We start from the raw sequence: 72,089 nt of genomic DNA, 5'->3' as shown, positions 1-72,089 counted from the left end.
TGTAGTCATTGTGTAGTCAGTATCGGAAGGTTGGGTCTCTGGTCTTCCCAGAATGTCTACTGTAGCGTGGGGTCTCACATGTCTAGTGTTTACAAACAGTCGGGAGGAGTAGGGGAATGGAAGAGAGAGGAGCAAAAGCAGAGAACCTACGCTGACAGAGAGAGAGAGGAGGGGAGAGAGGGATAGAGAAGAGGAGGGGAGAGAGAGGAGGAGGGGAGAGAGAGAGATGTGAAAGAGAGAAAGAGGAGGAGGAGAAAGGGAGAGAGATAGAAAGGAGGAAGGGAGAGAGAGGAGGAGAAAGGGAGAGAGACAGTTAGGAGGAAGGGAGAGAGAGATAGTGAGGAGGAGGGGAGAGAGAGAGGAGTGAGAGAGAGGAGGAAGGGAGAGAGAGAGAGAGGAGAAAGGGAGAGAGATAGATAGGAGGAAGGGAGAGAGAAAGAAGAGGGGAGTGAGAAAGAGGAGGGGAGAGAGAGGAGGAAGGAGAGAGATGGAGAGAGATGGAGAGAGAGGAAGAGGGGAGAGAGAAAGAGAGCAGGAGGGGAGAGAGAGGAGGAAGGAAGAGAGAGAGAGGAAGGGAGAGATAGATATAGAAGAGGAGGGATATAGAAGAGGAGGGGAGAGAGAGAGGAGGAAGGGAGAGAGAGATGGAGAGAGAGGAAGAGGGGAGAGAGAAAGAGCAGGAGGGGAGAGAGGAGGAAGGGAGAGAGAGGAGAAAAGAGAGAGATGGGGGAGGAGGGGAGAGAGAGAGGAGGATGGGAGAGAGAGAGAGAAAGAGAGGAGTGGAGTGAGTGAGGAGGAGGGGAGAGAGAGAGAGGAAGAAGGGAGAGAGAGAGAGGGGAGTGAGAGAGTAGGAGGACCTTAGGCTCTGTGTGTCTGTGTGGTGAACATGTTTGTTTTACTGTGATCCCACAGACTTGGGTGTTTGAAATCAAGAGCGGCTTTAGATTTATTAGCTGATGACAGCTCTCTGGCCAACAGCGCACAGATGGGAGGAGGAGGAGGAGGAGGAGGAGGAGGAGGAGGAGGAGAGGGAGGTGGTGGAGAGGGTGGAGGAGGAGGTGGTGGAGGGACAGGAGTTAGGAGTTGCTTAATATCATCAAGAGCCAGAATGACTTGAATGGTTTATGGGTTTCCTGTTTATCTGGACACAGCGTTCTGCATGGAAGGCTGAACGCATGGTTCAAATTCTCTCTCGCTCTCCCTCCCTCTCTCTCTCTCTCTCCCTCTCTCTGTATGTCTCTTCCTCTCATTCTCTCTCCAGGGTTTTTCTTGTCTCTCTCCATATCTCAGTCAGCATAGGTTTTCTGTCATTTCAATTCAATTCAAAGGCTTTATTGGCATGACTGCATACAATACATTTACATAAAATGTAAAAATGTACAATCACAATTAATACAAATAAATAATAATAATAATAATAATAATAATTCATAGATAGTAACAAATGTGGTATAAAAACATTTCTCTCTCTCTCTGTTTCTCCTCAGTTCTCCCTTCCTCTCAGTGTGTTTCTCTCTCCTCCTATGCCTGCTAGTCAGAGGAGCGTTCTCTGGCCTGTGACAGATTGTACCACCCGTTTTTATGCCTCTGTTTGCCTGTGGGAACACCGACCACCCCCGATAGCTCAGGCATCGTGCAATACCCACGAGTTTGGGGTGTGTGTGTATTTCAATGTGTGTATGTGTGTGTGGTGAGGGTGGTTGTGCATAATTGGGGATCTTGATGTGTGTGTGTGTACACATGTGTTGTGTGTTTGTGTGTGTGTGTTTATTTCCTGTCTGGAGTCCCTGTGCGCTTCTCCATGAACAGTAAGAGTTTATGTGCTGTGATGTGTACTCTGTGTGTGTCAGCACATGAACTCTTGCAGTGCAGGGAGGAGTCGCCCCTGAGGGAGGGTGAGCGTGTGCGAAGAGTGTGCGTGCATTTGGATGAGTGTGTTTGTGTGTGTGTGTGTGTGAAGAGTTTGTGTGCATTGTGTGTGTGTGTGCATGTGTGTGTGTGTGTGTATGCATGTGTGTGTGTGTGAAGAGTGTGAGGGATGTTTCTTCTGCATCTCTTTCCCTCTCTCTCTCTTTCACAGTCTTATCTAAAGCTTCTCTCCATGTTCCCTTTTTCCTCCCGTCCTCCAGCTCCTCTCCTCTTCTTAGTCTGTCTCTCCAATAGATAAAAGTCCCAGACAAAAACTGAGCGTCCGCATCAGAGTGTGTGTGTGTGTGTGTGTGTGTGTGTGTGTGTGTGTGTGTGTGTTGGAGCAAAGAAGAGACTTTATTGATATATGGTCAACACGTCTCCACATATTGCACCAAACCTGAAGTTCTAGTTTTTCAAGTTTTTATTTTCTGCATCATTAAAGATGAATACGTTCATTTCTTCAAACATGACACATGACTTTTTTTCTTGGCTTGAGTTTTTTTCCACAATTTTTTTTATAAGGTCTTGTGTTTTTGTGTGTAGTAATCCACCTTATGAAAAATTAATTTGTAAACTTTTACTGACCTCTAGGTGGCAGCATAGGCTTTCAGATTATCATGAGACATGACGAGGCAGAGGCAGACAAAACTAAAAGATTCTGCCATTCGCAGGCACAGAGGAGATGTGAGCCGCCACTTCATAAACCCGACCCCTGACTGACTCAATCCTACAGGCCCCAACTCCAGAACTGACCAACCGGCCTCTGCAGCAAAGACCCCTTCAGTCTTAAGACTGGACAGTGTTTCCTAAAAGCATTGCTGTAAGAAGCCATGGGCACTAAAAGATAGTTTAAAAGGTCAGTCAATTTTAGTGATGGTCACAGCACAACAAAGCCTTTGGGATATGAAGTACTGGACTGGACTTTACTGCCTACTCAGAATGCAGGGTTTTCCAGTAGAGCTCTGTACCGGAGATGAATAGCTATAATATTTTTCTTCATAGCTAAATAGACTGATATCCAAGTGCACTCATTAGTCAGAGTTGTAGGTACAGGAAGTAAACAGGTACCCCTCTGGGACTGGGTATGGCGCCCTCAGGCTGCACATGCTCACAGAAACTACTCAAGCCTTTAAATATTTTAGATCAGTGATGGTAAGAGATCTTCACACCCCTCTCTTCAGCGTGTGTTGCACACAAGAATCATTGGCACATTTGGTTTGTTGACATGCAAAGCCATGTTGCTGATCTATGGCATTGTCATGTGAAGGTCTGTGACTGATCTATAGCATTGTCATGTGAAAGTTTGTGATTGATCTATAGAAAGTGAAGGTCTGTGACTCATCTATAGCATTGTCATGTGAAGGTCTGTGACTCATCTATAGCACTGTCATGTGAAGGTCTGTGACTCATCTATAGCATTGTCATGTGAAGGTCTGTGACTCATCTATAGCATTGTCATGTAAAGGCATGTGATGGATCTATAGAATGTGAAGCCCTGTGACTGATCTATAGCTATAGCATTGTCAGTCTGAAGGTTGATGCCCACTGAAACTGAGTTATAATCTCAGCTGTCTCTGGGGGGTTGGCCTTGAGGTGTTCCAGACTGTGACATCACACACTTCCTTATAATCATTGGAAAGGTACAACAGAAGACGGTTTTATCTCTTCTTGATCTATGACCGTCTCAGGCCTGGCATAGACGTCCAAGGGTTTCAGGTGTGTAGGCATTGTATTGCAAGGATTTCAAACATCCCCTGTTTTGAAATATCGGAGAACAGAAAACTCAAACATCAGCAGAATAGGGGCATTTCTAAATATTTATCTGATGAACAGTTACATATTTACAAGAGAAGACTTAATTCACTACCTATGATTTGTACATCATGTTCTTCATTACATCATCATTTTAACATCAGTAAAAGTGCAACCATCTCTCTTCTTGCACCAAAGCCAACACTTTGTAAACAACTTTCTGTAGTAGTTGAAGAGCAAAGTGTGGCATAAAAGAGCTGCAACAAGCAATAACACAGCTTCCCCATAAAAGACAAGGCTAAAATGGTTATTAAAGAGAATAAAATATGACAGCAAACTACTCATAGCATATTATATGTTTTCCTTTTTTTTTTGATGCCACAGTTGGTTTCTCAGCCAAGTTTACAGCCAAGCATCCTCACTGTCCAGATTAGACGAAGTATGGTAGTTTGGTCTGCGTTGATGATCATTTGATTTATTTTGCCCACACTAAGGGATCCCTTGTTAGGATAGAAAGTGTAGTTGCTGTGACATAATGGAGAGGCCATGTTCTCATCCATGTAAAGATAACTATGCATTGTTAAAGCCCCTCAGAGGTTTGGGGCAACTGAGATTAATCAAAGAGAGTTCATCAAACAGACTACTCGTGTTTCCTCGAGTGCTTTCGAGCGTTGTGGTGCTGAGAGACGGCAGGAAACAGGTTTGTTACAACCCTTCTGAGTCTGGAGTCTGAGACCCTTTCGTGCTCCGACTAAAAAGGAACTTCTCTGAGCTGCAAGCTCCAAGCTTATGACAGATAGTTCGATCTTTATGTAACACTCATATAAAGACTTCATATAGCTATCCTTTATCGGAAACCTCTATAAATGTAAATGTAAAGAAGGTATAGATAATTGGGTTTTTCATTCAGATTTATTTTGCCATGCTGTGTGTTTTTTGCAGTCTGTGAAAAGACAACTTGTCTTAGGCAAAGGGTTTCGAACAATGATGAGTAAAAGGAGGAGAAGTGTGAGAATGCTGTGCTCGGCTGGGGGTTGCTGCCTCCCCGTACCTCTCTCACGACCTACTTCCAGCACTGTCAGCTGGTGCCGCATCATCTGCGTTCTGTGTGTTTCTATGGTAACGACTGTTGTTGTGGGACTCAAAGCACTCCCTGCGGGACGTTTCTCGCACCTCAGGAGTTCCATTTTTCTGCTGGGCCACTACTGTTGCTGTGGAAACAGCCCCCCTGACGACCATGGCTGTAGACTGTTACCACGTGCTGTTGGTACAGTAACAATCTAAAGCCACGGTCACCATGGAGACAGCGGTGAAAGAGGAGAAGGAGTTGGCATGGCAACTGGATGCAGGCAGGGCTCTTATTGGCTGCTGGGAGGCGAGACCAGGCCCTCTAGCTCAGGAATCCCCCAATGCAGGCGCAGAGACGTCTTGATGGCGTGGCTGAACACGTTGTCCTCGACTCTCACTACGTCTGCTCGTGACTGCGTCGGCATGGGGGGAGGGGGGCGGGGGGGCAGGGGGCGGAGCAGTGTGGGTGTATGTTCGTGTGCTTGAGTATGGGGGCGAGCAGAGGGTGTAGGTGTAGGTGTGGGTGGATGCAGAGCTCTCTCTGTGTGTGTGTGTGTGTGTGTGTGTGTGTGTGTGTGTAGAGGTGTAAGTGTGAGTATACATTTACACTGTGTTCTATGTTAGGCTCTCTTGGGAATTTCAGTCTTGCTGCCTGCTTTAGTGTCATCTTACTTACATACACACACACACACACACGCTCAAGACTGCTGGTAGTATAACAGCTATAATATAGTTTTGTGGAGCATAGAGTTGGGGTAAAGTGTGTAACAGAAGGAGCCTGTGGTGATCTGCTGTACTCTCAGCTTGCCTGTGGAGCCTGTGGTGATCTGCTGTACTCTCAGCTTGCCTGTGGAGCCTGTGGTGATCTGCTGTACTCTCAGCTTGCCTGTAGTTTTCACCTCACAGCTGGGTTTGCTTCCTCTTCCTTTCTCAGAGAGTAAAGCTCCAAGTTTGGCAGCCAGTGAAGTTCTGTCCAGACTTCAGTAGCCATGACTGTAGACTGTTACTGGGCTTTTAGAGTGTGAAAGCAGTAAGCAGTCTAGAGCCAAGGTCCTGACGTGCTGGCTATGACTGGGGTTTGCTGTCAGAAGCGACTGGCAGATTATTTCAGACGTCCGATAACAGGCTAGTCGCCAACCTCGCTAAAACAGCATCTGGCAAATACTGTGGCGTTGGCTTTTGGGCAATGACAAAGGAACAGCTGGTTATCAAATATATCTGTTCATTGATGCTATTGATGCTTGAGGAGAATGCTAAAAAAAGATGTCAGACATGTTAAATATTCCACGTGTCCATGTTTTAGTACACGTTTTGTTGAGCTTCATGACGTGTGGGAGTTCGTCAATACTTTTTACGATTTGGACTATTTAAACAGGAATTTCCACGTGCGGCCGACGGTTAGTTCATTAAAGCATTTTTATTCGGATCTTGCACGGCTGTATTGCACTCGAATAAGACGTGAGCTACGCGGAATTGTTTGTTTTAACTGTAAATTGATGTTCGTCTCTCTCTCCCTTTGCTTAGACTTTTGAGCTCTAACGGACAAGCTATCTCTTGCTGCTGCGCCTGCTCCGGACAATTGTTCAGCACAGCGACACACGTGACAGCAGCCATTGGCAGAACGAAGGGCCGGTTGCTAGCCGTGGTCCTGAAATCAGAGATCCCGCATTCTTTGTTGGCTATCGGTCCTTTAAACACTTATAGATGTGAAATATCGATTGGTCCATACAACATCAAGACAAATGTATGTGGCACTTAAGTTTCTCTCAAAATTGACGAGGCAGCCTGACTCCCTATCTTCGTGTGCCGCGAATTCTCAGTGTTAAGACTTTCTTTCCTAGAATCCGAACCGAAGGTGAGATAAAATGTGTGACTCCATGCTCTAAACTAGAAAATGTCTTAGTCTCTTAATTTCTTAATCTATTTAAACTTCCTAACCTTCAGACTTTGCGACGAGATCATTCACGAATCTGTCAACTGCTGTTTGAAATAGTTTTACAAAAGCACATTTATAGTGGATATAGTGCATGCTGCATATTGAAAACACACAATCTGTGCCATAAACACATTTCTCTTAATTTGTTTTTTATTCAAAGGCCAACGATTACCACTCTGTGTATCGGGCAAGTTACAGAAGTTACTGAGTGCAATCATGTGAAAACTCAGTAAAAACTAAAATAATCACCACTTTGGACAGCTATGATTTGTTATCACGCTTCCACAAGTAATAGGCTCATGGAGTGTGTATCTGTGTGTGTGTGTGTGTGTGTGTGTGTGTGTGTGTGTGTGTGTGTGTGTGTGTGTGTGTGTGTCAGCGCGTCGTGTGTGTGTGCGTATTGGTCATGTTATGAGCACGCGCTGTTTCTTTAAAGGGTTACAGTAGGTGACTGCGAATCATCTGCAAAGTGCGCAAGAGTGACGCAGAACTGACTTCAGCGACTGAATACACGTCACAGAATTCATGCAGGAAAAGGGTAAACGGAAACGATTGGGAGCAAAGGAAATTTGTACGTCCTGTGGGGAAGGCCAGTCAAGGTAAATATAATCGTTAGAGTGAAAATACCATAACCAAACACATGAATATGTTCAGATTGTGGAGACAGTGTCAGTGTGTGTGAGTGTTTGTGTGTGTGTGTGTGTGTGTGTGTGTGTAGGGCGTCACAACCAACCGGAACAAAATGGGAGGGGTGTGTGTGTGTGTGTGGGGGGGGGGGGGGCAAATGTCCACCGGAAACCTCCAGGCTGCGCTCTATGACGAGAATAGTGATTAAAAACGCGTTATCCTCCGGTGGGACCCTCGCGCAGACAAGTAAAATGCGAGTCTCCGGGTCCGCAATTAAGCCCTAGCGTCTCTGGTTAGGGTCGATGTGTAGCTTACGTCATGTCAGAGTCATTGTTTCGTTATTTTTAAAAATAATTAATATATTTTGACTAATTTCTCCGTCATGATGTACTGATGATTCCCAAACACACATAGTCTACAGCATTCAGATGAAATTATGTTTCGTTGTGTCGCTTCGACACGTGTGAGGGTAACTTAGGTTATCACTAAGACATTGGCATAACTGCCCTTCAAACCTTGACCATATACAAAGCATCGCCTGTCTAGAATGAATAGTATTTCGGGCATGAAATTGCTCGCAAAAGGCAGCCTGCACGACCCATTCGGTTCCCTTATTTCCTTCAAAGAAGTCACGCCACACGTGCAAAAAAGTGAGTCACACTGCAGTAACTTTCAGTTCTCCCGCAATCTGTCTGTACTCTCCGCTGCATCAACACATCAATGCTTCATGTAATACATTTCTTTTAATGACTTCACGTCAGTCAGATAATTCAATTGAACACATAAAGTCTAACATCTTATGCTAACCGTTTTTCAGTTCCGTGATTCCATGAAGCAGTTAATTAACTCACCCGTCAATGGTCTCGATCGAAATGTTCTCCCGCAGATGTCAGTGACAGCTTCTTCATCCTGCTCGTAGACTTGAAGTTAGGACTTCAACTCCTAAAGTTCTAGAACATTTCTTTGAGCCGGTTAAAGACTGCAGCGTTTAAACAAGACATGGCACACAGTCTCTTCGCGCTGTTATGACCCTTCTCTCTCAGAAAACTCGCGATTCTCAACCGTTCTTACAAGCCCCCGTGCGCTTTTTATAGAGCTGGTATAGTACTAGTAGAGCGAGCGAGCGGAGAGGGGAGGGGGGTTCATTCACTAAAAAGCATCACCTACACATCCACGCGTACGCATTACGTCATTGACGGAATGTTGTCAACGGGATTGCTATTTATAAAGACGGCTCCTGGCGAAGAGAGGAGGGAAAGTCGACCGTCGGAGAGGCTAGCAGTGCGTTACATGTTGTCCAATATGGTGACGGTGATATTTTGTTAAACTAGTAGGTTATGAAAAACAAAGATACCTTTGCGTTTATATATATATTATGATGATTCCAAATAAGTCTTCATATATTTAGGTCCTTTATACAGTCTAGCAGCCGAGAGAAACAGAGCTTAGACTACGACTCATAAGCTACTTTGTTCGCATTCCGGACCTTAAGATGATTCTCCGTTGAGTAGGTAGAACGGTTTCCCCCCCCACACACTTCGATATTGGGTTAAATAGGTTACAGCTTTCCTGTTAAAAAAAACCAGTTTGCGACTTTTTCCGGGATTCAAGACATTGCATTCCCACAAGGGACAGTCTCAGCCTTCCCAGCATTTAATTAAAAAAAAGGTCAAAATATAAAATGGTAAGCTCTTCGCCTTTAAATCATAATTCATGATGGTTACTTGATGTATTCTACAGTTTTACGAACCTACAGAATCACATTAAACCGGCACAATATTGTCTCATTGAACAAAGTCATCAATGAAATACTCTGTTTGAGCATGTGAAATACTCTGTTTGAGAAAACACAAGATTTGGGGGACTCCAAACTAGTGCGTAATAGCAGCGTAACAGGGAAGCGTTTGCCGGAGAGGTAGGAGTCCCACTTTGCTAGGTGGGCGGTTGGTGATAGTGGAATACCTGTCGCTTCCGCCGGGAAACACACATGTTCCCTCTCCGACATTTCAGTCTTGGAATCTCCCTCCCGGGGTTCACCGCCCCTCCGCTCCCTTCGTCACCCTCACACCCACGATCGCACCTGCCCTCCCACCTTGTCACAAACACACACACCTACACGCCTACACCCCCCCCCCCTCCCCATACACACAGCATGCACTAACTGAGCAAAATGCCTGCAGCTTGAACTGCGCAAGGTGCCCCTGTTAAATTTCTTATACATTCATAATTACATTCTTATGCAAACATATGTTTTAGTAGGGTAGATCATTGACACATATGTTAACACCACCCACTAACACAAACATACACACACATACACGCATACACACATACACATGCTGCACAGCTTTCTGTTGTGAGTAATATTGTGTTTACTAACCTGGGGGAGCTACGAAGGCGCAGACCACTCATGTAGTTTCAGAGCTGATTCACCGAATGTGTCAGTGAGTGAGTGAGTGTGTGTGTGTGTGTGTCTGTGTGTGTGTTTCTGTCTGTGTGTGTGTGTGGGGGGGGGGGTGAGTGTGTGTGTGTGTTTCTGTCTGTGTGTGTGTGGGGGGGGGGGGGGGGGGGGGAGGGTGTGTGTGTGTGTGTGAGAGAGAGAGAGAGTAAGTGTGTGTGTGTGTGTGTGTGTGTGTGTGATAGAGGGGGAAGTGGGAATTGAAAAGGAGAAACAGCCTTTCCCTAATAAAATAACTATACCAGTGCAATCATTCTATAAACAGGCTAACAGTGCTAAGAGTCATTTCAAATTAGCCGTTAGTCTTACTGCCTATGGTCCTACTCAGTGTCCCATATCTGCTTGCACCTGCCTTACCAAGGCCTTCCATCTTTTCCTGACTGTACACATCATCTATGAACTACATTAACAATGACAACTGAGACAGACAGGGGAAAGTTTCAACAGTTTTCACAGCAGCGAGTTACTGCACTCCAGTTATTTGTCCAGAAACTGCTACTCCAGACCTCTAGAGGACAGCATACAGTATTCTGGCTATGGGGTCTGTTGTTTTGATTGTTTGTTAGGGTCTCAGGTTATTTGCTGCACTCGGGCCATTTCTGATACAGTGTGATACAGCGGCCTAATGAGGTATATGGGTATGACACATCCGTCATTGAGGCAGTTGTATGCCAATGTCTGGGACTGTTTTACTGTGAGACTGAAAAGGCAAGGCAAGCAAGGGAAGTTTATTTATAGAGCACAATTCATACACGTTGGCAATTCAAAGTGCTTTACAAATTAGCAGATAAAAGCACATAGACAACATAAGAGGTTAAATAAGGATGAGTACGTTACATCAGCTAAAAGAACATAGGGATAAACGTGGAGTGCATTTGATCAGTTAACAGAAAGCATCTGAGAACAGTTGGGTTTTAGTCCCAGTTTTAGTCTAATTAAAACTGGCCACAGTTGGAGCACCTCTGTCATCAGGAAGATGGTACAGCATAGCAGCTAGAAGCTGCTTTACCATGTTTAGTTATGACAGCAGGTATTACCAGCTACTTCTCTCCAGTTGTCTGAAGAGTCCTGCCGGGTTTAGCGATTTGTAAACGATAACCCCTTTCCACCGGAGGCTCTGTCATCAGTGCTGGACCTCCGCACACCATTCCCAACTATGGGGAGTAATAAAGAGGAAAGTTTAAAGTCTAGTCTTCAAAGTAGGGAGGGAGTCTGCTTCTCAGATAAAGGAAGAAAGTTTATTTCAAAGGAGGTGGGCTAGATAGCAAATGGCTCTGCCTCTTACCATCATTTTCGACAGTACGGGACTAATAAACCGCGCAGGTGGTCCGGAGCTAGACCGTTCAGAACTTTGTATGTTAGAAGGATATTTTAAAGTTGATTCTACTTTTGACCCGGAGCCAGTGAAGAGAAATGAATTAATGAGAAATGTGTTCCTATTTTTTAGTTCTAGTAAGTGTGTGAGTTGCTGCATCTTGTATCTGCTGGAGGCTCTTGTGAGTTGTTGCTGCATCCGGACAGTAAAGCATTGCAGGAGTCGAGTCTTGAAGTGCCAATTGCATAGACTATAAAAGCAATGTGATTGTCATATAAACACACACACACACACACACACACACACATAGACACAACACAAATGCAAACACACACCAACATCTTCCTTGTTGGTATTTATGCGGCTTTGCTATGGTCTTGTTCTATTCCCTCATGTAAAATTGGTTCGATGTTTCAAATGTAGAAATGAGTTTGAAGATGATGACACTAAAACATTTCGAATGTGCTTTAAGTGTAAGGAAAGTTCTGGTTGCGAACTTATGACACACAGATGACTAAGAGGGAAGGGAGGGAAGCTGGCAAGGAAATCGCATATTGTATTTCGTAGCAATCTAGGAGGCCATTATATACTTTCTAAGCTGACCTTCCCTCTCTGCATTGAGTCTAAACTATGGACACGGACGCCGTGTACAATTACCACATTGTCCCTACTCGGGTTGAGTGCGAGCTTGTGAGAGATTGAGCCTTCACCTTATCTTCAAGTAACTCCTTATCATTGATGTCCTTGTTGTGGTTCCTTTTAATTTGTATTATTACTTTACAAAAACATGTTTTCCTCTTACTTAGGGTAGGTGTTGAGAGGTTCATGTAGGGAACAAACACACACACTGGCATCACTACAATGCATATAAAATTCATAGAAAACGCAGATCTCAGCCCTCTGCTCAACTTTCAGGCTCCTTGAAACATACTGGTGAATGGACAGGGACGTTGAAATGCCTTAGACTATTAAACAGTAAGACATTTATTCAGATTGCCACACCCCCCCCCCTCTCCCTCTCTCGCTCGCTCTCTCTCTCTCCCTCTCTCTCTCCCTCTCCCTCTCTCTATCTCTATCTCACAGTGCCACTTCCACCCACTTCTACCATACCTTTATACAGCCGCCTACTCACACGCACAAGCACACACACACACACACACACACACACACACACACAAACAAACACACACCCTCTCAAACATGTAGTATGCATGCAAACATAGAACCGCACGTAAGGCATCTTTATACCACATGAAGGAGAGGTGGGGAAATTTTAATTGCACATTACATGCATTGCAGGTCTCCTTCAATAGACACACACATTTTTTCTCTTTCACTGTCTGTATTCAGGCCACAGAATGCAGTTGGATCAATATAAAAAACCTCTCTTTTCCCTTACTCCCTTCTCTCACTCTAACCCACTCACTTCATCTATCTCTCTCTCTCTCGCTCCTTCTCTCTTTCTCTAACTCTCTCTCTCCCTCTCTCTCTGACTCACACAGAAGCCCTAGTATGCCCCTACCTCATTTGGGCTTTCTCTCTTTGATTGCCAGACTGAGGGAGGAAGAGAGGAGGACGCGAGGAGGGAGAGATGAAGCTGAACAAGAGAGGGAGTTGGAGGGAGGGGAGGTTCTGTCTGACTTGCATATAATGAGGCTTACCAAGGAGGAGGAGAGGGATGAGAAGTGAGGGGGAGTAGATTGGTAAAACCCCCTCCGCCCCCACCGCAGGCAACACCATTCCCACTGTGTCTATGCAGGCGGGCTCACGTAACATAATACACACGCGCATGCTCTCTCTCTCTCTCTCTCAAACACACACACACACACACACGTATGCTCTCTCTCTCTCTCTCTCACACACACACACACACACACACACACACACACACGCAAACAGACGCACACACACACACACACACACACACACACACACACACACACACACACACACACACACACACACACACACACACACACACACAAACACACACACACCAGACACACAAAGGTACATTCTGGCAACACACACAGACACAGTCATGTCACGTCACGCATCACCAGGGACGTGCACAGGAGGGGGCTAAGATTGCTCGGGCAACTGCCCGTTTGCCCTCCTCGCCTGAAGCTGCCCCTCCGAAGGAAATATATATATATTTTTAAATAGTATTACGGCTGCAGAACTTCATGTATGCCTAGATAAAATAATCGCGGAATACTCGCCCAGGGGACCTGGGCGTGGCAGCGGAGGTTAGTGAGAGTTTAGAATTATATTGGCAAAATATGCGTTCAGGGGATGGGGGCATGGCAGCAGTGGTGACAAAAATTAACGTGTAACAGAGCAACTGCCCTTCAAAATTCCTGTGCACGTCCCTGCGCATCATCGTTATGATCTTCGGGCGATCATTCACTGTCAGGCATAACAGTGCTCCATCCAATACACTATCTGTCCATAATCTGTCCTTTCCCACGCTACAGATAGGTGATGCGGACTGCAGCTGGTGCCAGATAGCTGTTAGCAGTTGGCCTTGTTTGATGTGCATCTGGGCCAGACCTGGGCCCCTAGTTTTCATTCACCCATAGTATGAGCACGTTTACCTACGATTAGACACTGAAATTAGATTCTTGTTCCAAAAACAGATGAAAACATAGTTCAGGAATTTTCAGGGAAATAATTTGGCAGCAAGCTAAAAGATAAAAGATAAAAGATTAACCTCAGCAGGATCAAAAGAGTTTTTTTTCTATTGAATAAGATTAACTTGTCATCTTGATCTTGACCAGGACGATTACCTCAACGCTGAAAAGAAAAGGGTGGTGACAGGAGCTTTAAGTGGGTTGGAGTGGGTCATTGAGGGCGGGGCTCAGAGCGGGGCTCAGGGCAGACAAGGAAAGGTGAAGTCATCCTCACCTTCAGTGATGGCTTGTTCAGGATGGTTGCATCCCTCACACCAACAGTAGCCACAGGTTCTCTGCCGTCTATCTTGACCTTAGTGTGGTGCCCACATCTGCAGCCCCTACTCTGTTCTTGTGTCTGCTCTTCCCTCCGTTTCTGCTCTGCCCTCAGTTTCTGCTCTTCCCTCAGTTTCTGCTCTTCCCTCAGTTTCAGCTCTTCCCTCAGTTTCTGCTCTTCCCTCAATTTCTGCTCTTCCCTCAGTTTCAGCTCTTCCCTCAGTTCCTGCTCTTTTCTCAGTTTCAGCTCTTCCCTCAGTTCCTGCTCTTCCCTCAGTTTTAACTCTTTCCTCAGTTCCTGCTCTTCCCTCAGTTTCAGCTCTTCCCTCAGTTTCAGCTCTTCCCTCAGTTTCTGCTGTCTTCCCTCAGCTTGGCAGAGCGCCCCTGGGATGGCTGTGTCTGTGTCTGTGTTTTTGCTGATCTGGGGGTCCGAGAAACATCAAAGAGATTTTTTTTTCTTTCCCCATATTGAGTTGCTTCTCAGCAGCTCTGGGTCTCTCACTACTGATCATGCCCACATAAATACCTGCTCTCCATGGTCATGAACTATAACACTCACACGCTTCTGTTCCTCCCTTTTGTTGGCCTTGAGACCTCAATAAGTTCCTACATTTCCCTTGGGATGAATAAAGTATCCATCTATCCATCTATCTATCTATAAGGGTCCATGGACCTCCAGGCCAGGGTAAAAATGAAAAGACGCTCTGCAGTGACAAGGGTTAGGAACAGGGCCAGATCCTCTTACATCACACACTGGCACTCACAAGGGCTTTAGCTTATCACTGTAATCAAATGGCACTGTTCAGTTACACACAGCGGGGGACACAGTGGATAACAGCACAGTAGAGTCTGGCTATGAGAAGTAGGTGTTGGATTTTCAAATCCATTGGGCATGTATGACAACAAAGTGCACAGTTTCTCAATGTAAGGTTAGAAAACATGCTTGGCCAGCTGAAGCTGAAGCTGAAGATAAGGGCCAAGCTACTCACATAAGCACCTGCTCTCTGAGATGCATTCAGTACACTGTTCTAAGGAAGGAGAAAAAGAGTCTCATATCCTGCAGGGCCGGGGACAGAGAGAGGTACTAACTGTAAGCAAGGGTTAACTTTGAAAATACATACATCTTTTCTACCTCTCCGCCATCGAGATGTGGATGATGAGGGCAGCCGCCATAACTGTCATCAGGTTTAGAGTCCTGTATTAGCAGATGTTGGATTTTCTGGCACAAAAGCATTTCATGCGGTCTGAGAGGATGTGGTATGAACCAGCTGCAAGACACAGCTTCCACACAACAATTCCACATGGCAGGCTTCCCTGTGAGACAATTTCAGCACCATGGACAGCAAACACCTGTCAGACCTCAGCACTGCACATACTGGACAGTAACCAATCACCTTTTGGCAGTGGGTGATGGTCTGAGGACTCCATTTCTGGAGCTGATAGAGTGTGAGAGACAGTGCTGCTGTTCTGAAGCCTCTTCTTAATAGAGCTCTATGATGCAAAAGATAAGTAATTCGTTGAGTATGCAGTGCCTGTCTGAGAGATTCTGCATTTGGAGTTCTTTTTATCTCACTAAAAAATATTGTTTTGAACCTATAGCTAGAACTCCACCATCACACTGGCACATGCTGCATTTGAATCAGAACACATGTTCATATCTGCCATATTCTGTGTTATATTTGAAAAATAAATGCTGCTTGAACCAATGAGTATTTGACAACGTGTTTCTGGAATGTGTGACAACACTGGATGTCATCAATAAATCATGCTCTATCCAATGCTGCCTCTCTCTTACCATAGCTCTCTCTCTCTCTCTCTCTCTCTCTCTTCCTCCCTGCATCTCTATCTCCCTCTCATTCTTTTTCACATGCTCTCTCTATCTATCCCTTTCCCGTGTCTCTCCCACTCTCTCTCTCTCTTTCTCTCTCTTTTCTCTCTCCCTCACTGCAGCAGGGGATTCTTTCGCTTTAATTATGGCAATCACTATGCCTGCGTCACTGTGACCCCTTCCTGCCACCTTTGTTCTTTTGAAACAACATTGTTTCCCTCCTCTTCTCTCTTTTCATTTGTTCCCCATCCTTTTGACTTGCATATCTCTCTCTTCTCCAGCATTCCCCTCCTGGCATCTCTGTTTGTCTGTCTTACACTTGAATCCATACAGGGCTCAGCCCACAGATGGCTTTTCTGTCACTCCTCAAAGTCAGCTCCAGCCTCAACTCTATCCTCTCACCCACCACCCCGTAGGGAGCAGGGAGATAGAGAGGAGAGAGAGGATGGGGTGGAGGGAGAGAGAGGGATAAATGTATATATATATATATATACATATATATATATATATATGGAGAGAGAGAGAGAGAGAGAGAGAGAGAGAGAGAGAGAAACTGAAAATGGCTTTGTAAATGAGAAAGAGAGAAACAAAGAGAGAGAGAGAAAAACAATGAGAGGGGGAAACAGAGAGAGTGGGGGTGAGGGAACAGTGGGATTCTGTGTGAGTAAGAAAGAGAGATGAGAAAGAGAGAGAGAGAGAGAGAGAGAGAGCAAAGTGAGGGGGCAGGAGAAACCCCCTGATGTTCAGAATTCACCTGCAGAAAACTCCCTTCCCGCCTCCGCTTCTCTCATCTGTATTCTGAATCTCTCCTCCTCCTCCTCTCTGTTTTTTCTCTCTGTCCATCCCCCTCAGTCTCCCATCCTCCGGTAAAACCTGCACCTGCAGAGTGCTGCACTGACAACCCTGGTCTGAGACCCTGAGATCGGTTAGAGAGATGTCCCTGACTCCAGTCTCATCTCCGGAAGCAGACAGAAGGGTGCATTCACCATGCAGGAGTCATGCCATGTGTCAGAGAATGTGTCTGTGTGTCTTTAGACAATCACTCAGAATGATATAACTGCCGTAAACAGGCAAATCAGATAAAAGATTTTGAGCTGTCAATCAGGCAAACAGGTTCTCTTATCAAAATGTCTAAAAATGATCATAAATATGGAACTATTACTTGTAAGTCCACTATACAATTGACTATTTTTAAATCAACTATTAAAACATTGACGATGGTCTATATTTTGTGCATGTGGTTGTGTAACATTTGTATCAGGTAAGGTTTATAAATCTTTCATGCACGTGACTAAGTGTGTGGTGGAAGACAGCAAACAAGCTGAAGAAGGAGAAATGGAGTTGTTCTCCTTTAAATGGCTGTTCTGCAGCCATGTTGCTAGGGAAATGAAGCTGTTTACTCTACTATCAGCTAAAACAGGCTGATTTTCCTCCTGAGTGGTGGCCTCTCCTCCCTATACTCTTTCTCTCGCTCACTCTCTCTCTTTCTATCTCTCTCATTATCTCCCTACCCTCTTTCTCTCTCCCTCTCTGTCTCTCTCTCTCGGTTGGATGTTCTCCACACCTACTTCCCGTCATCTTCCAGAAAAGGGCAGCTTCATGAAAAGAAGGAGCTGATTACGGAAGTTTCCTCTGGAGAGGCATGATGCGATGCAATGCTGCAAAAAAAGAAAAAAGAAAATGGTGTCTAGTGATGGGTGGCCATTGGTATAAAGACAAACATGTTTCTTTTTACATTTTTGAAATACTGTTTTATATATTTTTAATTGATTCATTTATCTTGTGTGCGGGGCTTTCTTTTTCATAATTGAGTTACCATCACCTTTGACTGAATACAGAGGCATGCGCAAAGCCAGTTTAGTGATGAGAGAGTCATACACATATCTTTTACATAGGTGAGAGTTACAAGTAGGAGACAGGAAAGAAATCCACAGGAAGAAGACAAGAGAAAAGACCAAGGTTGCAGTCGAATAGTCTTTCTTTTTTTGTGTGGTTCTGACGGTTCCTAACTGAGTGAAAGGACCCGGAAGTATCTAAATGGCAGACATGAACAAATGCTTAGGAAAGGTGCTTCTGTGCTGCCTTGATTATCTCCTTTAGCACAGGGTACACTGGACCATCATTTACGAAAGGAAAGGGGATAATGCTGTCCCAACGTTCCTTGCAGCAGCAACATTTAAAGACCCACGTCAAAAACATCCGCCGTCGCATAATTACGTAGCCCAGAGTAAGTGCAGTCGAATTCTCTTGGCACCACAGTCTTGTCTCAAGTCCTTGCAAATTCTTCATCAGATCTTTCATTGACCTCATGACGTTTACCATCGGTTGAGGTTAGAAAAAGACATAGGATGTAGATTTTTTTGACTATTCGACCGCATCCCCAGATTTCTGCAATGAGAGCTCTCCTTCCTTACTCAAAGATGTACTGCCCCCTGCTGGTTATGGTGTTCATGTCATCCATTTTGAAAGACGAGACAAAGCTATCCTTGGCTGTATTCCATGCAAGCAAGCAGAGTGTCAGCAAATCCAAGGTCTTCTTGAGGCATACATTTCATCATTCAGACCTTCTCTGTACCAATGGCAGCCATATTTTAGTGCAGTTTGTTGATTTGGTGCACATCCCCCATATGTTCCGTCTAACACAACAATGTTTAATTTGTGTAAATTGCAAACATTTGCCAGATATTTACTTATTTACCCCCCAACCCCCCCTCCCGCCCCCTTCTCTGCACATGACTCATATGGGATGAGTCATTGTTCTTCCTGATCCATTCACACCTCTCCACCATATCCCCCTGGGGCAGAGAGAGGGAGGTGGAGTGGGCGAGAAAAAGAAAGAAGGATAGAAGAAGAGATGGAAAGATGGAGAAAGACAGAGAGAAAGGGAGAGAGAGAGAGAGAGAGAGAGAGAGAGAGAGAGAGAGAGAGAGACAGTGAGAAGATATCAAAATAATGACAATGTGTCATCTACAGTCAAGTGTTAGGTATCAGTGTAATTATTAATGCCATTGTTGTCATTCAGTCAAATAAACATGGTTATAACATATCGCTTTCTTGTTTTAGCAATTCAATTGCCATTAAAATGTGTAAGTAAAAATCTAATTTGGTGATGAAATGACATTCCTATAAAAAGTAATATTATACTAGTAATAGTATACTCTCATAATTTGGGGATTCAAGACAGTATATTTAATTGGAGGAAGATAGCCAAACACTGTTTGCTGGGGCTGTATCTAAGTGACCCCTGTACCTGCCACCATGGGCCTCCTACATTAAACAGGAGTTTGGGAATGGGAATGATACCTGGAAAATTACAACGTTAGGACTCATCTTCATCTGACCAAGCTGTCACGTGGTGCGCAAACAATTGTCACCTGCTTGATACAGCCAAAATGAATTATTCTGCTGCATGCAGAAACTCAAGATACGCATACAAATAAACGGTGACCCTATCACCACCACTGACTCCTTAAAATTCCTCAGAACATACATCAGTGGGAAACTAACACTTAACTCATCATAGCAAAAGCTCAACGACAACTTTACCTCTTTAGATGGCTTGAAAAATACCGGGTCAGTCATCATAATCAACATTTAATCATCACCTGCTGATCTACTCAGCCACCACTGAGCCCATCATAACATCATCAGTTACAGTGTGGTACAGCAGCACAACATGCACTGAGAGTCAGAGACTGAGAGTCTGACAAAACATTTGTCTATGTCTATTCGCCTTTGATCTGAACTTCAGTTGTGACAAAACTGTTTTCATAATGACTTTGTCTATGCAGTAGTCTTTGTCTAATAATCAGCTCACCTGACAAAACATTTCAACTTTTAACATACTATGCATACCATTCACCTACATGTATGTGTTGTATGCAGTGGTGTAGTGGTCCCTGGAGAAGTGGGTATACTCTTAATTTTTTTAAGCAGCCCATAGTGGGTATACACCCAATGCTGACTGAAAAATAAGTGGGTACACTCCGTATACCTGCGTTTCCCCTACAATGATATTAGGGTGGCGGCCCGCCCCCCAAACGGCCCGCCCCCCCCCCCTGGAAGCTCAAGATAATTGTGATTTAAAAAAATAAAAATAAAAAAATAATATTTTTTTTCATCAATATAGCGCCAGATCACAAAATAAGTCATTTAAGGTTACCTTTACCATAAAACATGTAAAATTATACTTATTTTTTAAGTAAAACTGCTTATCCTTACCCCTAATCCTGAAGTATAATTGTTGCATACTGTTACTGTAAGATGTTATATTGACTGCTGCCATTAAAAGAAACACATGAACATCATAATTAATTTCAGTGTTTGTGTCCCCCCCCCCCCCCTAATCTGTAAACCTAGGGGAAACACACTGCCTGCGTATACCCTGGACGACACCACTGGTTGTATATAATATGTATGATGGAGTAGTATGGAGTATCTGCTGCCTCTCTATGTAATTATTGTGCTGCAGAGTGTAACATACTGAAAACTAATCCCACTGGCCTTGGTCATATAGCTAATAAACAACCTATCTATCTATCTATCTATTTATATATATATATATATATATATATATATATATATATATATATATATATATATATATATATTTAAGACATATTGATTACATCATACTGGTAGATAAAGCGTTGAGGCTACTATACTGTAAGTCGCTCTTGATAAATATGTAATGTAAATGTAAATCTAATATAAATGTCAAAAATACAGTTAAACTTCAACTATTCTTCAACGATATCCAGTATATTCTTCAAACTTGGGAAACAGGTATGATAAGGGTTACTGGCAAAAATCGTATTGTTGTTGTCGTAGTCTACATAATTCATCAGTGGTTGTCCTACATTCTTAATGCTACGGCTTCAGTGTAATTTCTATGACAGAAAGACACGCATTATTCATAAACGCAAAGTTTGACCTCGCAAACTTTCCGTATGTTTGTGTTGGAACGAGACCGATGGAGCTCGATGGAGACCGAGGACGAAGATGGCGGAGGAGCTAGATAGAGTACGAATATCCGCTGCTGAGCTACGAGCAGAAGCTACAACGTTAGTCACACGTCGAGAACATGTCAAAGGTAAGAACTGTGTTCTGCAGGTTAAATCATCATATGGCGATGATGACCACTGTGAAGTTACTTTTTTGAAGTTAAACTTCAATGCAAGAAAGTTGCTAGCAAGACAGCTAATGCTAGCCAGCTAACGTCAGTTACCCAGGTTGCACTTTAGCCTACGCTTTAGCGGACCAACAAGTTAGCTAGCTGTCGCTAGCTCCCTTTGAAATAGCTTGGTAGCTTTGTGCTAAAGTTAGCAGACTCATGTGGACTCTGCCGCGTTTGTTTTGAAACTCTCGCCACGAATAGTATTCCTCCCTCCACCCCATTACAGCGAGGTAACGTTACAATTAGCAAAGTTAGCCCGCGATAGTTAGCCTATCGCTACATGTTTACTGTTTACTTCAGCATAGTGTTGATTTGTGTAATGTGTAGCCAATATTAGCTATTGCCATTTATGTTGACGTTGTTTTCTGCAGTATAACAAACTGCCATTTTGCGTATTTTGTTATGAACTCAAACCCACAAACTAACTCAGCTGTGGGAAATAAAAGTTCAGGCTAACTAGCTACCTAAACATGTTAACAGTAGCTAGCTAGCTAGCTTATTGCATTCCATTAAGTTGTTCAAACAACAATAACCAGCTAACTAGGTATTTGTTATTGTAACGATATCTGAGCTACACGGGTTGTCTTTGAAGTCACCTTAATGGACTTACCCCTCGCAACATCTAAAAATCCTGGAGGAGTTTAACACCGAACTTAGTGAATTGCACATTCTTGAAACGAAACTCAGACCAACTTTGTAACTAGAGCTAGGTAGTTACAGAAGCTGCGTATCAACTTCCTGAAACTTAGAAACCTGTGTAGCGTGCTTTTTAATCAGCCCAAGGAGAAGAAGGTATAACTATGTAACATTACTTATTTATTGGTAGCATAGTTAGCAAATTCATCTATCTGTTTTTAGCGTTAGGTAACATAATATAGTTATGTGGCCATCCGGAGCATCCAGTGTTCACTGAACATTTAATGCCCTACTGTACATAAAGTATACTTGTTCTAGATTACGGCTTAAAATACTTAATTATTCAAAGAGATGGTTGGAGATTGTTATGGTTGTTGTTGTTGTTGTTTGTATATATTGTAGGGATGCACGATATTGAATTTTAGCCGATATCCGATATGCCGATATTTACAAGCTCATTTTGGCCGATTGCCGATGCCGATACCGATATATACACCTCAGCTTTTTAATTATTAAAAAGTCTCTCCTGTACTAGAATTAATCTGTTATTATGCTAGGGTATTGCTGTAAATACAGAACATTACAGACTTTATTTGTATCATTTTAGACACAGACATTCACTCATGAAACTGAAATGGTTTCAAATATGGCAGATTTATTTATATTTTCACGTCACAATTTTCATACTTGAACCAGGGTACCCGCGAGGTCTTAAAAACTTGAAAAAGTCTTAAATTTAGTATTGATAATTTAAGGCCTTGAAAAGGTATTATATTTTGTCAACCGGTCTTAAATTTCGTCAACAGGTCTTAAATTTCGTTCATCAAGTCCACATTTGTTTATTGTTCGTTGTGACAAAGAATCTTAGTACACCCAAACGTCGCATCCAAAATACAAGGCAACCTGTATATGACTCTGAACTGGCTGAGATGCTGACACGATATAGGATAAAACTAGCTAACGTATTCACTAGCTGCGCTAGCTAGCTAGGCAGTTATCTAGGACACTGCCCTGTCAGGGACAGGGTAATGCTAGTTAATAAGCGTCTGCTATCACAGGCAACAGTGGAGCGGGGCTTTTGGGTGATTAAAGAAATTGAAACGTTTAACATTTAAGAACACACTGTTGTACAGGGATGCAACAACAGTTTCAGCGACTCCCGTTTTTTTCACGGCAGTTTGGGTGACTTGATTATAATTTCATCAACACTAATTCTGGATTGACTCCACCAAACATCAGCGATTATTTCCCAAACCCTCGAAAGCTGTTGCAATTGAGATTTTAACGTACTTTCTGTTTGAAGATAAGGTAGCATAGTGTTGAAGAATGGGTTAGTTGAAATTGGACAACTTTAAATTCATATATGAGATTGAACAACATAAACCCCTATACAGATAAAATAAATTAACAAGGATAGCAAAACCGATTGAAAACGGCAGAAAGGCGTGCATGACAGGACGTCAGATCAGTGACACAGGCAGTTTTTTCCCCATTATATGTGAAGGCTGAGATATTCATAACACTTTATTCAGTCTTACTGGTGGTCCTTTTGTAATACCAACAGGTGCACTTCGTTGTTGCTATGTACTGTTCTCACTACGTGTTTAGCATTACATCGCATAACTATGTTTCTTGATAACAGCTGTTGCCATTTCCACGAGAGGAACATTTGAATGATGTCAAAGTATAAGTCCAATACTAAACGGTGTTTGTTTCCATAACAACAATACAAGTAATATACATTCAACAGCCTATTTTGCTACATTTTTGCTACATCTTTTATTTGGCATGTTGGTGAGGTTATTATTTTAGAGGACCATTTCTCAATGGTTTTGTTATTTAATGAATGTTTGTTTATTAATAACTTATTTTTAACAAATAACTCAATTATAATTACAAAGAGGGACATTCGCAACTCTATCACAACTTCCACTTGCTTCCGCAATTAAATTGCAACAAACACCTCAAAAACACAGCAACTTTAATGGAAAAGCTCCCGCTATAATAAGTTGGCTGAACTCATCATACTGGATGAACAGATTGCTGCCAAAAGCGCAGAGCTCCAAAGGCTGTAGGATCTGTTGTATTACAACCGCACACAGGTTCACCCACAGACGTATCCAGACACGCATGCACACACACACATGTGTACACACAAACACACACTCACACGTCCACCCCTCATAGTTATTGTTTTAAATGGTTGTCTTATGATTACATTTTTTTTTTTTTTTCATAAAATTATGCATATCAGGAAAGGTGCGATGTTGGTCTTAAATTTCATCTAAAGTGGTCTTGAAAAGGTCTTAAAAAGTCTTAAATTTGAGATGAAAAATCCTGGGGGTACCCTGTGAACAGTACCTCCTTGAACTCGAACAACTACACTCTGGAAATGCAGCTTGGCTTACTTGGCAAGCTAACATTGGTTAACTGACTTACAGTTTAATAACGTCCCTTGTAGGATTTCTAGACTAATCTATGTAATGTTATTGCCAAGTTAGCTATATAAATTCCATATATGGAAAAGTAAGCCATGTTCAGATAGTGTGTGCTCATGACATAACGTTTCACGTGGCATCAAATGAGGCATCATCAACTTCTCTGGTGTCACGTAGCATGCTTGGCTAACTTGGCAAGCTAACCTTGCTTAACTGACTTACAATTGAATAACGTCCCTTCTAGGATTTCTAGACTAATCTATGTAACGTTATTGCCAAGTTAGCTGTATAAATTCCATACTGTATATGCAAAAGTAAGCCATGTACAGATAGCGTGGGCTTGTGACATAACGTTTCACATCCCGTGAAATGAGGTATCATCAACTTCTCTAGTGTCACGTAGCATGCAAGCTAACAAGCTAGTGTTGTCTAGCTAACTCCGTAACTTATTAACGGCTATTAGTGCGACAGGTAATGTTGTAAAGCATGGCACGCGGGTGGTCTGCATCTATGCATGCAACCTACGTTATGGCCAAGTTGCATCTCCTCCTCCTGAAAAGTTTTTGACAAATAGGCATTTTGTCATCATCCTCTGATTCTGTGAAGTACTGCCACACAGCCAACGCTCACGTCACACGTCAACTTATCGGCCAGGAATATCGGCAGAAATTTTTCATATCTGCAGATACCGATAATTAAGTTTTTAAGCCGATATCTGCCGATACCAATGTCGTGCATCCCTAATATATTGTTTTCCATTGCTCTTCCTCAGCCTTTGTTACACAGGAATGGACTTTGTTTATTTCAGTGTTATATGATAACGAATTGACATTGATATATTTAAGGCTCTTGCAGTAAATTGCCTGTTGCAATGTTTAAGAAACAATAGACTGTCAAACTAACCCCCAAATGAAAATGGAAGGTGTGAGCACTAGATGAGTGGCATCATCTAGTGAAATTGTTCATTCCTTGCTTTCACCCGGTCTGTCTTTAAACAAGATCAATCATTTTCTTTCACCCAATTACATTTAAGCCTTTTAAAATGTTGTTGAATTTTTTTTACTCAGTTTCGTTGTCTCGCTGTCATTGAGAGGATTTTTGCAAAAGGCTTTTGTTATGTTTGCATGTTTTTGTGTTAGAATTTAGCAGGGCTAAATGTTTTTACTGATTTCCAGTTTTGCATTTAATTATGATGCTGGCAAAGTCATTAGTGCATGTAGATAGTATTCAAAGCATGTAACAGGTGTAGCCTCCAGGCTGTTTTCCTTTAAAGCAAGGATCAGTGCATGCTTAGCACTGTTGGTATATTAATCTCGCATACTATTTACATTTAGTCATTTAGCAGATGCTTTTGTCCAAATCGACATACAAATGCGTGAACAGTCACACTACAAGCAAAAGAGACAGAGTTTACTAGGCTAAATATGAGTAATACCGTTGCAATCAATATTATTCAACCCCCATTGCACATTAGGTTTATTGGCAAAATATACAATTTCTCAGCTGTTTGCAATTAACAAATTACGCAAGAATTGTTTACGTAGTTTAATGAAACTTATATTGCAAGGGTTTTATCCAAATTCAACACAAAATGCTATATTGGTATATTAATCTCACATAATTTGCTAGGCTAGATATGAGAAATTGGGTAATTTAAAATTCTGTGTTTGCAGTGGCAACTTGCAGTGGGTAGATTTCAGCCCCATTGTAATGTTTCAGCTTCTCTCCTTCACCCATGCTCCCATGCCAATTAATAATGTGCTGGACAATAATTCATTTTTTTCTTTCTGCAGATTTACGAGAAGATGGCAAACGGCAGAGACAGCGGGAGGTAAAGCATCCGGATATACAGCGCTACCATCCTGGTGCGGGGCACAGACGCAAAGAGAGCGTAGAGGCAGACGACTCACTGCAAAGCCCATCCCAATCGGACCTTACTCCATATGTGGATGAGGCAATGTCAAAGCTGGAAACGCCAGCCTTGGGGACAGTGGGATCTCACAGTAACCCCAAGCCCAGGGTTCACAGGGATCCGAACTGTCAGGCTGAAGAAATGTCATCTACTGAGCAACGATTATTGGAATCTGTCCTTAGCAACAATAGCACTGAGAGCAAAGGCACAGAAGTGTCTGGCAGGAAGGGTGCTGGGAAGGAAGCACAGTGTTCTGACCCTGGGACTCGAAAAGCACGCAAGCCTGACCGTCAGATATACCAGGCCGGAAGCCGCAGGTCAAAGGATTTCAAAGACTCTGGTCCTAACAAGGAGCCAGAGAAGGGCACCATGGATGTAGAGCACTCTGGCCCGAGCAGTGAGATGGAGAAGGGGAGTAGGGAGGCAGAGCTAGGCCACACGGACGAGAACAAACAGGAGTCGCAGCCTGCCGGAAAGCCCAGGGACCCAGAGGAGAACAGAGGCTCGTCTGAGGTGCAGGGGAAAGGGAGGGATGAGAAAGGAAGGGATGAGAAAGTAAGGGATGAGAAAGGAAGGGGCAGGCGAAGCAAGGACTCTAACAGGAGGCAAGAGCCAGGGAAGCAGGGGAAAAGAGACGGAGGGATGTCAGGTGTGTCCCATGAGGACCCAGCTTGTGTGGACACCTTGCTGAGCAAAGTGGGGAAGTTGAGCATGGTTGACTCTCGTGAGATGGAGACTGAGGGAAAGAGGGGAGGGGATGGCGAGGAGGGAAAGAACAGGAGGCGGAAATCGGGCAACGAAAGCAGGAAGGGTCGAACTAGTGTGGGTGGAGCTGAAGTGACCACAACGCCGGATGTTGGCGGCAAAAAGAAGGAAAAGGGAACCCGCCGACCAAGAGGAGGGGAGAGAGCGCCCCAGGCGGACTCTGCGAAGAAAGACCCTGTGGAGGCAGAGAAGGGGAAGAGCGTTGAGATGGCACCAGAAGCAGGCATGCTTAGACAGGCCAAGGGGAAAGATCATCATCAGCAGCAGCAGCAGCAGCAGCAGCAGCAGCAGCAGAGAGATTCGGACAGGCCACAACCTAGGGACAACAGGTTTAAAAAGAAGGATGGCGATGCAGAAAGGGTCACAGAGGAGGGTGACCGGAGCAAAGCAAACAGGACCAAAGCAGTCACGCCATCGAAGCGATATTCCAAATCGGACATCCGGCGAGGTAGAAACCGGACTTGCAGCACCAGCTCAGCCAGTAGTGGCACGAGCCTTGATGGGCCACTAGAGGGCAATAGGCGCAGAGCTCTACCTGGGCGTGGGGGGGTTCGGGATCGAGTAGAGGTTGGGTCCAGGGGATCTGCACTCCCCAGCTCCGCTAGCAGAGCAACGGGAGAAAGGGGAGATGGAAGAAGGCCTAACGCCAACCACCAAAGGAGACGGACTAACAGAGACATCTCTTCCTCTGACTCCCATGATGAGTTTGGTTGGCAGAAGGGGCGTCCTCGGAAAACGAGAGGCAGTGATGAAGACTGGAGCCCAGAACGGACTCCGGAGAAATCGGGCAGGGGGCAGAGAGGAGGCTCCGTCGGTGGCAGAGGTGGGATCCTGAGAGTGGCAGTGAACAGGCAGACCGGTTCTTCCCATGCCGTCCCGGCATCCGGTGAAGACCAGCCGAGCAGGAGGCAGAGTGAGGGGCCTCGAGGAAGAGGCAGGGGCATCCTGGTGCTGCCAGCTCACACTGACCTCACCAGGTCCCCCGAACCGGGGCCCAAGCTCTTTGGGGGATTGAAGTGGGGCAGAGGAAGAGGAGGTCGTGGAGGCGGCACTAGGAGACTCTGGGACCCCAACAACCCTGACCAGAAGCCTGCCCTGGCTGTCCGCAGTCAGCTCTCCCAGCACGGCGTCGCCCAGCACCCCCTATACATGATGCCACACGGTGGCTACGGCCCCCTGCAGTTCCTTGACACAGATGACGAAGTCACCGGAAGTCCTCCAGTCCGCAAGGGGGAGCACTTCCAAGGCCACCCGGCCTCAGCCATGGCCTACTACAAGTTCCAAAACTCGGACAACCCCTACTGCTACCCGGTGCCCGCCGACGCCTCTGGCACTCCCCCGCGCTACGCCTACCCCTACCCCGTGCCCTACTCTGGGGATGTCTACCCGTCACCCCCCTTCTACAACTCCTACGGGCCGGCCGGGCCGGGGATGGTGTCCGGGGGGCCTCCGCTGTCTCCGGAGGAGGCTGAGGAGCAGGCGAGGGGGGAGCTGGGCAGGCTGCTGAGGTCGGTGGTCTCCCAGGAGCTGCAGCTCAGCAACCTGCTCTCCCGCGACCACATAAGCCTGGAGGGCCTGGAGCGCATGGCACAGTTCAGGTCAGTACTAGGGCTTACTCGTCCATAATATTAGGCAATCAGGTAATTGATGTTTTCTTTTTAAAGCCATATGATGTCTAATGTGATGCCTCTTACATTTAGTAATACAAAAATAAAAAAAAGAGTTCAATGACTAGAGTTTAGAGATTCATATTTTACAGTTATGTTTTTCAGTTTTTTTTCTTTTTAATCCATAGTCTGTCTAATGTGTTACATAATGTAAGGAAGAATGGAATGCACATAGGCAAACATGCGGCTTAGGTTTATTTTGCAAACTTTTGTCCATTTTTGTCCATTCCTGCATATGGCTGTGTTGGTGTTTGAACAGAGCACAGCAGTCTGTGCTGTGATATCTTACCCTCTGTCGCCATAGTTTGTGGCTTATAGCTTTGTGGAAAGCAGTGCTATATATATATTGTGTGCTGTTTGGGGGGAATATTAGCATCAGTGAAACCAAATGGAACTTGCGATTCCTGTCCAATTAAAGACGTGGGGTTACTGCTTATTAAGTTAATATATTTATTGTGATCATTCAGCACCATTTTGCAAGAGAAGTTGATGTAACTCCAGTCAGTCTGCAGTGTGCCTAACTGCCTATTAAGAATGATTAGTGGCTTGAAATGGCTTACAGATAGATAGAGGGAATATTAGCATCAGTGAAACCAAATGGAAGAATTATTACCAACTTAACTTGCGATTCCTGTCCAATTAAAGACGTGGGGTTACTGCTTATTAAGTTACTATATTTATTGTGATCATTCAGCACCCTTTTGCAAGAGAAGTTGATGTAACTCCAGTCAGTCTGCAGTGTGCCTAACTGCCTAGTGTTTAGAATGATTAGTGGCTTGAAATGGCTTACAGATATTATAGTGCATGTCCACAGGTGTGTAGCATAATGTAGCTGTGTAGCATAATGTGTAGCTCTAGTGTTTTTGTATTTATATCCATGTTACCAGTAGTTGTTGGGGTAACGCTTAGGTAGGTGTGGCTTGATATTTTAAGTGTAAGCCTAATTTGAAGAGTAAGTTCAATTTTTCTTCACTTCCCACATGTTATTCCAGGGCAGAGCTCTTGGCGATGTACGAGCGAGTGATTCTGACCGACATTGAGTTCTCCGACTCTCAGAATCTCGACCAGGCACTGTGGAAGAACGTGTTCTACCAGGTGATCGAGCGTTTCCGTCAGATGATGAAGGACTCTCCCACGGACACTCCTCCTTATGTGCGCAACATGCTCTTCACCGTACTGGATGAGGTGTGGTTACATGCATGCATGACACGTACACAAACTTACACACTGCAAACATACACTTACTGTACACACACACACACACACACACACACACACACACACACACACACACACACACACACCTCTCTCCCTTCCTGTGTCAATGATTTTCATGTATAAAATGTCCAATAAAACTAAACCCACACAAAATACTTCTTTGTTACATTGTGTTACACTATGTTATGTTATATGTTGTAATATTATATTTAAGCAATAAGGTTCGAGAGGCAGTACGGTATCGTCAATAATGTACTTGTTCGAGGGTTCCCAATGCTATTTGTCTGTTGCATAGCAACAGCCACACAAAGGGGGACTATTATCTCTTGGCTACTGAAATGCGATACACAATTATTGGTGACTAGAACTTTTTTGTGCTGAAAGGCAGCTTACTGTTTATAATTTAATTTTACTTAATATTTATAAAGTGACTGGCAACCGTGTTATAAAAGCAATAAGGTACTCGAGTCAGTACGGTATACGGCTGCGCGTCAGGCCTAACAACACCCTCGAACAAGTACATTATTGACTATACCGTACTGCCTCTCGAACCTTATTGCTTAAATATAATATTACATCATATAACATAACATAGTGTAACACAATGTAACAAAGAAGTATTTTGTGTGGGTTTAGTTTTATTGGACATTTCATTATACATGAAAATCATTGACACAGGAAGTATAGTAAATGTACGACCTGTTTTCATCTACCTGAGCGTTCCATATCAGTGCGCACTCAAAAAAAAACCTGAACCAAGATGGCAGCGTGTTGTGGGCAATGTAGTGGGGAATGTTTCATGTGAATTAAGCCATCTACACGACTTTTGATATGTCTACATTGACTTGGTTAGTTGTTTCTGTGCTACACGAATGTTGCAGAGTATTGTAAGTCTTAACTGAAAGTCTCGAACAAGTACATTATTGACGATACCATACTGACTCGAGTACCTTATTGCTTTTATAACACGGTTGCCAGTGACTTTATAAATATTAAGTAAAATTAAATTATAAACCGTAAGCTGCCTTTCAGCACAAAAAAGTTCTAGTCACCAAACATTGTGTATCGCATTTCAGTAGCCAAGAGAAAATAGTCCCCCTTTGTGTGGCTGTTGCTATGCAACAGACAAATAGCATTGGGAACTTCACGTCTGTTAGCCTAAAAGTTTGTTCATGATTAGCTAGGAGATCGACATTGATCTCGCACCATTTTGTTCATTCACATTGCTCATTTTATAAAGTTTCCATTAAAATAACAAAAACTACAATGGGACACTTTCAACTTTGTTAATATTTGTTTATATTGATTTGGATATCGCCACTAACTCGCATGTGAGCGCTACGTTATACTAATTAGCAGCGAGGCTAGCTAGCTAGCTACTATCTGTTTGAATGGGTTTTTGGTCTAGGGTTAGCAGTCACCTACAAATAATATTCGAGACTTTCAGTTAAGACTTACAATACTCTGCAACATTCGTGGAGCACAGAAACAACTAACCGAGTCAATGTAGACATATCAAAAGTCGTGTAGATGGCTTAATTCACATGAAACATTCCCCACTACATTGCCCACAACACGCCGCCATCTTGGTTCAGGTTTTTTTTTGAGTGCGCACTGATATGGAATGCTCAGGTAGATGAAAACAGGTCGTACAGTTACTATATCGTTGAATATAGCACACCCCGGAACTCACTCTCAGAATGGTGGATTCCATCTACCCGTGTTATTATTCCATCTACCCGTGTTATTATTCCATCTACCCGTGTTATAATGTATTATATTGTCTTTAATCAGAGGTAGTGGTGTGAGGGAGGGATTAGAAAAAATAGTAATAGTGTAGGCATCCCCTAGCCTGACGATGTCATACTCATAATTCTAGTCAGAATATGAGTCTGAGTCTGCTCCATTGAGCTGTGATTATGGGGCGTGTTTCAACGAACCAGGAAAGAAAATGCCTCTTCGCTCAATTGGATACCTAGAACTAATCAGAGCAACGTAGTATGACCATCTGATACATTAAACTTTTACCAGAATCCGTAGGAAGGACGGCAAAAACATATTTTCGTCGACAAATGCCTTAATCGCGTTTCTCTGTTCCTCTTTCAAAATGAATGCGCCGTCAATATCTGTGAGATATGCTTGATCACGTTATACTATACGTTTAGCAGCGAGGCTAGCTAGCTACTATGTATTTCAATGGGTTTTTGGTGTATGCGTTATCAATAACCTAAAAATAATGGTCTAGAAAGCTTTAGTTAAGACCAACAATATTCTGCAACATTCGTGTTGCACATACACAACTAACCAAGTCAATTTAGACATTAAAAAAGTTGTGTAGATAGCTTAATTCACATAAAATATATATCTCCCACTAACAGGCTCACGAGACGGCGCCATCTTTGTTGGATTTCGAATCTACCGCTTGATCAACTGTCCATCATCGTATAAAGCCCGCCCTGGCACTTTGATTGGCTGTACTGTTTTCTACCAGGAAAAATGTCTCCCCAACGGCCGACGAGCCAGACCGAACTTCCCGTCCACATTTTTTTGTGGGCGGAGTTCGGGCTGGTATCCAGGCTAGGCATCCCCAGTTATGATGTGTGAAACCAACCTGTTGGTGACTGAGCTGTTCTGTGGTTTTGCCTGCAGGGGGCAGCGTTCTTTGATGCACTGCTGCAGAAACTCCAGACTGTGTTCCAGTTTAAGCTGGAGGACTACATGGACGGCATGGCCATACGGGCACGTCCTCTGAGGAAGACGGTACATTAATTAATTTATTTATTTATTCATTCATTCATGTATGTAGTGGCAACCATGAGATCTATGTGAGCAAGCATTTTTTTGTGTGGTTATTAATGTGTGTGCATGTGTCTCTCTTTCTCTTTCTCCCACTCTCCCTCTTGTCTCCCGCGTGTGTGTGTGTGTGTTCAGGTGAAGTATGCCCTGATCAGTGGTCAGAGGTGTATGATCTGTCAGGGTGACATCGCCAGGTACAGGGAGCAGGCCACTGACTCTGCCAACTACGGCAAGGCCCGCAGGTCAGACTCTCTTACAGACACACACACTGAGAGTTGACTCCATTTGAATGTTTGTATATCATGACGTAGATTGGTCTCAAGCGGTTCTCCCTATGTCAGCATCGGCTTTGCAAGGTTTAGGATGATTTTAAACAGTAAATGGCATGTTGAACCATTTTTAACCCACAATGCAGATTTTGTCAATTTTCACCAGCATTGATGTGTTTCATCACAGTTCAGTCATATTATTTATCATTGAGTTTACAATAGACATGTGCACTCACTCTATTAACTTATTATGTGTATGTTACACAGCACACACACACACACCCACGTATACACAAACCCACGTATATACAAACCCATGTATACACAACCCACTCATACGCACACACACGCATACACACTAGAGATGCGCGGATGGGCTATTATTTCATCCGCAACCGCATCACAAAACGCATGATCCGTCCGCTATCCATCCGCACCAATTTTTTTGACCAATTTTCAAAACCGCACCCGCCCGCCATCCGCCTGTTGTTTTTAGGTATAGGCGCTGTGACGCGAGGCTAGAAAGTTCTTGCCTGTTCTTGAAAGGAGACTGATCCAATGCCGCAAAGATATTTAAAGGATAAAGCCCCTAGTATGAAAGCCTATTGGCTATGTTGTAGCCTATCCCCAGAATATTATCAGTGAAGTGACGTCTGTCTCCGATCGATGCACAGGGAGAAACTTTAAAATAGCCAAGCACATCGGCAAACCTGACCTTACCATAGGCTAGTAGGCCTACACTTTTTTATCATTGTAATAAAACGCAATTTGGTACACCATTTTAATATGGTAATATAGCCTACTGTTTTTAGTTTAGAAGGAAACGCAGAGTCTATTAATTCCGAAATGTAACCGCATTGTAGGCTTTATACTGTAACAACCCCAACACTTGCCTGCTTGCCTTGCAAATCAAAGTTTTCCGACTATTTTTCTTACCTTCTTTCTTAGCTGGTGATGTTACTGAGCTAGAAGTTTAACTTGTTCATCTCGTGCTGCCAATGCCCAATGTCACTTCTGAGTCAAATCACTCCATCATCTCTTTGAAATTCCTTATTCCACGAGTGGTAGGCTACAATGACTGGCTGTTTTAAAATATAACTAATAGCCTAACGAAACAAAATAACCCAGGCAGTTTCATCTACGACACGTTAAGGCTTCTTCCAATACTGACAGCTGACTCATAGCTTGCAGGTTTGCGGCGTTGCAAAGAGACACGACAGAGACGAGACACACTTAATTTAAACTTTTGCAAAGAGACGCGACAGAGACGAGACACACTTAATTTAAACTTTTTTGCTTCCTTTGTTTGCTTTGTATGCATACACGGAACAAGGCCAATTTACTGCCTGATAAAAATTTGATTATTTGAAAATGTGCTTGGATGTAGGTAACGACATTTAACAATGTGTATATATTTTGAATTTCGTTGGGTAAACCGCCACCCGCCCGAATTTAATTAAAATATAATTTTTTGTCACGTCACCCGCCCGATCCGCGGTTTAACCGCGGAGTCCGCGGGTACAACCGCCAACCGCGCATCTCTAATACACACACGCACACACACACACGCACACACACACACACACACACACACACACACCAACCCACATGGAAATCAAATCCTCCTTGTTAATATCCGTCACTGGAACATAACCAGCCAGATCCCTTCCATTGCCACCTGCCTTCCGAGGTCCCCGATAATGACAAAACAGCTGATAATGACAAAACAGCCGATGATGACAAAAACAGCACAAAGTGTGCCGATCACTCATCTTAGTCCCTGTCCCCCTCTTCCTGTCCTGTCAGTAGGAGGTCCCCTGAGAATAACACTATCAAAACTGTCCCGCAGTACAAAGTGACCAAACTGTGGTTAACCTTCACGGCTTCCTGTCTTTGTTTCGCTCTGCAGTTGGTACCTGAAGGCCCAGCAGATAGCCCCCAAAAATGGCCGCCCGTATAATCAGCTGGCCCTACTGGCTGTCTACACGGTGAGTACCACACGCATCACACGAAAGGGACCGCAGACACACATTCACACCTGGCATGTTTGCAGCCACCTACCTCATGTGCCACCAGGCATTCTACTGGGCAGTTCGGTTGCATCGGCCAGCATTGCTGGCAAAAAAGGTTATTGTGGTTCTGTTTGTGTAAATGTGCTCCGCCGACTTTTTTCATTGGCTGTGTGACCCATTTGGCTTTTTGAAGTAAATATAATTTCCTCTTAAAGTGCTTCTCTTAAATGTATTGTGGGTAACTACCGGTACTTACTTTGACTATTTTTAAAAACACTAATTGCTACTTTAAGTTGCCTCATTTTGAGTTAATTCGATTTTTGGGAACAGGCTGTTTTTACTCTTTCAGCTTGATGCTGTTCAACATCCTCTTGACTTTTTCTTTCTTCTCTCCCTCTCTCTCTCTCTGTATTTCTCACTCTCTGTGTGTCTCTTTCTTTCTCTCTTTGTGTCTTTTTCTCTCTGTGTCAACCCCCCCGTGACCCTCCATCAGAAGCGTAAGCTGGATGCGGTGTATTACTACATGCGGAGCCTTGCTGCTAGTAACCCCATTCTCACGGCTAAGGAGAGCCTTATGGGTCTGTTTGAGGAAGCAAAGCGCAAGGTCAGTCTGTTTGGACCCTCGTGTGTGTGTGTGTGTGTGTGTTTAAGGAAGCCAAGCACACGGTCAGTCTATTTAGACGTATGGGCAAATGTTGGGGGTGGATCGCATTAGCATTACCAATACTAAGATGGCTCGCTTTCCTTCTAAACTGCAACTTGATAAAACTTGACGGCAGCTGCAGTCACCAGTGCTGTTGCAGTCATCCCTCCGCCTGCTTGTGCAGTGTTCACTTGGCCGTTCACATGCTAGTTGTTCTAACCCTTATCAAGACCACCACACAAGCAGAAGTTACTGCACTGTTAGATCCCACAGGGAACGCTGCATGGCACTTCATTGGGTAGGCCATGGAGAGCGTAGCATACTCTGAAGCTACTTCTGCGGTTTCCGTGGGAACAGATATTCTGGGAAAGATAGCGCTGGTAAGAGTGGAACTGAGGAAATCAGTGTACTGTGAGTCAGCAGCCCAAGCCTCCTGTTGTTTTTTGCCAAACTGAAGGAGAGGTAAACATGAGTGTCATGAAAAAAACGTCCAGATCATCCTGTGTCTGCTCCAGAAAGAGACAAACACAGTACAACCGCACAAACACACAAACTACACACGTGCTCACATTCACACTCAACATGTGCACTCACTCACTCACTCACTCACTCACTCACTCACTCACTCACTCACTCACTCACTCACTCACTCACTCACTCACTCACTCACTCACTCACACACACACACACACACACACACACACTCACACTCAAAGCTGGGTTCTTCGTTTGTAATGGAACGGACAGACAGGGACTTGAAGCTCTTATTTAGTCCGTTTCTTAGGGCGGCAGCAAACCCCAGAGTGCATCCAGCCTCTGACCCCTGCCTGACACGCCGTGTCTGTGGTAAAAAAGCTATGTTATAGTCTGGTAAGAAAAGAAAGAAATGATGTCCATTTTGAATTCTCTTTTGAAAAAAGGAATGAGTGGTGAGGTGTATGTTCTTTCCAGCAGACTGAGAACTTGGTTTTAAAAGTGGAGACTTCTCTGTCTGCTTCTCTGGCCTGCAGGCGGATGATGTGGAGCGGCGCAAGCAGCAGGAGTCTGAGGGGGCTTCTCGTGGGGTGCGGGGGCGAGGTGGAGGGACGGGGGGTGGGGGTGCAGGAGGAGCAGGAGGAGCAGGAGGAGCAGGAGGAGGAGGGAGAGGCAGCATGGATGCCACAAGGGAGGAGATATGGATCCGACCGAGCCGGCAGCCCAGAGGTTCCTGGGCCGAGAGCGAGTCCGGAAAAGATTCCGATCTAGACGGAGAGCTGGGAACACTTGGCTCCAGAGATGTGAGTAGTGATTTGAACGAATGCTCGCAGCACACACAAGCACACACACACACACACACATCGAACTAGACACACTGTAAAAGAGTCAAAACTTTGAGTCAAATCTAGTGTTTTTTGTATCTGCTGTCTCTGCACGTGAAAAACAGACACTAACATGCAGCGCACACACACACTTGTTGTGCAAACACAGCACACACACTCTCTGACAAATACACACACACACACACACACACAAGTACGTGCACAGCCTCTTGAATGTCTTTTAAAGCTCATTGTGTCGTCATGGTGCCACTTCACTGTCCGTCTCATCTTCCTGTCAGTTGTGTCCTGCTTCATGTTGTATTATGTACGATACCAGAGGGTTTGTGCTATGTTCTTTCTAAGGGTGTGTGTGTGTGTGTGTGTGTGTGTGTGTGTGTGTGTGTGTGTGTGTGCGTGTGCGTGTCCATATGGGGCCTGTAGTCCTTCAGTAGTCTTGTGTTTGGGATTGTATAGTTCAGATAATGGCACTTACAGAATGGGCTTTATTGCAACCAAGGGTTTATTGCATCCATGTCTTAGTCACACAGTTGTATACGTGTGTGTGTACACACACACACACACACACACACACACACACACACACACACACACACACACACACACACACACACACACAGATGTACACACACTCTTAATGAGGTAGTTGGATGTGGTAGTTGGGTGAATCACCAGCCAAGCAGCTGTCATCCTGTTACCGTGGATATTCGCCCACGTCAGTGCAAACACATTCCGATTAGAAAGTTCTCATCCTTCCTGGCCCTCGTCACATGTCCCTGTATGTGTGCACGTGTGTGTGCACTGTGTGTGTGTGCACTGTGTGTGTGTGTGCGTGCGTGTGTGTGTGCGCGCGTGAGTGCGTGTGCCTGCGCTCGTGTGTGTGCGTGCGTGTGTACGTGTGCCTGTGTGTACGTGTGTGCGTGTGTGTGTGTGTGCGTCGACATTGTGAGATTGTAAGATGTGTCTCCTGTACCTGATGTTTTTTTTCCTCCTCAGCTTCAGAAGAGGTTTATCCTCAGTTTCCTGCACGCTCATGGGAAGCTCTTCACTAAAGTCGGGTAAGACACGGAATGTTACAGTAACACTACAGTATGGGATGTAGGGTGGTCCCATTATATGAACATATTGGACGGGCTGGAAGCACTGTTTCCTCTGACAGGTTTCCTCAAGGACTCCTTTAGTCACGGACAAGGATAATGTTAGATCATTTGTGTGCTTGCAAATGATTCCATTGTTGCTAAGCCTGAATCCTTCAACTTCTTAGCCACTTCTGATTCTAATCCCGCTAGTTTGCCAGCTTGTTGTTCTCCAGATAACTTGGCGTTTACACCACATTTATTTTGTTCACTCGTAAGCTCGTCTGACTGTACATTCACTGTAGTATCAGAGCGTTGTTGTTTACAATGGTTGCTATAGTTACCATTTAACTGGGCTATAACAAATAATATTAAAGATTTAAATACAAATGAAATGTTATAAAACTAATCAAATATTTTTTTCTAAATATATATAGTTTATATTAAAGTTATGAATTCACTGTCTTAGTATTTATTGTGTGTGTGTGTGTGTGTAAGCATGGAGACATTTCCTGCTGTAGCGGCTCGGGTTCTTCAGGAGTTCCGGGTCCTCCTGCAACATAGCCCCTCCCCTCTTGGAAGCACACGCCTACTCCAGATCATCACCATCAACATGTTCACTATCCACTATGCACAGAGCAGAGGTAACACATACACACACATACACACACACACACACACACACGCGCAGAGACATGTGTATGCCTATAAATAATCATTACAATCAACATGTTCTATCCACAATGAACAGAGCAGAAGTAGCATGAGTTTATATCTTTAATCCGTGTGCGTGCGTGTGTTTAGATGGAGATGGGGATGTTCGGTCCATACATCAGGAGCAGGCCACAGCTCTGGGGTTGGCCATGTTCGGGCTGCTGGTGCAGCGCTGCTCACAGCTGGTTAGAGAGGTACCTACAGGTGAGGAAGAACACACACACACACACACACACAGATACATGTATGTATCATTCATATATATACAGACATACACACACATACACACACACACACACACACACACACACACACACACACACACACACACACACACACACACACACACACACACACACACATTTGCTGTTAAGGGTAATGTTTAATAAGCTAACTATATATATATATATATCAGAGGAGGTTCTTCCATTGAGGAAACGGAGGAAGAACCTCCCCAAACTTTTTGAGAAATGTATTTTTGTAATTGAACTGACTAAACTCCTTTAAAAATGCAGTTTGATATCAGTATTTAATACTATGCATATTATAATTTGTTTCCCTGAGTTAAAGGAACATTAGCACCCCCTATCGTAACAAGAAATTACTGCACGGAGGACGTCCTCCCTTTGGCTCCCATTGAGATCAATGTAATCTGTCTCTGATACTGGCGGTTCGTGGGGCTCATTCACTTGCCCAGGGGAGGAAAGACCTCCCTAGCGTCTGAGTCTGCGCCAACATCGCTTAACCAATAAACAACGGATTTGGCGTTGGAGGGAGGGGATTAGACATTAATACCATTCTGCAGAAGGCTATCGATAACACGTCACCCTTAAAGATTGTTGTAGAAAGATGGCAAATAAAGAGGATGTGCAATGGAAAACGAAGATATTGTTCATGTTTTATTGAACAAACCGTTTCATTAATTGAGCTACAGAGAGAAGGTTAGCAGTGTTTCCCCTAGGTTTACAGCTTGGAGGGGGGGCGCGGCGGACACAAACACTTAAATGAATTATGATGTTCATGTGTTTCTTTGAATGACAGCAGTCAATAAATATAATTTTACATGTTTTATGGTAAAGGTAACCTTAAATTACTTATTTTGTGATCTGGCGCTATATTTAAAAAAATATATATATATATATATATATATATATATATTTTTTTTTTTTACTTGACCTTCCAGGGGGGGCGGGCGGGGCCGTTGGGGGGGCGGGACGCCACCCTAATATCATTGTAGGGGAAACACTGAGGTTAGTATCAAAACAACAGGGAAACCTGTTCCAAAAATCCAAGTCAATAAACCCAATGGTAAAACCGCTGCCGTATGCCAACTGGTATGCGAAATACTTATAGCTCACTGGTACCATAAAAAAAACTATCGACTGTACTGTTTTGTTTTTAAATCGTTCATACGCCTATTGTTAGTCTGACTGTTCACGTTCAGCTGACATTCTGAATGGAAATTGTTAATGAATGTTTCAGAACGCGATGTGTTTCGTATCTATTCTAATTAGCCTACACATTGACCAACATCCTGAAACATCCATTAACATCCGCATTTGGCACAAACAATGTTAGGCTAACAGCCCATGTTAATAGACCCTTTCGCCGTTGGTAAACAATGCTCAGCGTTCTAGGTTGCGCACGCATTCTGGGGGCAAAAGAAATGGCTTAAGTTCATACCTGCGTTCGCTTTATCCTAATGATCTGGGAAGTTACGTTAATAAATTGACATTAAGTTATGGAATCCAACTTCCCGATCCATATTCGATCACGGATTGGATAGTTGACCCATCAAAATGGACAGATATTTATACATACTTAATAGAAAAACCCAGTGTTTACTCAAAAGATACATTACGATCATTCAAGTCACTCGATGCCTATAACGTTGTCTGCGGGCATGTCCACTCCAGGATATTAAGTACTGCGACCTCAATGATGATTTCTGCGTCCTAAAATCTAAGGTGCTACCAAGCCAATGACAAGGAACAAAGACAATAATGTATAAACCATGTGTTTTTATCAACAAACCCACCAACGCTACCGCTTCACGTTAAATTGCACATGCATGGCAGAGTAAGTCGACCTTATCATAAACGTTTCATCGTCAAGGTTTACGTGTAGGAACTACCTAACAATTGCAACCAGGAGACACAACTGTAATGTTAGCGAATGAGGGGTGAGAAGCCACTTTTGGGCATGTTCTTTAAAACAGCAGTCTGTCTTGGCCACTTTATAAGTGGTTTCAACACTTTAGCCATAGGTAACCAGGTTCTCAAAATGCATGATATTGTGCTGTTCGATACTTTAAACCTAAATGCTATGTCAGTGTTAGTGAGACCCAATCTAAGTTTCATAAGCACAATCAGTAGGTGATCTTCAGTATTTCAGTAAACTTTTCTACATTGCGATCATTGTATGCATTGTATCATTGTATGAAATGAATAGATGAATGTACTATGAACTTGCTAACATTAACGGTTAGCTAACGTTAATGGTTAGATATCGTTAACGTTAAGTTAACCTAAAATTGCAAGGCTAATATAAGTTAGATATGGATAACATTAGCTTTCTAGGGAGCTGTTTTGGCCAACTAAGTTATCTCAGATTTAACTAACACAATTTCAAGTCAGCTAACATAAACAAAATTCACTTGCCGGATATCAAATGTGACCCACATATGCGTGCATTTTTAATGATGTCTTCAGTCCAGTCCACTCGTTTTATAGCTTGAAGCCACAATCTACGCCTGTTTGCATTAAACAGTCTTTTCCCCGAAGGAATGCGGTAGAAATTGAGACCTTTTTCTTTTTAGTTGACCTGTTTTGGCATCCCACAACACAACAAGATGGCATTTTTTTAGCGAAGAAACCGAGACGAAGAAATCCTTAGCTTTATCTCTCCAAAATCCTCTTGCACTGTCACTAACTATGGTTAAAGTTGCCGCTTTTTTGCCTCCAGAATGTGTGCGCTTAACGTTTATGACGTAGGTCATAAAAGGGTCTATAGTTCTGAAATAATGTTCTCTTACTTGTTGCCTTTGTAACTTGTTGTTTAATTTTGTGGAAAGGATGTTAGTTAATGATTCAGAGCATTTTTAATGGCATCACTTTTGGTCTTGTGTCTTAATTTTTCTTAAAACAATTGAAGCTGAAAATAAATAAGTCAAATAATCACCAATAGCTTTAGTAATTGAGGGGGAAAATAGGCCAAATGGTAGGCCCAAAATTTAGAACGTAGTTTTTCAAATCAAGAGTAGGTCTGATTTGACTAATTGGCTTTGCATCCTTTCCTTCTGGCCTTGTCTAGTCCAAAGACATGCTGCCCACCAGCTTTTTAAGTACAATGGTGCCACACTGGTGGCTTTGTATCAATTGTATCCCTGCCTGCTATTTTGTAGTACAGTAGTCCACAAAAACACCCTGAAACAACTTGTATCTCACATACTGATGCCACCAACGGAATAAGCTGGCCAATGGCAACCAGTCCTTCCTCCCTCACTTTAAAAGCCACCAGCCGCCACTGATATATATATACAGCCGCGGAAAAAATTAAGAGACCACTTCAAAATTATCAGTTTCTCTGGTTTTGCTATTTATTGGTATGTGTTAAAGTAAAATGTACATTTTTGTTTTATTCTATAACCTACTGGCAACATTCCTACCAAATTTCAAATAAAAATATTGTCATTTAGATAATTTATTTGCAGAAAAATGACAATTGGTCAAAATAGCAAAAAAGATGCAGTGTCTTCAGATCTCGAATAATGCAAAGAAAACAAGCTCATATTCATTTTTAAACTACACAATACTAATGCTTTAACTTAGGAAGAGTTCAGAAATCAATATTTGGTGGAATAACCTTGATTTAAAATCACAACTTTTATGTGTCTTGGCATGCTCTCCACCAGTCTTTCACATTGCCGTTGGGTGACTTTATGCTACTCCTGGCGCAAGAATTCAAGCAGCTCGGCTTCTTTTCATGGCTTGTGACCATCCATCTTCCTCTTGATCACATTTCAGAGGTTTTTTTATGGGATTCAGGTCTCGAAATTGGGCTGGCCATGACAGGGCCCTGATCTGGTGATACTCCATCCACACCTTTACTGGCCTGGCTGTGTGGCATGGAGCATTGCCCTGCTGGAAAAAACACTTCTCAGAGTTGGGGAACATTGTCAGAGCAAAAGGAAGCAAGTTTTTCTTCCGGGACAACGTTGTACTTTGCCTGGCTGAGGTTTGTAAAAGACCATAAGGATTGAACCAAAGCGGACTGGAGGGTCTCCTAGTTCGTCTTCTCTGATGAGTCCAATTTTCAGCTTTGCCCAACACATGGTCGTCTGATGGTTAGACGGAGACCTGGAGAGGCCTACAAGCCACAGAGTCTTGCACCTACTGTGAAATTGGACTCATCAGAGAAGACGAACTAGGAGACCCTCCAGTCCGCTTTGGTTCAATCCTTATGGTCTTTTACAAACCTCAGCCAGGCAGAGTACAACGTTGTCCCGGAAGAAAAACTTGCTTCCTTTTGCTCTGACAATGTTCCCCAACTCTGAGAAGTGTTTTTTCCAGCAGGGCAATGCTCCATGCCACACAGCCAGGCCAGTAAAGGTGTGGATGGAGTATCACCAGATCAGGACCCTGTCATGGCCAGCCCAATTTCGAGACCTGAATCCCATAAAAAAACCTCTGAAATGTGATCAAGAGGAAGATGGATGGTCACAAGCCATGAAAAGAAGCCGAGCTGCTTGAATTCTTGCGCCAGGAGTAGCATAAAGTCACCCAACGGCAATGTGAAAGACTGGTGGAGAGCATGCCAAGACACATGAAAGTTGTGATTTTAAATCGAGGTTATTCCACCAAATATTGATTTCTGAACTCTTCCTAAGTTAAAGCATTAGTATTGTGTAGTTTAAAAATGAATATGAGCTTGTTTTCTTTGCATTATTCGAGATCTGAAGACACTGCATCTTTTTTGCTATTTTGACCAATTGTCATTTTTCTGCAAATAAATGATCTAAATGACAATATTTTTATTTGAAATTTGGTAGGAATGTTGCCAGTAGGTTATAGAATAAAACAAAAATGTACATTTTACTTTAACACATACCAATAAATAGTAAAACCAGAGAAACTGATAATTTTGAAGTGGTCTCTTAATTTTTTCCGCGGCTGTATATATATAAATATATATTAGGGGTGTAAAAAATAACCGATACGTATCGATATCCGTTTTTAGCGCATAAGATACGACTACATCGATGCGTGAAGTCCCGTATCAGTTTTAAAATATCATGAACCGGTCTTTGCCCGATTTAAAAGTTATGAAACGGTTCACAAGCGCTTGTCCCTCAGTTTTTTTTTTTTTAAACACAAAACACTCGCTGGTCTACTTAAGCGTATTGCTGCCACACTAAAAAAAAAAAAAAGGTCTCAGTATCAAGTAATTACGTGAAAGTTTCTTGTTTTAACAATATCTTTTTCACGTTTTAACATGATATCATGTTATTACATGAAATGATCACGTTATTTCATGATAATGATATTTTCACGTTATAACATGAAAAGGTTTTTACAAGATATTTATCATGTTATTACATGAAATGATCACGCTATTTCATGATAATGACACTAAACGAAACGAGAGGCAATAGGCTGGAAGCTACTTTGGGTCCTTTGCACGAGTCAATCAAAGGTCGGGCAGCTTAGTGTTGAACTTGGAGAGAGTGGCAGTGGCCATGGAGCCTTCCGTGCCCCTCCAGTTGATCGATAAGGAATGAGGCCAACTCAAGAGGGTCGGATTCGTTCCTCCGTCGGTACAATCCCAGTGTGCGCATACTTATAACGCTGTCACCCACCGTGTTCAATAACTGGAGAATCTCACCATGTCTCAAACTCAGCTTAAAATAGAATTTGATTGACTCGTGTAAAGCACCCATAGTAGCTACCAGCCTTGCCTCTCGTTCGTTTAGTGTCATTATCATGAAATAACGTGGTAATTTCATGTAATAACTAGGGTTGGGTACAGAGAACCGGTACCAATATGGCACCGGTTCCATACAACCGATACCTACCCGGACCGCAATGCAACGCAGATTTCAAGTGCTTCCTTTAGGTGCCTGAGCAGATTTTTTTTAATCTCAAGAGGCCCTGAACCTAAACTCTTAAAGGGGAAGTACACATTCACGAAACCAGTGGGTTTAAATAAATGCAAACTAAATCATATTTTGTTTTACTCTGAAGGCAAACATGCTCATATTTCTGCAAAAGAATTACTGAAGTGTGAAGTGTGTGTACAGAGTGTGTTATGTATTTATTTATATGTATTTAAGTATACTGTAAACAGTTGTTATAAGTTAATATATTGTTCATAGTTTGGAGTTAAAAGGTTTGAAGCCAAGTGTTTTGTATTTATTTGTATTTATAGTATACCTTAAACAGTTAATACATTGTTAAATTTGAAGAAAACTATTTGCCTTGGCAATAAATAAGCCTTTAATGTTTTTAATTTAAAAAAAAAAAGTATCGGTTCTGGCACCGTTTAGGCACCGGTATCGTTTTAAAAGTATCGGTTATGTACCGGTATCGGAAAAAACATCAGAAAACGATACCCATCCCTAGTAATAACATGATAAATATCTTGTAAAAACGTGAAAATATCATTATCATGTTATAACGTGAAAATATCATTATCATGAAATAACGTGATCATTTCATGTAATAACATGATATTTATCATGTTAAAACGTGAAAAAGATATTGTTAAAACAAGAAACTTTCATGTAATTACTTGATACTGAGACTTTTTTTTTTTTTTAGTGTGGCAGCAATACGCTTCCGTACTGGCCTGTTGCATTTTATCTCAGTCAGAATAATGACAGCCTGTCATTGGCCAAAGCCCGCATAGCATAAACCAATCAGGCTGTATTCTCAGTATTAACGCAAGGACCTGGAGAGAATGTCAGATTCTCAACAATGCTATGCTAGCTTCGCTATTCATTTTCAACAATTAACAATTATGTTTAACATTTATAGTCATGATTCCAAGACCGAGCCATCATGATGTCCTAACATAACTATAAGCACTGTATGAACAGTGCAAATGCCAGTGCAGACATCCCGAGTGTCCCGGAAGTTCCGGGAGTCTCCCACATATTGATTACGCCGGCAAATTACTTAAAATCTCTCGGAAGAGCGAGCGAACAAGCCCGCGCAGGCGAGACAGACGTGCTCCAAACCGCATTAGCATTTGTGTAGTCCGCGCACGACAGAGAGGGAGAGGGACCTAGAGACTGTGCGTGTGTGTGTGTGAGGCAGTGTGCGTGTGTGCCACATGAGCATCCTGATAAGCCTGTTTCGGTAAGTCAACCAATACATTTTCAGTGTGGACAGGCTTTTATCTCTTCTGCCGAACCGAATTAATCAGTTCAGTGTATCTAGGAACAGGGGCACCATGTCACAGGGACAGTGCCCCCCCCCAAAAGAAAATATAAGACATTTTACAACAGACTATACAAAGGTGTACCCCTGTCTTATAAAAGTTAATCACAATGACCGTCTTGCACATTGTACTATCTGTTACAGTGATTTCAGCATTAGTGGGTTAAATTACTCTTATGGACATGTTGAGGTGAGTTCAACAAGTTTCATTTCATGTGCATATTATTCATGCCAGCTAGTTGCCAGGGCTACATGAAAACAACAAGCTCCTTAGACTTGTTTAAAGTTGCAATGGAATACAAATAAAAGCAGTTAACATAAATAGGATAGTATTAGCAGCATATAATAAATAGTAAAAGTAATCTACATATTTAAACATAATTAACAAAGAATTGCATAGGACTAAAGCCTATAGAATGATATTATGCTTTTATAACTTTTAGTGACCTCAACAGAAATACGTAGGCCTAGGGGGGAATACCTCCCTGAAATGATTTTTTGCAGGTTCGGATGTCTGACTTAGTGTTTCAATAATTGAACGGGATTGAATCGCATCGCATCGTATCGTATCGTATCGTACTGAATCGTTTTTTATCAACATGCATCTTTTCTTGTATCGTATCGTGCCAATGTATCGAGATACGAATCAAATCGTTTTTGTCATGAGAGATTTACACCCCTAATATATATATATATATATATATATATATATATATATATATATATATATTATAGATGCACACGCACACACATACACACATACACACATACATACATACACTACCGTTCAAAAGTTTGGGGTCACTTAGAAATGTCCTTATTTTTCAAAGAAAAGCACTGTATTTTTCAATGAAGATAGCATTAAATTAATCAGAAATACACTCTATACATTGATAATGTGGTAAATGACTATTCTAGGTTGAAACGTCTGGTTTTTAATGAAATATCTACATAGGTGTATAGAGGCCCATTTCCAGCAACTATCACTACAGTGTTCTAATGGTACATTGTGTTTGCTAATCGCCTTAGAAGACTAATTGATGATTAGAAAACCCTTGAAAACTCTTATGCAATTATGTTAGCACAGCTGAAAACTGTTTTGCTGGTGAGAGAAGCTATAAAACTGGCCTTCCTGTGAGCTAGTTGAGTATCTGGAGCATCACATGTGTTTCATGTAAAACTCGCCAGTCTTTTGTTGTTCTTAGAATTGAAGGCTATTCCATGTGAGAAATTGCGAAGAAACTAAAAAATGTCCTAAAATGGTGTGTACCACTCCCTTCAGAGAACAGCATAAACGGGCTCTAACCAGAGTAGAAAGAGAAGTGGGAGGGCCCGGTGCACAACTCAGCAAGAATATAAGTATATTAGAGTCTCTTGTTTGAGAAATAGACGCCTCACAGGTCCTCAACTGGCAGCTTCTTTAAATGGTACCCGCAAAACGTGTTAATGTCTACAGTGAAGAGGCGACTCCATGGAAAACACAAAATTGTCTGGGTGACCCCAAACTTTTGAACGGTAGTGTACATACTCACTCACTCACTCACTCACTCACTGCAATTTTGGAAGTGTCTTTCCACTTACGTTGGCTCTGCTGTCTGTCACTTTGCCTGTCTCAGACTCTGTGTGTGTGGACGGCTGTGACGTGGGCTCTAACTGCACTGACTGTGCCGTGGAGAAGATGGTGAGGGTGTCTGCCTTCTCCCCTGACCTCCGAGAGCTCCTGCCCAGCGCCAAGGTCTGGTCCGACTGGATGCTGGGCCATCCCGAGCACTGGAACCCTCCGCCAAACAGCATGGAGTGAGTAAACACACACACACACACACACACACACACACACACACACACACACACACACACAGACAGCATTAAGGTGAGCTTAGACCCGAACATTGGAGCATGGAGTTAGTACACACACAGAATTAATGGTGCACATGCATTTGGACACACACACACACATACGTGTAACTGCATATTTTCACATAGACATGCACACAATGATTTGTCATGTTTTGTGTCATTAATGTTTACCACTAGAGGGGGCTAAGGCCCTGTCAGTGGACCTGACTGACTGTGCAGACTGCCTGTTTAAGCAGTAGCTCTGTACCTGTTAACTTTGCCTGGAGTGAGCAGAGTGCCCACTTCCTGTTCCCTTTGCCTGGAGTGAGCAGAGTGCCCACTTCCTGTTCATGGTGTTGCTACAGTTTGCTAGTTCATGCTGCTCAATTCCTCCATCATCTCTCATCTCTCCATCATCTGCTCTTTTTCTCTCTCTCTTCCTTCTTCCACTCGTCCCTCCCATAACTCGTTCTCCGTTATCTCTCTCCCTGTCATTCATTCTCTCACTATTCCATCCTTCGTTTCTTGCCCCCTCTCTGCCCTTTTATCTTTTTCTCTGCACCCCCTCATCCCTCACTCCATCCCTCTATCTATCACTCCATCCCTCTCTCAATATTCCCCCCTCCTTTTTCTGTCCTATCTTTCTTTCTCTATCTCTCCCCCTTTCCCTCTATCCATTACTCCTCCCTCACTCCATCCCTCTATCTCACCAACTCTCCTCCCCTCTCTCCTCCTTTCTCTATTCCCCCCACTCATCCCTCTGTTTCTCTCTCTCTCTCCGCAGGAGCAGTCCCAGTGTGTGGGTCTGGCTGGCTGAGTTGTGTAATGATCTGGCACGTGTCTACCATGACGAGGCAGCGCTCTACAAGCATGGGGAGGAGGGGGAGGGGGAGGGGGAGGAGGAGGATGAGGAGCTCAACCTGCTCCTGCTGCAGGAAGACCTCCTGCTGGCCGGCTTTGTGCCGCTCCTCGCTGCTCCTCAGGAGCCCTGCTACATGGACCGCAGCACTGACAAGGTGGGATGCACGCACACACACACAGACACACAGACACACAGACACACAGACACACAGACACACAGACACACAGACACACAGACACACAGACACACAGACACACAGACACACAGACACACAGACACACAGACACACACACACTCAAACAAAGGACCGATATACTCTTACAAATAAATACATACACAAAAGTGAAACACACACACATTTTATCATTCACACACACATTTTATCATTCACACACATACACAGATAATGAAAACAGACATGAAGTTACACACACGAACAGCCTCCCATGGTCAGGACACTTGAGCCTGAATGCCCCCCCTCTCTCCCCCCTGCTGTCGCTGCTTAAGGAGGCCCAGTGCGTCATGAGGCAGCGGCAGAGGGTCTGATTGAGCACTTGACTAAAAACATCATGGGACCTAGCCTATGGGCACAGCGTACCCCTGACAACATCAGACACACACACACACACACACACACACGCTCTCCATGTGACAGATAAATAACTTTGTGTGTGTTGATCTAGGCTAATGCTGCGGACTGCAAGCGCATCACCCAGCTGAAGTACTTCCTGGAGGCCTTGTGTGGACAGGAAGAGCCTTTACTGGCCTTCAAAGGAGGGAAGTACGTTTCCATGGTGAAGGCCCCCGCGTCAACGAGTGAGGAGCAGCACAAGGAAAGCCAGGTGAGAAAGGAGAGGAGAGATGGAGAGCGAGAAACGAAAGGAGAGAGATGGAGAGGGAGAAACGAAAAGAAAAAGATGGAGAAATGAAAGAAGGGTAGAGAAAAAGACGGGGGCGGCTGGAAGAGAATGAATGGGGGGGCCTGGCTTTGATAAGTTAGCCTATGTTTTTAAATTCAAATAAATATATAAACACATCAAAGCGTTCATCTGAGCTGTGAAGTCCCTCTCATTCTTCAGGGCTACTGGGAAACAGCTGAGGTCCTCTTCTTGCCGCCTTGCATTAGCCTGACGATGTCATACTCATAATTCTAGTCAGAATATGAGTCTGATCCTGACCCATTGGGCTGTGATTATGGGGCGTGTTTAAACGAACCAGGAAAGAAAATCCCTCTTTGCTGAATTGGATACCTAGAACTAATCAGAGCAACGTAGTATTACCATCTGATACATTAAACTTTTACCTGATCCCGTAAGAAGGACGGCAAAAACATCTTTTCAATCGACAAATGCCTTAATCGCGTTTCTCTGTTCCTCTTTCAAAATGAATGCACTGTCAATATCTGTGAGGTATGCTTGCTCCCGTTATACTTATTAGCAGTGAGGCTAGCTAGCTACTATGTGTTTCAATGGATTTTTGGTCTAAGCTTTAGCAATAACCTAACAATAATGGTCTAGAGAGCTTTAGTTAAGACAAACAATACTCTGCAACATTCGTGTTGCACATACACAACTAGCCGAGTCAATGTAAACATGGAAACAATGGATTTTTGGTCTAAGCTTTAGCAATAACCTAACAATAATGGTCTAGAGAGCTTTAGTTAAGACAAACAATACTCTGCAACATTCGTGTTGCACATACACAACTAGCCGAGTCAATGTAAACATTAAAAAAGTTGTGTAGATAGCTTAATTCACATAGAATATTTACCACTAACAGGCCGAGACGCCGCCATCTTGGTACTACTTCAAATCTACCGGTTAATTCAACTCAAGCGTTGGTTGATCATCTGTTCATCATCGTATAAAGCCCGCTCTGACAATTTCATTGGTCAGATCGTTTTGCTGAAAACTGATATTGTCTCCCCAATATGCACAAAGCCAGACCGAATCTCCCTGACCAAAATTTTTGTGGACGGGGTTCGGGCTGGTATTCAGGCTGGTATTCAGGCTAGCCTTGCATTGGACCTCACTTAAAATGTCACTCTTTTCATTGTATGTGTGTTTGTTTATGTGTGTTTATTTATTTATTTATTTATTTATTTATTTATTTATTTATTTATTTATTTGTTTGTTTATTTATGTATTTATTTATGTATGTATGTATGTATGTATGAATTATTCATTTATTTGGGATATTCTCATACTCCTTGGGCTTCCTGTTTCAGAGTGATGATGTCATAGTGGAGGCGGAGTCGTCTGGGTCCGAGGCGGACTTGGGGTTGGAGGCGGAGCCAGCGGATGGCAGTGGGGATGACATCAAAGAGCTGAGGGCCAGACGCCACGCCCTCACTCAAGAGCTGGCCCAGCAGCAGAAACGCAGGGACAAGATACAGGTGACACACACACACACACACACACACACACATACACTCCCACAGATGCCTAAACCGTGCACTCTCACAAAATAATGTGTAGCACACTTTCTCAAGAGGGGATAGTCAAGGGGCTAATTAAAGTGTGTGTGTGTGTGGTTGGTTGTGTGTGTGTGTGTGGTCGTGTGTCTCAGGAGGTGCTGCAGACGTGTCGTCGCCTGGAGCTGCGGATCCAGCCGGTGTACCTGGTCCCTGACACCAACGGCTTCATTGACCACCTGGTGGGCCTGAGGAGCCTGGTGGCCTGTGGCCTTTACGTGGTGGTGGTGCCCCTCATAGGTGAGACGGATGGCATGGCTTAAAAACTCTCACCTGCCTTCGACCCCTGTCTCACCCATGCCCTCTTCCTCTGGTGTCCATCTCTTATCTCCATCACACACTCTCTCTCTCTTTTCATTCTCTCTGTCTCAGCCCCACCCTTAATTTCTGTGTCTTTCCCACATCCTCTTTTCAACTCCCTGTTCCAGTACCTGTCACATTTCCCTCTCTCTGTTTTTCTCCGTTGCACCAGCAGCTGTTTGACAACAGAGATGTCATTTATGTTTTGCTTTTTTAAGTATTTTTTGTTTTCGGTCTTAGGAGTAATACAACAAAAGTCATTCTCACACCTCCTTTCTCTCTCTCTCTCTCTCTCTCTCTCTCTCTCTCTCTCTCTCTCTCTCTCTCTCTCTCTCTCTCTCTCTCTCTCTCTCATATTCTCTCTCTCTCTCTCTCAGTGATCACTGAGCTGGATGGTTTGGCTAAGGGCCAGCAGGATGCCCGTGATGGCGGTGCCCGTGATGGCGGTGCCCACGCGCGCCACGTGCAGGAGCAGGCCAGGGAGGCGGTGGCGTTCCTGGAGAAGAGCTTTGAGGCCAGGGAGCCCTGCCTGCAGGCCCTCACCAGCCGCGGCAGCCAGCTCGACTCCATCGCCTTCCGCAGCGAGGACATCTCTGGACAGAAGGTGTGTGTGTGTGTGTGTGTGTGTGTGTGTGTGTGTGTGTGTCTGGTGTGTGTGTGTGTCTGGTGTGTGTGTGTGTCTGGTGTGTGTGTTTGTGTGTGTGTGTGTGTGTGTGTGTGTGTGAGAGAGCGAGCGAGAGAGACATTTGTTTGAAATCTGCTTCTCTGACCCTCTCTGTTCAGGGGACCAATGATGACGTCATCCTGTCCTGCTGTCTGCACTACTGCAAGGACAAGCCCAAGGACCTGGTTCCTGCCCAGAAAGGTACCTCTTTCACCCGTCACACTTTCACCAAAACCTCACCGTGAACTTGCACACACTTGCCCATTAGCGTCTATGATCTGCCCTGTTTTACACGTGGATCGAGTGATCTATGTTCGTTTGTTATTGTGTAAGTAATTGGCAGGTCTCTCCATCACTTGTTGAGGCTCTATAGAACCTAATTCAGTTAGCAACCAAGCCATTGCACTTGTTTAAACTTTCTTCATTGCTCTCTCCCTCCCTCTTTCTCTCTCTCTCTCTCTCTCTCTGATCCCTCTGTCTCTCCCTCCCTTTTTGTCTCTCGCGCTCTCTCTCTCTCTCTCTCCATCCATTTTGTCTCTCCCTCCCTCTTTGTCTCTTTCTTTCTCTCTCCATCCCTCTGTCTCTCTCTCTCTCTCTCTTTGTCTCTATCAGATGGGAAGGTGCGGCTTCGCAGGGAGGTGGTTCTCCTGACAGACGACAGGAACCTGCGCGTCAAGGCGCTTACGCGGAATGTTCCGGTCCGTGAAATCCCGGCGTTCCTGCGCTGGGCCAAAGTGGGCTGAAGACCGCAGTCCGTACAACGGGAGAAAGCACTCGACTCGACTTGACTCGACTCGACATCCACCCCTCCGGAGTGGAGAGAGCGACAGATGACAAACCTCACAGATCAGCGTGAAAGAGAGAGAGAGATGGGAAGAGAAGGAGAGGGAGAATGCTTCATGTTTTTTTTTTTTTTGGAAATGTTGTTCAGGAGACTGAACCTCAAAGGAAAAAAAAAAGCTTTGAATGGGAGATGAATTTATTAAAAAAGGAAAAGTGAGGCGAGTTAGCAGTTCTTCTCTTTCCCTGCTGTGTCTGTAGAGAGAGAGGGAGAGAGAGAGAGGGATGGAGGAAATGAAAGAATGACGAAGGGAGAGAGAGAGAGAGAGAGAGAGAGATAAGTTTGCTGATGAGGCTGTGTAGTGGGGTCTAAGCATCTAGCGGCCTGTAAGAGGAACTGTTTAGCTGTTTAAGAGAGATCATAGGGAAGACCAGCTGTGTGTGTGTGTGAATGTTTGTGTGTGTGTACGCATGATAATGTGTGTGTGTGTGTGTGTGTGTGTACTTGAGATTTTGTGTGTGTGCTTTTTTTCCAACGTTTGTGATTACCCGGACCTGTCTCTGGTGTGTTTGTGTGCGTGATTCTGTGACGACTTTACATTTTTTGTGTTTGTGTGTCTGTGTGTTCACATAGTTTTGTTGGTTGAGTTGAGTTTCTGTGTGAGCATGCCTGCGCGGAAGGTTTATGTGGTGTGTGTGTACATGTCTTTTTATAGGTTAAACTGTGTTCGAGTGTGTGCGAGTGTGTGCGTGCGTGTGTGTGTTGTGCGTGCGTGCGTGCGTGCGTGCGTGCGTGCGTGTTTTGGTTAGCCCTCTCTGCTCAGATAAGCTAGGTTATGCAGGTGTGTGGGTGTACCGGAGGACTCCACTAGAGGGAGCTATGAGAGCAGCTCTGCTCTGCATCTCAGACTGCAACCTTGGGCTTACCATAGACCACAGGACAACCCTCCTAACAGTCCCTCCTCACCAGGACCGGACCTGCCTAGCTCCAGAGCTATGGCGAGGGAGAAGTGACTGGGGGGTGTGCGGCCTTGGCCAACACCCACCCCCCTCCTCGGGCAGTTATCACAGAGCCAGCTTGGCTCTACTGTTCGTTTCCGTTTTGTTCTATTAATTCAAATTCTTTTTTCTGCACGTGTATTTAGGCATAGACAGATGAACTCTGTTGTGGTTAGATGTTGTCCTCTATCCCTGTTTAAGTGACATAGCAAACATAAAACGTTTATTTGTTTTGTTTGTTTTGGGTGTGTTTCTGCCCCCCACTGAGGCTTTGCTGTTGATTGATTCTGTTCTTTTTCTTCCTTTTCTGCACGTAGTGATCGTTTGTTCTAGGTGGAGGTTTAAGCTTTGTGGTGGTTTTGTGGCACTGGTTTAAAAAGAACAAAAAAAAAATAACTTTTTTTCTTTAGTTTTTAGTTTTCTTTGACAGAAACATTTTCGTTTAGGCTTTCATTTAGTTTTAAAGCAGGTTAAGATTCTCAAATTGTCACTCATTTGTACATCCATTTTCAGACATTGTACATCTTGACCGTTCACGTGAACTGTTCATACCACACTGTTAACTTTACAAGTTGATGCACTCTGATTTTTAAATATTATATGGTGTCCTGTACATTTGTCATTTAAAAACTAGTTTAAAAACTAACTTAAAGGCAAGGTTTATAACACCGTACAGCATGACAACATGACAGCTTTGCAGGAACTTAAGAGTTGATTACTTTGAGAACTTGTGTACATACTCAATCGGAAGGTGACTTGAGTTTGGTCTTTTAGACTTTCAGTCTAAAGCTCAGATGAAACATGGAGACAGTTTTGGAACACCCTTAGGACCGACGGTCATGTCTCATCAGAAATCAATAATCAATATACCTACATAGTGCTGTGCTTTATCTAATGCTGTTGAGCCTGGTTTGTGTAAATACAGTTCTGTCTAAAAAAGGAATCTGTGGACATTTCTGAAAAAATTACTGAACAAAACAAAAAAATGTGATTGAAAATTTTGGTTTTCTTCTGACATAATAAACCTTAAATGTACAGGAGAGGTGCGACCTATGTTTGTGCATCACACATCGCCATCATGCTTTCAGCTAATATCACTTTCTTGCTTTAGATTTTATAGACTGTACAGTTCCACACAAAGGTACAGCCATACGTGTACGACACAGGAAGATTGGGATGCTGGCATTCCGTGACTTAACTTGATCAAGTCAGTATTTCAGATCAAAGAAGAGTTGGGATGACTCTTGCATGAGAACCAAGGTCTCACGCTGTAGTAGTGGTAAATAGATCAGTACCTTTAAAACAACGTCTCAGTTGATTTTGAAGTTACAGACGCTGTTCAGAGATAAAACGACACACTTAAAACAGCCCCATCTCACTAGATTATGAAGTTACAGATGTTCAGAGATAAAACGACACAAGGGCTATGCAACTGCTACCAGTAGGTGTGTTGACCTAGAAACGGGGCAGCGTTAGAAATATGCAGGAGAGGATTGACAAACACACCTGACTGATTGAAAACAACAGCTTGTCATTTATTAGTGCATCTTTACAGCCCATGTGCATGTCTGTAATCTACAAAATACAAACATTAAATCCATTAGACGTGAAAAACCTGTGCAAACTGTTTAGACATAAGAACATTTGTTGAAATATAGTCCAACCAAAACTGGCCTGCAGGTAAGTTACTGGAAAAACCTGACATGCCAAAATACAACTATTATTAAATAATCATTTGCAGCCATTGAATTATTGAAATTGGTCTTCAATACAAATTTGGTACATGAAATGATATGCTGTTAAATGCTAAAAGATCCTCCTTTAAGATCATTTTTGGCATTAATGTTTTGTCTTTCACATCTAGCGTCTAGCTGTCCACACGATCATTCATCTGAAGAGCATCACTCATGGCCTCTCTCATAATCATTGCACCAGCAGAAGCCATTCGATGGGGATCTGGGCTGCTGTACACTCAGATAGCCTCTAACATGGGGACAGACCCGAGCTACGTAGACCTGGTCTTGATCCACGTCTTACATGGGGACAGACCTGAACTATGTAGACTTGGTCTTGATCCACTCCAAAGAGTCCCCTGTTATCTGGAAGTTTCCTGAAAAGAGCCTCAACCTACAGTCATGGCTTGTCTGTGCATATCCACATGTCACTACTGAAGGATCTACTCAGCCCTTCAACCCTGTAGAGAGTGTGCTAGTGAAAAGCAGGAGAGCAGAGTGATGTGATGCTAAGCAGGGAAACGGAGTTATCCAGTTAACAACACCTGAAACTTCTCTTTAAGATCCGTGCACCTGTTTGGAAGGGTTCCTGGTTTCACTAGGTACTGTGATCTGGCACACCTTACCCAGATCTTACTTTTCATGGTGTCCCCCTTAGTCTGGTCTACAGGTACTTTGGTTACCATGAGTACTAGAAGGATGCGGTCTGCTAGTGGAAGTTTTTTTCTTCTTTAAACCTGCTTGGCAACTTAACAGCCAGGATCACCAGGCTGCAAGTATCCTCAGACCGTCGCTGTTGTGCTGTAGGCTAGTGTGAGTTACAGGCTAGAGAGAGAGACAGAAAAAAAGGGTCCACAGGAGTCTGTTTGAGTGGTGACCACTTTGGCATTGGATGCTGTAAGATTGAACTCGGCAGGTTTTGTAGACGGTCACTTGACCAGCCAGACCCACAATGCATCACAAAGGGCTATGTAAACGAAGGGTGGCCATTTGGTGGTAATCACCAAATCATACCTCCTTCAGTTATTAGAATATGAAAACGCTAGACCTCAGAATTAGTTTCCAGCCGGACCATAGCATGATGGACCTACTTCTTAATGAAAGCCATTAGTGAAGAGAATCTAAATTCAGAGGAACACAGATCCTCGGAGCACCACTTATACCGTACTTTAGAAAAAGCGACGTGGCTCTCTGTTCTGCCTTTAGTGTAGGACATGAACACCAATAGACTCTCCAAAAATAGAACACTGGAACTGATATAAAAGTGGCATGTTGAATTGGAATGCAGTACGATTAGTAGGTAATCCTGTTAACTTTGTATAAAACACACAATTGTACACAAAAGTGTAATCTCAGTATCAAAAGAAAAAGACAATCCCTCAAGACTAAAATGTAAACACAATGCTTTCAGTCTACATCCCAGCATTAGCTCCCTTTAAAAAAAAAAAAAAAAAAAAAAAACGTTAATACAAATATATAAATAACAAGTTACATTTACCCAAAAATAAGAACTTATAAGACATAAAAAGAGTACTTCTTTTACGAACACTCAAAGTGTTTGCAACACATCACACACCAAATGGCATGAAAAGCACTGGCTAAGTGTGTGTGTGTGTGTGTGTGTGTGTGTGTGTGTGTGTGAGTGTGTGTGACACATAACTAAACTTAGCCTTGGGCCAGATGTGGTTTTAGTACAAATCTGGGACCATGCTGACAAGTTTGTAGTGGATGGTGGCAGGATCCCCAAGTCCCTTTAACCCCACCCACACCTTAACTAAGGCACTTCAGCTTCATACTAACCCTAACCCCACCCACACCCTAACTAAAGCACTTCAGCTGCATACTAACTAAAGCACTACAGCTCCATACTAACTAAAGCACTACAGCTGCATACTAACTAAAGCACTACAGCTGCATACTAACTAGTTTGAATTACTGGACGAATCCCCAAACTGCACACTAATTTAATCATTGAATCAGTTTCATCCACAGCTCAAAGCCCAAATCCCACACAGCTGTCTCCAGATTTGTACTACACCCCCACATCTGCTCCAGGAGGCGACCCTGTGCAGAATGAGAAGAGAGAAGCATTTATCTTGCGTAAACAGAAAAACACTCCCTCCTGACAAAAGCACTCAAGGCCCTACAGGTCCTGGGTGAACAACAATCTACACCCATTCACCAACACATAACCAAGGGCAACACGAACAAAGCAACTGCCTCAAACCACATTGGGTGGCAACAACAACAACGATGACGATGGCAATGACGGCGCTTTGCAGTGTGGCAGACAAACATGAGCATGTCTGAAGGAAAGGCACTGAGCAGGCTGGTGGAACCCGCAGTGAGAAGGCGAAGGACAAAGAGGAAGGAGAAGAGGAGAGAAGGAGGAACAGGAAGAGGAGGAGGAAAAGGAGAAGGCAGGAGGGGTGTGGTGGGGAAAGGGAGATGTCACTACAGCATACGGCCTGCAGACCAGCAAAAACCAAGAGGTGGAAAATCATGCGCGGAAAAGCGGCAATGCATGCTGGGAAGTAGAAGGACTACACAGAGGAGGCCTTTGAGTTGAACTGCAAAGCTTAAAGTAAGTAGCTCTGCAGTCACAGGTTAGCCTCCCATCAGGTACGACTGGTGTGCACCGATCATTTACTACTCGGATGACTGTTCGCAGCGTGATAGCAGAACAACTGTTCATAGTCACTGTTGCAAATATTCGAATATCAAAACCGGTTAGTATGCACACCCCTACTAGCAGGCACTAGCATATCTATCAAGATAACTACCCTAAAACTATTCACCAGAGGACAACTACTCACAGAAATGTTTACACTAAACGAAGGTCAGACAGAGAGAGAAAGAAGATCACCACAGCACTGGCCTGCAGACCAAAACAAACAAACAAACAAACAAAGATCCTGGGGAACAGTTAATGGACAATAAAGAAGTGCCGTACTGAACTGATCGCGCATTCAGGCAGCTGGGAATTTGGGAAAGTTCCTGTTTCGAAACGTCCCACTACCATGTTGAGAGCATTTACATAACAACAACAATCAGGCAATGATATTGAAAGTTAGGTAATGTTAAGTAGGCTAGCTAGCCAGAAGGCTAACATTACGTTAGTGACACGAAAGTAAACTGCGAAATATCGTTTAACATCATCTCTGCTAATGAGTATGATCTAAATGAACCTTTAAGTGACTTATTTGTGCGCTGAGCAAGTAGGCTACTTTTTTTATTTCACCTATAATGCTGCAATGCCGGGCGACGTCAAACCTACTTCTCTGAGCCCTCAAGAATCTCCTACTTTCCTGGTGGGATGTTCCGAGTTCAACAGGCATTCAGGTGTATTCTACCACTCCGAAATCTGAACTTTCCCACTTCCCAGTTGCTCTTGAACGCACCATAAGCTCAGGTCTAATGGCTCAGGTAATTCCATAACATATTAACAAACCTCAATGAAGAGACTGTAACACAGATAGCCACAGATTCTACAACTGATGTAGCCCGTATTGGATCCTAATTTAAGCCAGGTCAGTGCCAGATGTGCTGCCGTCTGACAGGTGAAAGAGCGTTCAGGAGGGGAGTGTAGAAGTGTTAGCGGGCGATAACCACCCATGCGTGTGCAAATACACCACACCTGTTTTGGCTTGAGAGCTCAAACCCGTTCCAGAGCTGAGTAATGCCATTATAAATAAATCACAATGTTGAAATTGTCTTGTCTTTGGTTAGTTACAAAGACTAATATTGAAAAATCTTGTGTGTGTGTGTGTGTGTGTGTGTGTGTGAATAAATTGCAAGCAAAAAAAAAAATAAAACCCTTTGGCAAGGAGGAAGAGAGGTTTCTTAACAGTCATTGGAGTCCAGTGAGGGTTTCCATGGAGTTTCCATGGACTCAGTTGACCTAAAGGCAGTGAGAATGTGTGTGTGTGTGTGTGTGTGTGTGTGTGTGTGTGTGTGTGTGTGTGTGTGTGTGTGTGTGTGTGTGTGTGTGTGTGTGTGTGTGTGTGTGAGAAGATAGCTTCTGTCCTTTCCAGGTCTCAACCACCAAGCAGAGTGTGTGGCTCTGTTCATCACACTAGTCCATCCCTGTAGAAAAACATCAGTTAAAAGATCAGTTCACTTGTAGCGGTCAACTCCTTAGTTAATTACACCACGTGAATACTCTTAGTAGGACTTGTTCACACACACACACACACACACACACACACACACACACACACACACACACACACACCTCACCTGACTAGGACTCATTCTCCACAGTGACGGTTACTGTGGGTCCCCCATCCTTGGCACTGCCCCCCTGGCCCTCGTTGAGATGGCTGATGGTCTCTCCATCTAAAGCACTGCAGGACAACACAAACGTCACAAGGTCAGGACACAACACCAGGTGCCCGCACACATCGGTCGTTACACCCTCAGTCTCAATATAGTAGAGCCAGTGTGAAAGCTCTCTGGTGAATTACTGTAGTTAGCACACTTAAGACAATATTCCGAAGGACTAGGGGAAAGATAATCTTCCTCTAATATTCTTATACTTGCAATGAATCTGATTCATGCCTGAAACTAAATGTATGTACTGCATGGGAATATTGGGGGAAGATTATCTTTTTATGAGATCATATCTATATAAAACAATATGACGGAATCTCTGTTTACCTCTGAACTCAATGCTTTTCTCTGTGCAATGTCAGTTCTAGAATTGTTCTAGAACACAAGACCAGCTTACCATTTGGAGTTGTGCTGTTCCCCCATCAGTTGCTCTGGGTCTATGTTCACCAGTCGAGTGGGGAACGTGTGTCCGTCTCCCAAACTGAAAGGCAAGAGAATGAGAGAAACATCTTCACTCCACCTTATGAGAATTAGATACTTCACAGAACCACAGTATGACACAGAACCACAGTAGACTTTGGCTTTGGTCAGTATGGTACTAACTGACCTGATCAGTTCATTGACCTCCACTTGAATGTGTGTCAGACAGTGTAATGGATCCTGGCCAAGGACTTTCACCCTGACTCTGACTCTGAATCCTTAATCTCTTAGCATATCTGAAGGGTGAGTGCACCTCCTCCTGCAGAAGCTCCTCTCTGGTGTCTCCCTCTCCCTCCCCTCTCTCCCAGTCTTTCTCTCTATCTTTCTATCTTTCTCTCTCTCTCTCTCCCTCTCTCCCTCCATCCCTCCCTATCCGTCTCTTTCTCTTTCTCTCTCACCTGGTGTAGATGGGCAGGACCCAGTATCTCTTCTGGTCTCCAAACACCTCGGCCACATTCTTCTTGAAGCCCAGCGTGAAGCCGTTCTTATCAGCGCCGTTCCTGAAAACAGGAGCCCTGAACGCCTCTGAGAGGGAAAGAAAGAAAGAAAGAAAGAAAGAAAAAAAAGAAATAAAGAAAAGGAAGAAAGAAAGAAAAAAAAAACCTTCGACCTTCGTTAAAAGATAGGTACACATGCGGCAAGCTGTTGTGTGTGTGTGTGTGTGTGTGTGTGTGTGTGTGTGAATGTGTGTGTGTGTGTGTGTGTGTGTGTGTGTGTGTGTGTGTACCTATGGTGGTGCGGTTCTTCACCACCAGCCAGAGGTGGTAGGTGAACAGAGACAGGATGCTGATGAAGAACATGGTGGCCACGAAGAACAGGAACAGAACGTGGAACTTAGCATGAGTGTCAGGCAGCTGATTCTGAGAATAGGGGGAGAGAGAGATAGAGAGAGAGAGAGAGACAGAGAGAGAGAGAGAGACAGAGAGGAGGAGACAGGACAGAACAGAGGCGGACAGGGGAGGAGGGATGGGGACACAAAGAGACAGTGGACAGAGACAGGGGGAAGAGATGGAGAGGAGAGGGAGGGGGAGAGATGGAAAGGAGAGGGAGGGAGGAAAAGTAGGGAAAAGGTCAAATTGTGAAGTCCACTTCTGTCTTAATCCATCACACACAAAGCATACTATGTCACATCACATCACATCACATCAAGTTACACCACACCACACCACACCACAGCCATTTCCACCCCTGATCTTCAACGCTGTGCCCACACTAACACACCCCTGGCTGGCTGCATATGTTTCAGTGGGACAGCTAGCTGTGCTGTGTGTGTTTCAGTGGGACAGCTAGCTGTGTGTGTTTCAGTGGGACAGCTAGCTGTGCTGGACACCAGACTGCAGTGGCAGTCTACAGGCTATTTATCGTGATCGTGTTCAGATCATAACTAGATTTTAACCTGAATAAAATTACACCTGGTATTTATATGTATGTCTCCAGTGTCCACATTGAGATACGATTGAGGTTAAGATCGCTGTGTCCAGCTCATGGGTTAAAAAAACAACAAACAGCAAAAAAAAAAAGAGAAGAAGAAGAGTAGAAGAAGGTAGTAGCTGTCCATGAAGCTGCGCTACTGTGTTTTCTTGCGTGGGAGGAAGTACAGTATTACGTGGATTTACTTTTGTATTCAGCGTGGTCACAGTGCATACCTGATCACTTCCAGAAGTGGTTTGGCTGATCGGATCGCAACCACATTGAGATACGATTGAGGATCGTAACCTGTCCTTGGGTGCATTTACACTGTACTTTCAAATGGTCGTACACTATCTGATTGCAATCCGATCACCCACAACACATTTAAATGCCAGGTGTACATAGGGCCCGAAACAGAACAGAACTGGGTCTGATCGGGGAAGAACAGAACTGGGTCTGATCGGGTAGAACAAAACTGGGTCTGATCGGGGCGGATCCAGTCTAGATGCACCGACCGGACCCCTAAGCAGGGTTCACTGCTTCATGGCTATCATTGGACTTGGCAGATAGCAGGCTCTAGAGTGGACAGTTGCACTCCAAAGGGGCTTCTGTCTAAACACCTCACAGCAAAAAAGAACACACACACACACACACACACACACACACACACACACACACACATAGCTGAACACATTCAAAAGGTGTTCAGTGTTTTACCTGAGGACAGTTTTCTGCAGCTCTCCGTCGGCAAAGCTTTAGACAGTGTTAGATACACAGAGACAGGTTAAAGCTTAAGACAGTGTTAAAGACACAGAGATATGTTAAAGCAACAGAGGAGGGACAAGGTTACACACATAGGGGCGACTGCATGCACACACACACAAACACACAAGCGCACATATACACACACATACACATATGCGCACATACACACACACACGTGCGCACACTCACACGCGTACATACACACACCCGCACACAGAGAGAGAGAGACACATACACACAGACACAAGTATACATCTTTAACTACCCTACCACCCATACAGCCTACGCACAGACAAAAACATATTTCATAGGCTCACATAAAGTACAGAAAACCAGACACAACGCTGAAGAGCTCAAACTCTTCACTTCAGTTCGTCTCACTGACGCACACAGCTGCATTTTAAACCGTTACCTCGGAGACCAACACAACAATAACAACAACAGCAGCAGCAACTTCCAAATAACACCATGTACGACATCCTCCACGCCCTGAGCCCAATCCACTCCCCTCATCTCCTACTCCCAAATATGGACACCTTTACTATAATTCTTTCTATATTCTATTCTATATTATTATTTTATATTCTATTTTTATCTATATGATACTTTATAGTTCAGGTTTTTATTTACGATTCACGATTTATGACACTTTATACCCAGTGCACATAAAACTGTTGAAACTGTTGAAACAACCAGACTTGGATCTTACTCGAACAGTAGGAGCTGGTCCAGAAGTGAAGAGCTGAAGTTTACTAGTTTATCTCTACACAGGGGAGCTACTGTACAACTACAGTCAACCAACACCAACCAACCGTGTCCAAACTCAACCTGATAGAAGCTTTTCCTGTTCATTAAAAGGTGGCCATGCTAGTCTGTTATCACAGCACACTGACTGGAGATCAGAATAACAGTAACCAGCATTAACAGTGATTCATCCCTTTAACCAACTAATTACAGATGATGGCAAATGGGATATGGGAAATGTAGTTTCTCTGCAGGTCTGAGATTGGAGGAAGCTGAGATAGAACATTAAAAACGCCTGCCGGACACCTTGGCCTGCAGATGGGGAATGTCCCGGGTCAGAAAGCACTCCAGACACAAAAAAAAGACAGAAAAGCAGAGAGAAGTAGAGAAAGAGAGAGAGAGAGAGAGAGAGAGAGAGAAAGATGGGGTTTTACTAGACCAGTACATATGCTGGGTATGAGAGCACGTGCACACACACACACACACACACATACACATGAACACACACACACTTTTACATAAACACAAACATGCAATCACAGCTCCTCACAATCAGGCATGTAGTATATGCAATGCTGATGGAAACCATGATCGCAAGGGTGAGAGTTAGAGACCGAGAGACAAAGTTAGTATAATGTGTGCATGTTGAAAACACGTGTGTGTGTGTGTGTGTGTGTGTGTGTGTGTGTGTACTTACTGTCCAGAACTTGATAAAGTACTGCAGCACTGTGCTAGCGATGAATAGGCAGTAGATCATGGAGTAGCCCAGGAACAGAACGAAGAACTTGTAGTTGGAGAAACCCACACAGTTATTTACCCTGGGGAAATATGGCAGGGGGTGAGGGAGCACACACACATGTGCACACACACAGTCACACACACACAGTCACACACACACACAGTCACACACACAGACAGACAGATAGACAGACAAACACAAACACACACACACACACACACACACACACACAGACAGGCAGACAAACAGACACAAATACACACACACACACACACACACACACACACACACACACACACACACACACACACACACACAGACAGACACACACACACACACACAGACAGGCAGACAAACAGACACAAATACACACACACACACACACACACACACACACACACACACACACACACAGACATTGTCTACATACCATGGGCAATGATGATCCATTTTCAGCACACACCTGTACAAGACAGACAAACATAGAGAGCGTGGATTGAGAGAGAGAAACACACACACACACACACACACACACACACACAGATAATGGATGGAGAGAGAGACAGACAGACACACACACACACACACACACTCAGAGTGGATAGAGAGACAGAGAGACACGCGCACGCACACACACACACACACACACACAGAGTGGATTGAGAGAGAGACAGACAGACACGCACACACACAGAGAGAGAGTGGATGGAGAGAGAGAGACACAGACACACACACACAGTGGATTGAGAGGGACCCAGGGAAAGAGAAAGCCAGGTACAGACAGAGACTCTGAGAATATCAATCAGACCTGACAGTCATCAGTGTCATTCCCAATCTCTAATCCCTAGGACAACTATTACTACTATGATCTCATCATCCTATTATCATCTTAGCCCAGACTGTGTCTTTATAAATCTAATGGTTGAGGCAGACAGCACAGACACAACACCAGGTAGGATCTGATTAGATAAGGGATGGTAGAGGTCAAAGGTGAGGACAGAGATTAAACAGAGTAAAAGTCACGGGGTCACTCACTGGTCACAGGTGGAGCAGTGGTGGCAGCGGTCTGGTTTGATCACCTGACAGTGGTCACAGTAGCGCATGGCTGTGGAGTGGAAGGTAAGGTCAAAGCCGTCACACACACATTCACTGAATAAACTCATACAAATACTCACATCAGTCACACATACATTCACAGCAGTCACACACACGTTCACTGAATAAACTCACACAAATACTCACATCAGTCACAACAGTCACACAAATACTCACATCAGTCACAACAGTCACACAAACATTCACAGCAGTCACACACACGTTCACTGAACGAGCTCACACACATTCACAGCAATCACACACACATTCAACAACAAGCTCTCATTAATTTCCTAATAGACAGAATCACACAGCACACTATACCAGAGACAACAGCACTTTCACAAACTAGACACAGGATACTATGAACCCTATGTCACTGTGATTAGTGAACATTTCAGCACGATGTCTGCAGGAACCCTTTCTGCCGTTTTTCTTTGCCGACACGTTCGCCTGCTCATATTCATGCTGTTCCTGATCTCCAAAGACACGTTCGCCTGCTCATATTCATGCTGTTCCTGATCTCCAAAGACACGTTCGCCTGCTCATATTCATGCTGTTCCTGATCTCCAAAGACACTTTCGCCTGCTCATATTCATGCTGTTCCTGATCTCCAAAGACACGTTCGCCTGCTCATATTCATGCTGTTCCTGATCTCCAAAGACACGTTCGCCTGCTCATATTCATGCTGTTCCTGATCTCCAAAGACACGTTCGCCTGATCATATTCATGCTGTTCCTGATCTCTAAAGACACATTCGCCTGCTCATATTCATGCTGTTCCTGATCTCCAAAGTAGATCTGTGATACCTGAAGCTTATGGCAATCTTTTCACTCAATACACCATGAACTGTAAATATATAGTAGACACAAACTTCGCACTGAAAAGGAGCCATTAAGGGAGGGGTGTCAAACTCAAATACACAGAGGGGCGAAATAAAAAAAAATGGGTGTAAGTCGAGTGCCGGACAGTGGGGCAAGCGTTCCCTAAATTGACGTATGCTACCAACGCGGGGACAGTGCATTGTAGGACTTGCAGTATTTGTGGTGCGTTCGACATACCATCGGCCACGGCAGACAAGCTCTGATAGATAAAAAGATGGATACTTTATTAATCCTGAGGTAAAATTAGCCAAACCAAATAAAATGTCATCGTTGCTCATTCTAATCAATGGAACTTTTTTGCAACATTCTGAGGAGCTGGCGGCCCAGATTAAATGGCTTGTCGGGCCTGATCAGGCCCGCAGGCCTTGAGTTTGACACATGTGTATTAAGGCATCCGTCTGAGCATAACTCCTGAACCGTCACACTATTCTTACACTGGGGTAGGGGGTGGAGCTGATGGATGTCTCTGGCCTAGTGGAGACGCTGGTGTGGAGCAGACTGGAAACACAGCAGACCCTACAGCCTCAGATGAGGCCTAAACATGACATTTATATTTACTAATTTCCCAGACACTTTTCTCCAAAGCGACTTACAGTACGTCTTCAGTCCAGATATACATTTATATCAGTAGGTGTGATCCCTGGGCCTCAAACCCATGATTTTGGTGTCGTTAGCACCTTACTCCACTCAGGGTATCAAACCCATGATCTTAGTGATGTTAACACCAACTCTACTCTTACCACCTCCTCCACTCAGGGTATCAAACCCATGGTCTTAATGCCGGATTATACTCAGTTTTAAACGCCCTTGCGCAACCCCTTGCGCAGTTACATAACTCCCCTTACGTGTTTAAGTGTGTCCCCCAAAATGTCTGACTATCCGACAAAGACACGCCGGCCCCACGCAGCTCGCAAGGACTGTGATTGGCCAGCTTACCACAGCCTTTCATGAGTCTCATGTTTCCATAGCATACTACAGTCTTTTTTAGACCCAGAATTTTTTTTAATCATAAATAGCCTGCAGACCGTCTCTCAAGCCTTTTCTTGTTGCTTATGAACAAACATAAAAGAAGAGGTCCAAAGACATGAACTCCTTTACAAAACCCTCTTTAAACACTTATAAGGACGCTCAAATGACAGCGAATTTATGGAGAGAATATCCCATTCTCACCCGCGATTGTTTGGAGAGAACGCGCTAATTCACCTTACAAATACTTTCATATTCATTTTCCACCACTTGTGAGTCATGGTGATATCATTCATTGAGTTCATATTGACGTGAATCAATCAATTGCACCTGTGAGTTTGATAGAATGAGCCCGGTCTGCTCATATACAAAAGCTAACATTAACGTGGAGTTAACTTGCGGCTAACACCATTGTATTTACAAGCACTGACAACATACACTCATGATGAGAAGGTACACCTGGCGATTCTCTCGCCGTTTACCTCTCATCTTTGAATAATGTAACTCATAAACACATCGTTTTAAAGCGCTGTGGCCGTCATTAAAAGATGTGTCAATAAACGAACTTCTGCATCATGTGATCTGTCTTTTTCGCCACTGGTACTGAATTTCCAACCTTTGTATTTTGTGTAACACATGTATTCATAACATCAAGCCTTTCGCCCACTACACTTCCATGCTCCGGTTAGTTTTTTCCTTTGTCCTGCTGCAATAAATACGCTTACTTCACTCAAAATAAAACCTACAGTTCTGGTGTTGATTTGCTTTGCAACACGCACAATCCTTAGGGAACCTTAGGAACCTTAAGGAACCGTGAATCAAAACGAGTCCCTTATGTAAATTACGTGCTTACGGTTCTGCGTCTAAAACCGACCCTAAATTCCACTTTAGAAGTTGATTTGCAGTGCACTGGAATCACTGCATCTCTACAGCCTCAGAGCAGGCCCAGGAATATGAGTGACTCAGAGCAGGCCCAGGAATATGATTGACTCTCCAGCCTCAGAGCAGGCCCAGGAATATGAGTGACCAGAAGGCCAAACCACTTCTCACTGTTCTGTCTCTAACTGACACAATCTAAAAGAAGACGGGGGTGCCGCCTCACAAACCACATCAGTCAGGAGGAAGTGGTTTGTCTGTGTGAGAGTCAGAGCGTGTGTGTGTGTGGTTGTGTGTGTGTCTGTTTGTGTGTGTGCATGTGTGAAGATTTGAAGATGTGTGTATATAGGCAGGCCTTTGGCTGTGCGTGTGAGTGTGTGTGTGTGTGTGTGTGAGTGTGTGTGTGTGTGTTAGTGTGTGTGTGAGTGTACCTCCTCCTCCAGTCCGTGTATATATTGGCAGGCCTTTGGATACTTTCTTGAGGATCTCATGCTGCACCTCCGCCCGCTCCTCCTTCTCATACTGCTCCTTCTCTGCCTTAGGAAGACAGAACTAACACACACACACACACACACACACACACACACACACACACACGAAGAGGTCACAGATTACACACACACACAGAGGTCAACGTTACACATACAGAGGTCAAAGATTATACAAACACGCGAAAACAAAGAGGCCATACATTATACAGACACCTACCAAGGTCACAGATCACAGAGAACTCACACACACAGATTTAGACCAAAAAAAAAACACACCCACCAAGGGTTGCAGGTATAAATATAATACCAGTGTGTCATACAATAACTGACTGAAAGATCAAAATGTTTTAGTATACAAATGAATCAATTCTCAAAAACAGACAGATACCCTTACTTCCACAATCCACACACACACACACACACACACACACACACACACACACACACACACACACACAAACACACACACACACACACACACAGATCTTGTAAATACAGAGTGGTCTGGAATACGCCCAACTAACCACACAGCAGTCTGAAATAGAAAATCACACACACATGTGCACAACCACACACACACATATATGCACACGCACACACACGCATGCACACATACATACACATGCACACGCGCACACACACACGCACACCCACACGCACACATACACACACACACACACAGAAGGAATTAACCTGAATACAGAGGAAATCCAATTCTTGGGATATAACATCAGACAGACAGACACACAGACACAGACACAGACACAGACACAGACACAGACACAGACACAGACACAGACACAGACACAGACACAGACACAGACAGACTGATGCTGAAGCTTCTGTACCTCTTTGGAGGGGTTGGTTGGCCTGGAGACGATGGTCTTCCAGTAGGACCACATAAACATGACAAAGGAGAGATGAAAGACCACCAGATATATGACTGAAAGAGAGAGAGAGAGAGAGAGAGAGAGAGAGAGAGGGTGAGAGAGAGACCGACAGAGACGAAAACTACTACTATATTATTACAGTTCTAGAAATATGCACTTTGGGACCTATTCTGAACAATTCCACACTGGCCCAAAGAAAGTCCTTTTCATTATGAACATGTGATACATGTGGTAAACTGTAAGAGATGCTTTTGAACTTCATTAATTTTTGTTCACAACTGTTAGCTTTCTGTGCTCCATCTCACCTTGTTCTTCCGCGTTGGGGATTGTATCTGTGTGGAATTTACAGGACACATGGGGAGAGAAAGATGGACATTAAAGAGTGAAACTCATGGTCTATATGTACAGTCGTATCACACAAGCACAACAAAATCCCATTTCACTGTACAGCTGCTAGTGTCTCAATACACCAGCTTCACTCACAGTTCTACACACACACACACACACACACACACACACACACAAAAACATGCATGCAGGCACGCACACACGCACAGACACGCACACAAACACGGACACACACATACACACACACACACACACAAACACGTACACACACACAAACACACACACAAACACGCACAGTGTTGTTCTATCACCCTGCTGTGCCCCCTGTGATACCAGGTCATGACATCGCCATACACACACTACTCCTAAACAAACATGCCTGACATCGCCATACACACACTACTCCTAAACAAACATGCCTCACACACAGTGTGTAGACTAACTCCAACCACATGCTTGCTCCTACACATATGCTCTCTCTCATACACACACACACACACACACACATTCAACTCCAGCCCGACGCTTGCATCCACACACACACACTCTCTCTCTCTCTCTCACACACACACACCTCTGTCCCAAGGCTCTGAGCAGGCACTCCCAGGCTGGCAGTGCCATGTGGGAGTGCCTGTCTGAGGCGGCTTTGTTCAGCTAGCCGGGGAACCCCCACAACCCACCAACACACTGGCAGGTGCCTTTCATTACAAAGGACAGAGAGGGGGGGGGGAGAGAGGGGGAGAGAGAGAGAGGGGGAGAGAGAGAGAGAGGGGGGAGAAAGAGAGAGAGGGGGAGAGACAGAGAGAGGGGGGGAGAAAGAAAGAGAGGGGGAGAGAGAGAGAGAGAGGGAGAGGGAGAGAGGGGGGACAGAGAGAGAGAGGGAAAGAGGGGGGAGAGAGAGCGGGAGGGAGGGAGAGAGAGGGAGAAAGAGAGGGAGGGAGGGAAAGAGAGGGAGAGAGGGGGGGTAGAGATAGAAAGAGGGTGTGGATAGAGAGAGAGAGAGTCAGGAAGAGAGACAGAGAGGGGGGGGGTACAAGTATGGGTGAAGTTGATGGGTGTGCATGTGGGTGTGTGTGTGGGGTGGGGTGGGATGAGTATGCCTGTGTGAGTGAGTATGCCCGTGTGAGTGAGTGTGTGATTGTGAGTGACAGTTTAAGTGTGTGCATGTGACTGGAACTGTGTGTGTGTGTGTGTGTGTGTGTGTGTGTGTGTGTGTGTGTGTGTGTGTGTGTGTGTGTGTGTGTGTGTGTGTGTGTGTGTGGAATTTGGAATAACACCACTTCATCAAAATTATACTAACTGCTGTGCCTCTGATTTGGAGAGGTTTGCGTGCCTCATGCAGACTGCTCTAAGACTGCTCTCGACCCAGAGACTGCTCTCAGCCCAGAGACTGCTCTCAGCCCAAAGACTGCTTTCAGCCCAGAGACTGCTCTCAGCCCAAAGACCGCTCTCAGACTGCTCTCAACCCAGAGACTGCTCTCAGACTGCTTTCAGCCCAGAGTTTAAAGCACCATACACTCAAGTCAAATTTAGGATGTGCATACTTCTTCCTGGAGACCGTCTCTGCACACTGTGCTTATTGTTACTGTGATCACACTTATTCCTACATAATGGACACACACTTGTTCCATTCCCAGATTTATTTATAAATCTTAGAGATCATTAATTAGCCAACTCTAAGGTCAGACTATCAGCTCCAATCTCAGCCCCAGTTAGATAGCGGGTCCCCAGGACTGCCCTAGACCGCTCTAGTAAGTGTTAGGTTCTGTGTATATACCCAGACTGGGCTGCTGCAGTGAGCGTCAGGCCCTGCTACAGTGACCCCACTCATATAACACTATAATAGACCTCAGGCTCTTCTCCAGTCTCCCCAGACAGCGATGCTGTAACGTCAGGCCCTGCTGTAGCCTAACAGACGCTGCGGGAGATTAACAGCCCCGGGGCCGCTGAGTAAACAGGCTAGGAGACTTAGCGCCCACTGTCACTGACCTCAGGCCACAGTCCCAGCAGCGCCCGGAGCGTTAAAGGGGCAGCTAACATAGGCTTTGCTAGAGAGCAACAGGGTCTGGAACAGGTCTCGAACAGATCCAATACTCAACAGATCTGTTTCTGAACCATGTTGTTATGACAACAGCTCTTTTGGATGTCTAGACAGGCAAGTAGTTAAATTATCTCTGGCTATGGACTGTGGATATGAAATGATTAAAACAGTCCACCAGGGGACTTAATTGTGCAGACTGATCATGGGAATTACGACCTGACCGACAGAGAGAAGGCACTAACATTTACTGTTCATCTGTTCAAGTTCAATTTGAATTGACAGTGAGCAGCAAACAAGATCGCTATAAACTTGAAATGATGAAATTTCCCTCAAGCTTGCGTTCTCAGAGAGGCCGTGAGGGAAGTGTTGGGACACTGCTGTCACTGGCATTTTGTTCTTCCTGTTTGTCAGAAACAGCTTTCGATCACACGGACATAGTTGAGCTTCTGCGAACAGACTGA

General features: G+C 44.0%; 2 protein-coding genes across 2 annotated transcripts in view; one reads left to right on the top strand and one right to left on the bottom strand.

Annotated features, from left to right (window-relative positions):
• Positions 1-20,792: 20,792 nt before the first annotated feature.
• On the top strand, positions 20,793-54,869 carry smg6 (SMG6 nonsense mediated mRNA decay factor; the record flags this gene model as incomplete). Its single annotated transcript, XM_080848480.1, is given in 20 exon segments — positions 20,793-20,834; positions 20,836-20,935; positions 25,887-28,368; positions 29,430-29,622; positions 32,305-32,415; positions 32,587-32,693; positions 34,630-34,708; positions 35,226-35,336; positions 36,386-36,652; positions 37,688-37,749; positions 38,266-38,411; positions 38,572-38,685; positions 47,537-47,717; positions 48,541-48,772; positions 49,302-49,460; positions 50,846-51,013; positions 51,187-51,331; positions 51,769-51,995; positions 52,175-52,256; positions 52,668-54,869. Coding segments are annotated over 20 exon segments (5,139 nt in total). The 3' UTR covers positions 52,799-54,869.
• A 4,941-nt stretch (positions 54,870-59,810) lies between these two features.
• zdhhc20a (zDHHC palmitoyltransferase 20a) overlaps positions 59,811-72,089 on the bottom strand; it is a gene marked incomplete at its 3' end in the record, with an annotated part of 13,075 nt that continues 796 nt past the window's right edge. Inside the window, exons 2-13 of the mRNA XM_080856539.1 lie at positions 69,545-69,571; positions 69,198-69,292; positions 68,290-68,410; positions 65,073-65,142; positions 64,468-64,500; positions 63,996-64,116; positions 63,605-63,643; positions 62,507-62,542; positions 61,107-61,239; positions 60,778-60,904; positions 60,297-60,380; positions 59,811-59,913 (exon numbers count right to left, since the gene is read on the bottom strand). Coding sequence (XP_080712665.1) covers positions 59,811-59,913; positions 60,297-60,380; positions 60,778-60,904; positions 61,107-61,239; positions 62,507-62,542; positions 63,605-63,643; positions 63,996-64,116; positions 64,468-64,500; positions 65,073-65,142; positions 68,290-68,410; positions 69,198-69,292; positions 69,545-69,571 — 989 coding nt within the window. The remainder of the gene's footprint in view (positions 59,914-60,296; positions 60,381-60,777; positions 60,905-61,106; positions 61,240-62,506; positions 62,543-63,604; positions 63,644-63,995; positions 64,117-64,467; positions 64,501-65,072; positions 65,143-68,289; positions 68,411-69,197; positions 69,293-69,544; positions 69,572-72,089) is intronic.

This window comes from Sprattus sprattus, assembly GCF_963457725.1.
Source record: "Sprattus sprattus genome assembly, chromosome: 1".
In the NCBI taxonomy this organism is placed as follows: domain Eukaryota; kingdom Metazoa; phylum Chordata; class Actinopteri; order Clupeiformes; family Clupeidae; genus Sprattus; species Sprattus sprattus.
Note: the sequence above shows the minus strand (reverse complement) of the source record. Positions and strands in the feature narration are given on the sequence as shown.